Source organism: Balaenoptera musculus, chromosome 1, assembly GCF_009873245.2.
Source record: "Balaenoptera musculus isolate JJ_BM4_2016_0621 chromosome 1, mBalMus1.pri.v3, whole genome shotgun sequence".
In the NCBI taxonomy this organism is placed as follows: domain Eukaryota; kingdom Metazoa; phylum Chordata; class Mammalia; order Artiodactyla; family Balaenopteridae; genus Balaenoptera; species Balaenoptera musculus.
Window position 1 is genome coordinate 9,949,711 of NC_045785.1, and position 72,089 is coordinate 10,021,799.

At 40.6% G+C, this 72,089-nt stretch overlaps 2 protein-coding genes across 2 annotated transcripts in view; both read left to right on the forward strand.

The window, feature by feature from the left end:
- LOC118881212 (PRAME family member 8-like) overlaps positions 1-1,436 on the forward strand; it is a 2,910-nt gene extending 1,474 nt beyond the window's left edge. Inside the window, exon 3 of the mRNA XM_036825870.1 lies at positions 878-1,436. Within this exon, the coding sequence (XP_036681765.1) occupies positions 878-1,436 (559 nt within the window). The remainder of the gene's footprint in view (positions 1-877) is intronic.
- A 30,919-nt stretch (positions 1,437-32,355) lies between these two features.
- LOC118881219 (PRAME family member 8-like) lies at positions 32,356-35,229 on the forward strand. The gene is made up of 3 exons (XM_036825880.1): positions 32,356-32,642; positions 33,087-33,659; positions 34,671-35,229. Exons 1-3 carry the CDS (start codon positions 32,356-32,358, stop codon positions 35,227-35,229), a joined length of 1,419 nt encoding a protein of 472 aa, XP_036681775.1.
- The last annotated feature ends 36,860 nt before the right edge of the window (positions 35,230-72,089 follow it).

A 72,089-nucleotide genomic window follows, 5' to 3' on the forward strand; every position in this document is an offset into this window, starting at 1 on the left:
AAAGGGATACCCTGCCAGGAAGATATGGACTAGAGGTTAGGATCTAGTGGGTGTGGGTATGTGATTTCTTCTTTAGGAAGCGATATCTTTGTTTAGATGACTTAGGAAAATAGGTAAGGTATAGGGGGCCTTACAGAATGAAAACTCCATCAGGCCTGAACATTTCTAAATGGAAGCTCTGTGCTCATCAGTTTTGTGACCACATTGAGCCTTTCTCAGATACCCTGTCTGTAAAAGGTTGTTTTTTGCTCCAGATAAGGTACTTAATATATGGAAAATGCATGATTCTGGAGATGACAGTAATGGAGCAGGAGCCAAAGGGATAATAAAAATTGGAAGATGGTTTGCAGATGATGCAGGGATGTAGCTAAGACCCTGTAGACTGGCAACCCCAGCTGATGTTGTGAGATCTTGCCCACATTGGTCCACTATGCATGTCACCCAGAAGCCTCACCTGGCCTGAGTTATGGGTGCCTGTGGCCCAAGCATGGGCTGAAGGAAAACTGAGTAGGAAGAATTTTAGATGTCACTTACTATTAAAATTCAGTGATGCCCACTCTTGATTGACACAAGGTGTCAGGCTCTCCTCTGAGCATGTTCTAGTGCATTCCATTATCTTCATTCATCCTCAAAAGAATGTGGAGTATGTTGTACCCTTTTGACAGATGAGGAAAGAGAGCTTTCAAGGTTCTGTGGACTTGATTCAGTCACACAAAGAAAGTGAAAGAACTCAGGATAAAATGAGACTGGGCATTCTGGGTATTGATCATTATCAGATGGTGAGACCAAACTTAGCCTTGGGCAGATCACTTGTCTCCCACCTTAAGTTCACTTTCCACCCCAGTTTCTAAGACATAATTCCTCTTTTTCTCCCCAGGTGTCTGACAACCCCCTTGGACAACCTTGCAATAACTCACTGCCTCCTTTCGGATTCAGACTTGAGCCATCTGTCCCAGTGTCCGAACATCAGTCAGCTAAAGGGCCTGGATCTGCGTGGCATCTCCCTGACCTACTCTAGTCCTGAGCTCCTCCCAGTTCTGTTGGAGAAAGTTGCAGCCACCCTCCAGGAACTGTACTTAGATCAGTGTGGGATCATGGACTCCCATCTTGAGGCCATCCTGCCTGCCTTGAGCCATTGCCCCCAGCTCATGTTCTTCAGCCTGCGTGGAAACCTCATCTCCATGGCCATCATGGAGAAGCTGCTGCGACACACCTCCGGGCTGCCCAGTTTAAGTCAAGAGCTGTATCCTGTCCCTCAGGAGAGTTACAGCTCTCAGGGGATCCTCCAACTGGGAAGATTTGCCCAGTGTCGGGCTGAACTGTTTGAGATTCTGAGAGTCTTAGGACGTCCCAGGATCATCTGGATTAGTTCCAGCCCCTGTCTGCACTGTGGAGATAACACATTCTATCATCCCCAGCCCATCATATACCTCTGAAATACCCCTAACTACCTGGGTGCATCTATCAAAAGCTTTCTTCTGAGCACTTGGAAGCTGAAATCTAGGACATAGTTGAATCGTAAAGGGAGAACAGACCCGTGGTTTCAGATATCTGCTCAATGTAAATGTGAAAAGAAAAAGTGATTAAGCGAGGGTGCAGGATTGCAGAGGGAAAAGTTAACTCTGAGAGGTAATAGGCCTTTTGGGGACATGTGTCCTATAGAGTCAGAAATATGAATCTAAATTTCTTTAGGTGGATTCGAGCTTGAGACATATGTTGGAGTTCTCCCTGGGTGGATTTTGTAAAGAAATGGTCAGAAATAAAGAGACCCTCAGTGTAAACTGACTGCTGCCCTCCATGATGTATTATTCAGTTTTCTCAGTTTATAACTCAGGAAACTCCAGTTACTGATGGAAAAAAAAAAAAGGCACTGAGTTGTCTGTGATCTGAAACGTTACCATTCAAGCAAGTTCTTTATTCTGTCTGGGGCATCTCTTTCTTCCATACTTATCTCTGTGGCTGTTCAGTAGGTTAATACACACAAAGGCGAACATACTCAGCGGTCAATGAGCCACTGGAATGGGAGTTCTTGGCAGGGCCCTCACTGCTCACTCAGACCATGACCCTGGACATGAGCAGCCCTCATGGTTCTCCTTGTGGGTGCATATGTCTCAGCCAGGGCAGGAAGGGCGTGGGGAGGGCATAGGAGAGATCGGAGTCATCTCTTGTGGTAGACATTCTGAGCCTCAGGTCTCCAGGCCACCTGCTGGTAGATCAGACCAGAGGATAAAAATTAGTTTGACAAGCAGGACTCTATAGTTCAGTATTAAAAAATAAATATAATAAATAAATAAATAAATAAATAAATAAATAAATAAAAATAAATAAAAAATTTAAAAAACCCTGCTGTTATGTAAATGTCAGTTGACTAAATCATTGTGCTGTGATCTATTAAAGGTATGTGTCATTTTTAAATTATAAAAAATATTTAGTACTTTTAAAGAATAGATGTGGATTTAAAAAAATGTTTTATTTGGTTTGGAGCCTCAAAACAAATAGGATTTTAAGCTGATTTTAAAAATCAATAAACACGGATTATTTTCTCCCTTAAAAATATTTAGAATAATCATATTTTAGAGCTGGAAGGATTACAGTTATAGTTTTTAAAGTAGACTTTATTTTTTAGAGCAGTTTTAGATTCATAGTAAAGCTGAGCAGGAAGTACAGAGAGTTCCCATCTAGCTGCTGCCCCTATACATGCACAGCCACTCTATCGGCATCTCCACCACAGGAATACATTTGTTATAATTCTTGACTGTACATTGAGACATCATTATCACCAAAATTTCATAGTTTACACTGAGGTTCACTCTTGGAGTTGTATATTCTATGAGTTTTGGCAAATATTTAGTTGTAGTATCCTACAGAGTAGTTTTACTGCCCTAAAAATCCTCTTTACTCTGCTATTAATCTTTCCATTCGTGCAACCCTGGCAACCACTGATCTTTTTGCTTTCCCCAGAGCTTTGTTTTTTCTAAAATATTATATAAATGGAATCATCCAGTATGTAGCCTTTTCGGATTGGCTTCTCAGTTAGTAATAAGCATGTAAGTTTTCTCCATGTCTTTTCATGTTTTGATAATATTCCATTGTCTGAATATACCAGAGTTTATTTATTCATTCATCTACTGAAGGACATCTTGGTTGCTTCCTTGGTTTGCTGCTATAAGCATCTGTGTGCACATTTGATATGGACATAAGTTTTCAACACATTTGGGTAGATACCAAGGAGTGAGATTGCTGGATCATATAAAAAAGGTGTGCATTGCAATTATTTTTCTCCTTTGACAATTTTACCTGTTAGAGATTGTCTCATAAAGGGCAGGGACTGTCTCTATCACCCTGTGATCCCACAACTGAAAAAAAAAGCCTGGTGTGGCAGTAAATTTTTCTTACTGGGGGTGCATGGAAATCATTAACATCAGTTTATACCTACCCAAATGTTATTTTGCACTGCAATGCAAATTTGGGGGAAATCAACATTAGCTGTCTACCAATTACATAAATTAATTGGATATGGAAGAAACAGACCTTGTGGTCAATACATTTGTACATGTGAATTGTACATGAAAGTGTAACTAAGCAGGACACTATGAGGCCTTCCCAGGGCAGATCCCCCCATGTTCTCCTCCTGCCTCTCGTTTGTAGAAAACATTTAGCTTCCTAGGCCTTCCCTGAGTTCCAAAGAATAAATTTAATCAGAAAATTTAAAAAATGGGGAAACAGTGAAGCAAGACAATAATAATAGTTTAGGCATTAATCAAATTCAAGGACCTTTAAAACCTCTTGATGTGGAGTCAAGATGGCAGAATAGGAGGATGTGGAGTTCACCTCTCCCCACAAGTACATCAAGACTACATCTACGAATGGAACAATTCTCACAGAGCACCTGCTAAATACTAGCAGAGGACCTTGGACACCTAAAAGGACAAGAAAAATACCCAGGCAACCAGGTAAGATGAAAAAAGGAAAAAAAAAAAAAAGAAAAGAGAAAACGGGATAGGACCTGCACCTTTTGGGGGGAACCTGAAGGAGAGGAGAGGTTCCTACACTCAGGGAAGCCCCCTCACTGGCGGGAAGATCAGCTGGGACAGAATGGAAGCTTTGGGGACTCAGAGGACACTGCAGCAACTGGTCTGTGGCAGGCAGGACAGAATAAGACCTCCATTGAGGGTCCATGCCACAGCCCTGCACACCCCAGCCTGAGATGTGTGTCTGATATTGTGGATGGAGGCTGGGTTCTGGAACGTGGGGTTTGGAGAGCAAACACAGTGAGGGGACTGCTGTTGGTTGCAAAGAGACAGCCTGAAGGGACAGGAGTAAGGAGCTCCACAACCAGGAATGTTCGTGGAAGAAGCCTGGACCACCATAAAAGCAGGGTGCCACTATTGAGTTGCACACAAGGGGCGGGCCCCCCATGGGAGCCCTCTTCCCCACATGCTGACCCCTGCCTCCATGGGCACAAGGAGCAGCTCCCACCTGAGCCGCTCACACTCCCCACCTGCTGCCGCCTCCACTGTCCACCTGGGTGGGCACATGTGCTCTGGGCAGCATCTGGAGCAGATGCTGGTGGGAGGCTGACAAGCAGAGGTGAGGCTGAAACCACAGCTGAGCTCCAGGGGCCGTGCAACTAAGGAAGAAGAGCTGAAATCTCTTGTTGCAACTGAGGTGGGGCTGAAACCACAGCGGAGCTCCAGCGGCCATGCAACTAAGGAAGAAGAGCTGAAATCTTTCTGTGCAACTGTAGGAACCACGGATTTACACACCCATGGCCAGCTTTGTAAACTCAGCGCCTGCAGAACATCTGAACAAACGAGTGCTCCTGCAGCTGAGACTGGTCTAGCTTTAGCAGCTGTGGTCTTTGTGGACATGTACACATGGGGATTGGTTCAGGCCAGAATCTGAGCTGCCACCATAGCTCCCATAGCAGGTCCAGGTGCATGATTACTGCAGTCCTGGGACCTGACTTCCGTGGATCTGCACTGGTAGCCTGGTGTAAACAACACCTGACAGACATCAGGACCAATTGCCGGCAAACCCACAGTTAGGTGGGGCTGAGAGCTGTTCCAAAAACTGTAATTTGTTGGCCAGCACAAGGGGTGAAAAGTGACAACAGAGTACCTTCACAGGTGAACACCTCCAGAGGAGGAAAACTCAGTGCCTTCTCTCCCAGTGGGAGTGCTCCAATCCCACCTACCTCACATCACAGATCAGAAACACAGCTCAGAAACAGATTTGGGGGCCTCTACTCCAACAACTATGGAGCAAGCCCTGCCCCTGACAGGGTCGTGACAACCACAGAGTAAAGAGGAGGCCCCTTTCAATATCCAGTGCAGGCTCAGGTCACCACAACATCAGTCACACCTCCTATCAATGGGATAATAGCCAGCATACACTGAGGAAAGAGGAGGCAGATATACATATTAAAAACAGCCCTCACACCAAAACATATTAAACCCATGCTGGCTACACAGGGACATTCCCACCTAATAAAATGCCCTCCAAGACAGTCTGGGGGTCAGGAAGTGAAAGGAAGAACCCCCAGAGCATTTGGCATTGAAGGCCAGTGGGGCCTGAGTGCAATAGCTCCACAGGGCTGGAAGAAACTGAGTCTCCACTCTTGGAGGGCGCACTTAAGAACTCACAGGCACCGTGACCCAGCACAAAGCAATACTTCCATAGGAACCAGGGTAGACCTAACTAGGGGTCCTGGAGGGTCTCCTGGGTTGGTGGGGGATGGCTGTAACTCACTGTGGGGGCAAGGACACAGGCCCCAGAGGCCCCAGGGAATATTGATCAGTGTGAGCTCTTCCAGAGGTCCCCGTTTTGGCACCAAGACTTAGCCCCATCCGACAGCCTACAGGCTCCAGAGCTGGAACTCCTCAGGCCAAACAAACTAGCAAGACAGGAACACAGCCCTACCCATCAGCAAACAGGCTGCATAAAGTCATACTGGTCTCACAACTACCTCAAAACACACTCCTTGACACAGCCTGCCCACCAGAGGGACAAGACCCAGTTCCACCCACCAGAGGGCAAGCACCAGTCGTCCCCCACCGAGAAGTCTGCATATGCCCATGGACCAACCTCACCCACCAGGAGGCAGAGACCAGAAGCAAGAGGAACTACAATCCTGCAGCCTGCGGAAAGGAGACCATGAACACGGAAAGTTAGACAAAACATGAGAAACAGAGAAACATGTTGCAAATGAAGGAACAAAATAAAAACCCAATAGAAGAACTAAATGAAGAGGAGATAAGCAATCTACCTGAAAAAGAATTCAGAATAATAATAGTAAAGATGAACCAAAATCTTGATGAAAGAAGGGAGGCACAGATTGAAAAGATATAAGAAATGTTTAACAAGGACCTAGAAGAACTAAAGAACAAACAGTGATAAACAACACAATAACTGAAAATAAAAATACACTAGAAGGGATCAATAGCAGAATAACTGAGGCAGAAGAACGGATAAGTGAGCTGGAAGATAGAATGGTGGAAATAACTGCCATGGAGCAGAATAAAAAAAATAGAATGAAAAGACACGAGGAGTCTCAGAGACCTCTGCAACAACATTAAACACACGAACATTCGAATAATAGGGGTCACAGAAGAAGAGGAGAAAGAGAAAGGGTCTGAGAAAATATTTAAAGAGATTAGAGGGAGGAGAGAAGATGGCAGAAGAGTAAGACGCGGAGATCACCTTCCTTCCCACAGATACAGTAGAAATACATCTACACGTGGAACTGCTCCTACAGAACACCCACTGAACGCTGGCAGAAAACGTCAGACCTCCAAAAAGGCAAGAAACTCCCCCCGTACTTGGGTAGAGCAAAAGAAAAAAGAAATAACAGAGACAAAAGAATAGGGATGGCACCTGCACCAGTGGGAGGGAGCTGTGAAGGAGGAAAGATTTCCACGCACTAGGAAGCCCCTTCGCGGGCAGAGACTGCAGGTGGTGAGGGCGGGGGGAAGCTTCGGAGCCACGGAGGAGAGCGCAGCCACAGGGGTGCAGAGGGCAAAACGGAGAGACTCCCGCACAGAGGCTCGGCGCCGAGCAGCACTCACCAGCCCGAGAGGCTTGTCTGCTCACCCGCCGGGGCGGGCAGAGCTGGGAGCTGAGGCTCGGGCTTCGGTCGGATCACAGGGAGAGGACTGGGGTTGGCAGCGTGAACACAGCCTGAAGGGGTTAGTGCACCACGGCTAGCCGGGAGGGAGTCCGGGAAAAAGTCTGCAGCTGCCGAAGAGGCAAGAGACTTTTTCTTCCCTCTTTGTCTCCTGGTGCGCGAGGAGAGGGGATTCAGAGCGCCGCCTAAACGAACTCCAGAGACGGGCGCAAGCCGCGGCGATCAGCGCGGACCCCACAGCAACAGGGGCGCAGAGGAAAAAACGGAGAGATTCCCGCACAGAGGCTCGGCGCCGAGCAGCACTCAGCAGCCCGAGAGGCTTGTCGGCTCACCCGCCGGGGCGGGCGGGGCTGGGAGCTGAGGCTCAGCTTCGGTCGGATCGCAGGGAGAGGACTGGGGTTGGCGGTGTGAACACAGCCTGAAGGGGCTAGCGCACCACAGCTGGCTGGGAGGGAGACCGGGAAAAACTCTGCAGCTGCCGAAGAGGCAAGAGACTTTTTCTTGCCTCTTTGTTTCGTGGCACGCAAGGAGAGGGGTTTCAGAGCACCGCCTAAACGAACTCCAGAGATGGGCGTGAGCCGTGGCGATCAGCGCGGACCCCAGAGACGGGCACGAGCTGCGGTGATCAGCACGGGCCCCAGAGACGGGCGTGAGACGCTGGGGCTGCTGCTGCCGCCTCCAAAAAGCCTGTGTGCGAGCACAGGTCACTCTCCACACTGCCCCTCCCGGGAGCCTGTGCAGCCCGCCACTGCCAGGGTCCCGTGATCCGGGGACAACTTCCCCGGGAGAACGCACTGCGCGCCTCGGGCTGGCGCATCACGACGCCTCTGCCGCCGCATGCTCGCCCCGCCTCCTCTGTACCCCTCCCTCCCTGCGGCCTGGGTGAGCCAGAGTCCCCAAAGCAGCTGCTCCTTTAACCCCGTCCTGTCTGGGCGGGGAATAGACGCCCTCAGGCGACCTACATGCAGAGGCAGGTCCAAATCCAAAGCTGAACCCCAGGAGCTGTGTGAACAGAGAAGAGCAGGGGAAATCTCTCCAGCAGCCTCAGAAGCAGCAGATTAAAACTCCACAAACAACTTGATGTGCCTGCATCTGTTGAATACCTGAATAGACAACGAATCATCTCAAATTCAGGAGGTGGACTTTGGGAGCAGGATATATTAATTTTTCCCCTTTTTCTTATTTTGTGAGTGTATATTATATGCTTCTGGGTGAGATTTTGTCTGTATAGCTTTGCTTTATAATAGCTTTATTTTACTTCACTATATTATAGCCTCTTTCTTTCTTTCTTTCTATTTTTTCTCCCTTTTACTCTGAGCCGTGTGGACAAAAGGCTCTTGGTGCTCCAGCCAGGCATCAGGGCCGTGCCTCTGAGGTGGGAGAGCCAACTTCAGGACACTGGTCCACAAGAGACCTCCCAGCTCCACGTAATACCAAACGGCAAAAATCTCTCAGAGATCTCCATCTCAACACCAAGACCCAGGTTCACTCAATGACCAGCAAGCTACAGTGCTGGACACCCTATGCCAAACAACTAGCAAGACAGGAACACAACCCCATCCATTAGCAGAGAGGCTGCCTAAAATCATAATAAGGCCACAGACACCCCAAAATACACCACCAGACGTGGACGTGCCCACCAGAAAGACAAGATCCAGCCCCATCCACCAGAACTCAGGCACTAGTTCCCTCCACCAGGAAGCCTACACAACCCACTGAACCAACCTTACCCACTGAGGACAGATACCAAAAACAACGGGAACTACGAACCTGCAGCCTGTGAAAAGGAGACCCCAAACACAGTAAGATAAGCAAAATGAGACGACAGAAAAACACACAGCAGATGAAGGAGCAGGGTCAAAACACACCAGACTTAACAAATGAAGAGAAAATAGGTAGTCTACCTGAAAAAGAATTCAGAATAATGATAGTAAGGATGATCCAAAATCTTGGAAATAGAATAGACAAAATGCAAGAAACATTTAACAAGGACGTAGAAGACCTAAAGAGGAACCAAGCAATGATGAAAAACACAATAAATGAAATTAAAAATACTCTAGAAGGGATCAATAGCAGAATAACTGAGGCAGAAGAAAGGATAAGTGACCTGGAATATAAAACGGTGGAAATAACTACTGCAGAGCAGGATAAAGAAAAAAGAATGAAAAGAACTGAGGACAGTCTCAGAGACCTCTGGGACAACATTAAACGCACCAACATTCGAATTATAGGGGTCCCAGAAGAAGAAGAGAAAAAGAAAGGGACTGAGAAAATATTTGAAGAGATTATAGTTGAAAACTTCCCTAATATGGGAAAGGAAATAGTTAATCAAGTCCTGGAAGCACAGAGAGTCCCATACAGGATAAATCCAAGGAGAAACACGCCAAGACACATATTATTCAAACTGTCAAAAATTAAATATAAGGAAAACATATTAAAAGCAGCAAGGGAAAAACAACAAATAACACACAAGGGAATCCCCATAAGGTTAACAGCTGATCTTTCAGCAGAAACTCTGCAAGCCAGAAGGGAGTAGCAGGATATACTTAAAGTGATGAAGGAGAAAAACCTACAACCAAGATTACTCTCCCCAGCAAGGATCTCATTCAGATGTGATGGAGAAATTAAAACCTTTACAGACAAGCAAAAGCTGAGAGAGTTCAGCACCACCAAACCAGCTTTACAACAAATGCTAAAGGAACTTCTCTAGGCAAGAAACACAAGAGAAGGAAAACACCTACAATAACAAACCCAAAACATTTAAGAAAATGGGAATAGGAACATACATATCGATAATTACTTTGAATGTAAATGGATTAAATGCTCCCACCAAAAGACACAGGCTGGCTCAATGGATACAAAAACAAGACCCATGTATATGCTGTCTACAAGAGACCCACTTCAGACCTAGGGACACATACAGACTGAAAGTGAGAGGATTGAAAAAGATATTCCATGCAAATGGAAATCAAAAGAAAGCTGGAGTAGCAATTCTCATATCAGACAAAATAGACTTTAAAATAAAGAATATTACAAGAGACAAAGAAGAACACTATATAATGATCAAGGGATCGATCCAAGAGGAAGGTATAACAATTGTAAATATTTGTGCACCCAACATAGGAGCACCTCAATACATAAGGCAAATACTAAGAGCCATAAAAGGGGAAATCGACAGCAACACAATCATAGTAGGGGACTTTAACACCCCACTTTCACCAATGGACAGATCATCCAAAATGAAAATAAATAAGGAAACACAAGCTTTAAATGATACATTAAACAAGATGGACTTAATTGATATTTATAGGACATTCCACCCAAAAACAACAGAATACACTTTCTTCTCAAGTGCTCATGGAACATTCTCCAGGATAGATCATATCTTGGGTCACAAATCAAGCCTTGGTAAATTTAAGAAAATTGAAATCGTATCAAGTATCTTTTCTGACCACAATGCTATGAGACTAGATATCAATTACAGGAAAAGATCTGTAAAAAATACAAATACATGGAGGCTACACAATACACTACTTAATAACAAAGTGATCACTGAAGAAATCAAAGGCGAAATCAAAAAATACCTAGAAACAAATGACAATGGAGATACAACGACCCAAAACCTATGGGACGCAGCAAAAGCAGTGCTAAGAGGGAAGTTTATAACAATACAAGCCTACCTCAAGAAACAGGAAACACCTCGAATAAACAACCTAACCTTGCACCTAAAGCAATTAGAGAAAGAAGAACAAAAAAAACCCCAAAGCCAGCAGAAGGAAAGAAATTATAAAGATCAGGTCAGAAATAAATGAAAAAGAAATGAAGGAAATAGCAAAAATCAATGAAACTAAAAGCTGGTTCTTTGAGAAGATAAACAAAATTGATAAACCATTAGCCAGACTCATCAAGAGAAAAAGGGAGAAGACTCAAATCAATAGAATTAGAAATGTAAAAGGAGAAGTAACCACTGACACTGCAGAAATACAAAAGATCATGAGAGATTACCACAAGCAACTCTATGCCAATAAAATGGACAACCTGGAAGAAATGGACAGATTCTTAGAAATGCACAACCTGCCGAGACTGAACCAGGAAGAAATAGAAAATATGAACAGACCAATCACAAGCACTGAAATTGAAACTGTGATTAAAAACGTTCCAACAAACAAAAGCCCAGGACCAGGTGGCTTCACAGGTGAATTCTATCAAACATTTAGAGAAGAGCTAACACCTATCCTTCTCAAACTCTTCCAAAATATTGCAGAGGGAGGAACACTCCCAAACTTATTCTACGAGGCCAACATCACCCTGATACCAAAACCAGACAAAGACGTCACAAGGAAAGAAAACTACAGACCAATATCACTGATGAACATAGATGCAAAAATTCTCAACAAAATACTAGCAAACAGAATCCAACAGCACATTAAAAGGATCATACACCATGATCAAGTGGGGTTTATACCAGGAATGCAAGGATTCTTCAATATACGCAAATCAATCAATGTGATACACCATATTAACAAATTGAAAGAGAAAAACCATATGATCATCTCAATAGATGCAGAGAAAGCTTTTGACAAAATTCAACACCCATTTATGATAAAAGCCTTGCAGAAAGTAGGCATAGAGGGAACTTTCCTCAACATAATAAAGGCCATATATGACAAACCCACAGGCAACATTGTCCTCAATGGTGAAAAACTGAAACCATTTCCACTAAGATCAGGAACAAGACAAGGTTGCCCACTCTCACCACTATTATTCAACATAGTTTTGGAAGTGTTAGCCACAGCAATCAGAGAAGACAAAGAAATAAAAGGAATCCAAATCGGAAAAGAAGAAGTAAAGCTGCCACTGTTTGCAGATGACATGATACTATACATAGAGAATCCTAAAGATGCTACCAGAAAACTACTAGAGCTAATCAGTGAATTTGGTAAAGTAGCAGGATACAAAATTAATGCACAGAAATCTCTTGCATTTCTATACACTAATGACGAAAAATCTGAAAGTGAAATTAAGAAAACACTCCCGTTTACCATTGCAACAAAAAGAATAAAATATCTAGGAATAAACCTACCTAAGGAGACAAAAGACCTGTATGCAGAAAATTATAAGACACTGATGAAAGAAATTAAAGATAATACAAATAGATGGAGAGATATACCATGTTCTTGGATTGGAAGAATAAACATTGTGAAAATGACTCTACTACACAAAGCAATCTACAGATTCAATGCAATCCCTATCAAACTACCACTGGCATTTTTCACAGAACTAGAACAAAAAATTTCACAATTTGTATGGAAACACAAAAGACCCCGAATAGCCAAACAATCTTGAGGATGAAAAATGGAGCTGGGGGAATCAGGCTCCCTGACTTCAGACTATATTACAAAGCTACAGTAATCAAGACAGTTTGGTACTGGCACAAAAACAGAAATATAGATCAATGGAACAGGATAGAAAGCCCAGAGATAAACCCACACACATATGGTCACCTTATCTTTGATAAAGGAGGCAAGCATATACAGTGGAGAAAAGACAGCCTCTTCAATAAGTGGTGCTGGGAAAATTGGACAGATACATGTAAAAGTATGAAATTAGAACACTCCCTGACACCATGCACAAAAATAAACTCAAAATGTATTAAAGACCTAAGTGTAAGGCCAGACACTATCAAACTCTTAGAGGAAAACATAGGCAGAACACTCTATGACATACATCACAGCAAGATTCTTTTTGACCCAGCTCCCAGAGAAATGGAAATAAGAACACAAATAAACAAATAGGACCTAATGAAACTTAAAAGCTTTTGCACAGCAAAGGAAACCATAAACAAGACGAAAAGACAACCATCAGAATGGGAGAAAATATTTGCAAATGAAGCAACTGACAAAGGATTAATCTCCAAGATTTACAAGCAGCTCATGCAGCTCAATAACAAAAAAACGAACAACCCAATCCAAAAATGGGCAGAAGACCTAAATAGACATTTCTCCAAAGAAGATATACAGATTGCCAACAGACACATGAAAGAATGCTCAACATCATTAATCATTAGAGAAATGCAAATCAAAACTACAATGAGATATCATCTCACACCGGTCAGAATGGCTATCATCAAAAAATCTAGAAACAATAAATGCTGGAGAGGGTGTGGAGGAAAGGGAACACTCTTGCACTGTTGGTGGGAATGTAAATTGATACAGCCACTATGGAGAACAGTATGGAGATTCCTTAAAAATCTAAAAATAGAACTACCATACGACCCAGCAATCCCACTACTGGGCATATACCCTGAGAAAACCATAGGTCAAAAAGAGTCATGTACCAAAACGTTCATTGCAGCTCTATTTACAATAGCCAGGACATGGAAGCAACCTAAATGTCCATCGACAGATGAATGGATAAAGAAGATGTGGCACATATATACAATGGAATATTACTCAGCCATAAAAAGAAATGAAATGGAGGTATTTGTAATGAGGTGGATGGAGTTAGAGTCTGTCATACAGAGTGAAGTAAGTCAGAAAGAGAAAAACAAATACAGTATGCTAACACATATATACGGAATCTAAGGGGAAAAAAAAAAAGGCCATGAAAAACCTAGTGGCAAGATGGGAATAAAGACACAGACCTACTAGAGAATGGACTTGAGGATATGGGGAGGGGGTGGGGTGAGATGTGACAGGGTAAGAGAGTGTCATGGACATATATACACTACCAAATGTAAAATAGATAGCTAGTGGGAAGCAGCCGCATAGCACAGGGAGATCAGCTCGGTGCTTTGTGACCACCTAGAGGGGTGGGATGGGGAGGGTGGAAGGGAGGGAGATGCAAGAGGGAAGAGATATGGGAACATATTGTATATGTATAACTGATTCACTTTGTTATAAAGCAGAAGCTAACACACCATTGTAAGGCAATTATACTTCAATAAAGATGTTTAAAAAAAAAAAAAAGAGATTAGAGTCAAAAACTTCCCTAACATGGGAAAGGAAATAGTCAATCAACTCCAGAAAGTACAGAGAGTCCCATACAGAATAAACCCAAGGAGAAACAGGTTGAGACACATATTATTCAAACTAACAAAAATTAAATACAGAGAAAAATATTAAAAGAAGCAAGGGAAAAGCAACAAATAACAAAGGGAATCCCCATAAGGTTATCAGCTGATTTTTCAACAGAAACTCTGAAGGCAAGAAGGGAGTGGCAAGATATATTTAAAGAAATGAAAAGGAAAAACCTACAACCAAGATTACTCTACCCAGCAAGGATCTCATTCAGATTCCATGGAGAAATCAAAAGCTTTACAGACAAGCAAAAGCTAAGAGAATTCAGCACCACAAAACCACCTTTACAACAAATGCTAAAGGAACATTTCTAGGCAGGAAGCACAAGAGAAGAAAAAAAAGGCCGACAAAAGCAAACCCAAAACAGTTAAGAAAATGGTAATAGGAACATACATATTGATAATTACCTTAAATGTAAATTGATTAAATGCTCCAACCAGAAGACCCAACTGGCTGAATGGATACAAAAACAGGACCTGTATATATGCTGTCTACAAGAGACCCACTTCAGACCTAGGGATACATACAGACTGAAAGTGAGGGGATGGTAAAGATACTTGATGCAAATGGAAATCGAAAGAAAGCTGGAGTAGCAATACTCATATCAGACAAAACAGACTTTAAAATAAAGAATGTTACAAGAGACAAAGAAGGGAACAACATAATGAGTCAAGAGTATATCAACACAATGGAGAAAAGACAGTCTCTTCAGTAAGTGGTGCTGGGAAAACTGGACAGCTACATGTAAAAGAATGAAATTAGAACATTCCCTAACACCATACACAAAAATAAACTCAAAATAGATTAAAGAACTAAATGTAAGGCTGGATACTATAAAACTCTTAGAGGAAAACATAGGTAGAACACCCTCTGACATAAATAGCAGCAAGATCTTTTTTGATGCACCTCATGAAGTAATAAAAATAAGAGCAAAAATAAAGAAATGAGACCTAATTAAACTTAAAAGCTTTTGCACAGCAAAGGAAACCATAAACAAAATGAAAAGATGACCCACAGAATAGGAGAAAATATTTGCAAATGAAGAAACCAATAAGGGATTCATCTCCAAAATATACAAAGAGCTCATGCAGCTCAATATCAAAAAAACAAATCACTGAATCAAAAAATGGGCAGAAGACCTAAATAGACATTTCTCCAAAGAAGACATACAGATAACCGAAAAGCACATGAAAAGATGCTCAGCATCACTAACTATTGGAGAAATGCAAATCAAAACTACAATGAGGTATCACCTCACACCAGTCAGAATGGCCATCATCAAAAAAATCTACAAACGATAAATTCTGGAGAGGATGTGGAAAAAAGGGGACTCTCTTACACTGTTGGTGGGAATGTAAATTGGTATAGCCACTATGGAGAACAGCATAAAAGTTTCTTAAAAACTCAAAATAGAGCTACCATATGATCCTGCAAGCCCACTCCTGGACATATATCTGCAGAAAACCATAATTTGAAAAGACACACGTACCCCAGTGTTCATTGCAACACTATTTACAATAGCCAGGACTTGGAAGCAACCTAAATGTCCATTGATAAAGGAATGGATAAAGAAGATGTGGTACATATATACAATGGAATATTACTCAGCCATAAAAAAGAATGAAATAATGCCATTTGCAGCAACATGAATAGACCTAGAGATTGTCATACTGAGTGAAGTAAGTCATACAGAGAAAGACCAATATCATATGATATCACTTATATGTGGAATCTAAAAAAAATGGTACAAATGAACTTATTTTACAAACAGAAATAGAGTTATAGATGTAAAACACAAACTTATGGTTGCCAAGGAGGAAAGGGGTAGGGAGGGATAAATTAGAAGTTTGGGATTGATATATACACACTACTATATATAAAAAAGATAACTAATAAGAACCTACTGTATAGCACAGGGAACTCTACTCAATACTCTGTAATGACATATATGGGAAAAGAATCTGAAAAAGAATGGACATATGTATATGTATATGTATAACTGACTCACTTTGCTGTACACCTGAAACTAACACAACATTGTAAATCAACTATACTCCAATAAAAATTTTAAAAAAGAGAAAAAAAATCCACAAGGAGATATCACCTCAGAACATTTAGAATGGCTGTTATAAAGATAAGAGATGACAAGTGTTGATGAGGACATGGAGAAAAGGGAGCCCTTGAACACTGTTGCTGGGAATGTAAGCTGATGCAGCCACTGTGGAAAACAGTACATAGGTTCCTCAAAAAATTAAATATACAACTACCATATAATCCAGCTATTCCACTTCTGGGTATATATATGAGTGAAATGAAATCAGTATCTCAAAAAATATCTGCAGCATCAGTTTCACTGAAGCATTATTTACAGTAGCAAGGCATGTAAACAATCTAAGGGTCCATCAATGGATGATGGAGAAAATATGAATGTATATATTTATATATATATATGAATATTATTCAGCCATACATCCATAAAAAAGAAAGAAATCCTGCCACTTTCAGTAACATGGATGGACGGTGACAGCATTATGCTAAGTGAAATAAGTAAAGAAAGACCTATGGGGAAAGACATAAAGGTAGTTAAAAGGTACAAACTTCCAGTTAACAAAATAAGTAAGTCAAGGGGATGTAATGTGTCTGTCATAGCACAGTGACAAAAGTTAAAAACATTGTATGTTGTGTATGAAAATTGCTAAGAGAGTAGATCTTTAAAATTCTCATCATGAGAAAAAAAACTTATATTTATGTGATGTGATGTATGATAACTAAATTTCTTGTGATCATTTCACAATGTATACATGTTACATCATTATGTTGTACATTGGAAAAGGAATACAATGTTATAGGTCAATTATACCTCAATAAAACTGCAAAAATTCTTCTAGGAAAATATGCCAAAAGAAAAATGAAAAAAAAAAAATAAGGAGACAGGGCTTTTACAGTGAAAAAGAAAAAACCACAAATATTTGCATGTCTGACTGGCTTAGCTGTGTAAACTACGACAGCCAGCGGAGAAGCAGTAGAGAGAGTGTGGCCGTACCAGCCTGAGCTCACCCTCACCACACAGACCATAACACGCGCGCTTGGATGGTATGTGCAGGATTAAATAGCAGTATAAGGGGGAAAGAAACTTCACTTTTCTCACCAGTAGGGAAAAACCACTGCTTTCATTATTGGTAAATTTTCTTCCTAGAGCCACTGTTCTCAAATTTTCAGTCTCAAGATGCCTTTATATTTTTAAAATATATCGATGATCCTAAAGAGCTTTTGAGTATCTGGGTTATATTCATCAATATTTGTCATGCTAGTTACAATGGGAAAATGTTTAAAACTCATTTATCAATTCAATTATGCATCACAATACCAACCCATGACATAAATAACACATTTTTACCAAAAGCTGTTACGTTTTCCAAAACTATAAATAAATAAATAAATAGATAAAAAATTTTTTAAAGTAATGTGAAGTGTCTCATTTAAACAATATAAACTCTTTATTGGGATATAATTTACTACTATGCAGTTCATCTTTTTCTGTAACTTAATTTTTTTTTTTTTTTTTTTTATTCACACACACACACACTGTATTTTATTTTTACAAGACATAAATAGACTGACACCAAGCATTGTACATGGATGACCACAACAAAAGCAACAATGATTGCAATTACCAAACATGAAACACACTCATACTATGTCATAATATTGACATTCAGTCCAGTAATCCTCCACTGTAACAGCTCCTTTACTTTGCAGTGAAAATTGATTTGTATATTCTTTGCCTCTGAGTCCTTGTGGGATTTTTTTTTTTTTTTAAATTCAGACAGAAAGTCACAAAAATTATACTCATCCTCATCAGTTCACTCAGTCCCATGTAATTAATTTTTTTTTCATCTTGATCTTTTGTTAGCACTTTTATGAGTTCATCAGTTTTTCATTAGAGTTCTGAAAATGCTTATTCATTCAGTTCAGCAGTACAGTCAGTTACCAGAAACCTGTACTTGTCAGAGTCTTTTCCATGAATTTCTTGAAGATGAAACCCTTTTATAGGAACATATTTGCAAAATCATCAGAGTACACCCAGAACTGTCTGTAAATGACAAAAGACTTAAAAATGACCACGGTTAAAGATTTGATGAAAGTTCATAATAATGCAGTTGACAAGAAAATTAGTTATTTCTGAGATATACATTTTAAAGTAATAACTAGGATTATTACTTATAACATTATACCAGAACATATAAGATTTTTAGAAATTTCATGTAATGTCTGAAACATTTATATTAACATATTTCCATACATATTTCCATACAAATACAAATATAAGATTTTTAGAAATTTCATGTAATGTCTGAAACATTTATATTAACATATTTCCATACATATTTCCATACAAATACAAATATAAGATTTTTAGAAATTTCATGTAATGTCTGAAACATTTATATTAACATATTTCCATACAAATAACCCAATGAAAGTTTAGTATTAGTTGTTTTGTTTGTTTTTTTATACTGCAGGTTCTTATTAGGCATCAGTTTCATACACATCAGTGTATACATGTCAATCCCAATTGCCCAATCCAGCACACCACCATCCCCACCTCACCGCAGTTTTCCCCCCTTGGTGTCCATATGACCATTCTCTACATTTGTGTCTCAACTTCTGCCCTGCAAACTGGCTCATCTGTACCATTTTTCTAGGTTCCGCATACATGCATTAATATACGATATTTGTTTTTCTCTTTCTGACTTACTTCACTCTGTATGACAGTCTCTAGATCCATCCATGTCTCAACAAATGACTCAATTTCATTCCTTTTTATGGCTGAGTAATATTCCATTGTATATATGTACCACAACTTCTTTATCCATTCGTCTGTTGATGGGCATTTAGGTTGCTTCCATGACCTGGCTATTGTAAATAGTGCTGCAATGAACATTCGGGTGCATGTGTCTTTTTGAATTACGGTTTTCTCTGGGTATATGCCCAGTAGTGGGATTGCTGGGTCATATGGTAATTCTATTTTTAGTTTTTGAAGGAACCTCCATACTGTTCTCCATAGTGGCTGTATCAATTTACATTCCCACCAACAGTGCAAGAGGGTTCCCTTTTCTCCACACCCTCTCCAGCATTTGTTGTTTGTAGATTTTCTGATGATGCCCATTCTAACAGGAGTGAGGTGATACCTCATTGTAGTTTTGATTTGCATTTCTCTAATAATTAGTGATGTTGAGCATCTTTTCATGTGCTTCGTGGCCATCTGTATGTCTTCTTTGGAGAAATGTCTATTTAGGTCTTCTGCCCATTTTTGGATTGGGGTGTTTGTTTCTTTGATATTGAGCTGAATGAGCTGTTTATATATTTTGGAGATTAATCCTTTGTCCGTTGATTCATTTGCAAATATTTTCTCCCATTCTGAGGGTTGTCTTTTCGTCTTGTTTATGGTTTCCTTTGCTGTGCAAAAGCTTTGAAGTTTCATTAGGTCCCATTTGTTTATTTTTGTTTTTATTTCCATTACTCTAGGAGGTGGATCAAAAAAGATCTTGCTGTGATTTATGTCAAAGAGTGTTCTTCCTATGTTTTCCTCTAAGAGTTTTATAGTGTCCAGTCTTATATTTAGGTCTCTAATCCATTTTGAGTTTATTTTTGTGTATGGTGTTAGGGAGTATTCTAATTTCATTCTTTTACATGTAGCTGTCCAGTTTTCCCAGCACCACTTATTGAAGAGACTGTCTTTTCTCCATTGTATATCTTTGCCTCCTTTGTCATAGATTAGTTGACCATAGGTGCGTGGGTTAATCTCTGGGCTTTCTATCTTGTTCCATTGATCTATGTTTCTGTTTTTGTGCCAGTACCATACTGTCTTGATTACTGTAGCTTTGTAGTATAGTCTGAAGTCTGGGAGTCTGATTCCTCCAGCTCCATTTTTTTCCCTCAAGACTGCTTTGGCTATTCGGGGTCTTTTGTGTCTCCATACAAATTTTAAGATGATTTGTTCTAGCTCCGTAAAAAATGCCATTGGTAATTTGATAGGGATTGCATTGAATCTGTAGATTGCTTTGGGTAGTATACTCATTTTCACAATGTTGATTCTTCCAATCCAAGAACATGGTATATCTCTCCATCTGTTGGTATCATCTTTAATTTCTTTCATCAGTGTCTTATAGTTTTCTGCATACAGGTCTTTCGTCTCCCTAGGTAGGTTTATTCCTAGGTATTTTATTCTTTTTGTTGCAATGGTAAATGGGAGTGTTTCCATAATTTCTCTTTCAGATTTTTCATCATTAGTGTATAGGAATGCAAGAGATTTCTGTGCATTAATTTTGTATCCTGCAACTTTACCATATTCATTAATCAGCTCTAGCAGTTTTCTGGTGGCAGTTTTAGGATTCTCTATGTATAGTATCATGTCATCCGCAAACAGTGACAGTTTTACTTCTTCTTTTCCAATTTGTATTCCTTTTATTTCTTTTTCTTCTCTGATTGCCGTGGCTAGGACTTCCAGAACTATGTTGAATAATAGTGGTGAGAGTGGACATCCTTGTCTCGTTCCTGATCTTAGAGGAAATGCTTTCAGTTTTTCACCATTGAGAATGATGTTTGCTGTGGGTTTGTCATATATGGCCTTTATTATGTTGAGGTAGGTTCCCTCTATGCCCACTTTCTGGAGAGTTTTTATCAGAAATGGGTGTTGAATTTTGTCAAAAGCTTTTTCTGCATCTATTGAGATGATCATATGGTTTTTATTCTTCAATTTGTTAATATGGTGTATCACATTGATTGATTTGCGTATATTGAAGAATCCTTGCATCCCTGGGATAAATCCCACTTGATCGTGGTGTATGATCCTTTTAATGTGTTGCTGGATTCTGTTTGCTAGTATTTTGTTGAGGATTTTTGCATCTATATTCATCAGTGATATTGGTCTGTAATTTTCTTTTTTTGTAGTGTCTTTGTCTGGTTTTGGTATCAGGGTGATGGTGGCCTCATAGAATGAGTTTGGGAGTGTTCCTTCCTCTGCAATTTTTTGGAAGAGTTTGAGAAGGATGGGTGTTAGCTCTTCTCTAAATGTTTGATAGAATTCACCTGTGAAGCCATCTGGTCCTGGACTTTTGTTTGTTGGAAGATTTTTAATCACAGTTTCAATTTCATTACTTGTGATTGGTCTGTTCATATTTTCTGTTTCTTCCTGATTCAGTCTGGGAAGGTTATACCTTTCTAAGAATTTGTCCATTTCTTCCAGGTTGTCCATTTTATTGGCATAAAGTTGCTTGTAGTAGTCTCTTAGGATGCTTTGTATTTCTGTGGTGTCTGTTGTAACTTCTCCTTTTTCATTTCTGATTTTATTGATTTGAGTCCTCTCCCTCTTTTTCTTGATGAGTCTGGCTAATGGCTTATCAATTTTGTTTATCTTCTCAAAGAACCAACTTTTAGTTTTATTGATCTTTGCTATTGTTTTCTTTGTTTCTATTTCATTTATTTCTGCTCTGATCTTTATGATTTCTTTCCTTCTGCTAACTTTGGGTTTTGTTTGTTCTTCTTTCTCTAGTTTCTTTAGGTGTAAGGTTAGATTGTTTACTTGAGATTTTTCTTGTTTCTTTAGGTAGGCTTGTATAGCTATAAACTTCCCTCTTAGAACCGCTTTTGCTGCATCCCATAGGTTTTGGGTCGTCGTGTTTTCATTGTCATTTGTCTCTAGGTATTTTTTGATTTCCTCTTTGATTTCTTCAGTGATCTCTTGGTTATTTAGTAACGTATTGTTTAGCCTCCATGTGTTTGTCCTTTTTACGTTTTTTTCCCTGTAATTCATTTCTAATCTCATAGCGTTGTGGTCAGAAAAGATGCTTGATATGATTTCAATTTTCTTAAATTTACTGAGGCTTGATTTGTGACCCAAGATGTGATCTATCCTGGAGAATGTTCCGTGCGCACTTGAGAAGAACGTGTAATCTGCTGTTTTTGGATGGAATGTCCTATATATATCAATTAAATCTGTCTGGTCTATTGTGTCATTTAAAGCTTCTGTTTCCTTATTTATTTTCATTTTGGATGATCTGTCCATTGGTGTAAGTGAGGTGTTAAAGTCCCCCACTATTATTGTGTTACTGTCGATTTCCTCTTTTATAGCTGTTAGCAGTTGCCTTATGTATTGAGGTGCTCCTATGTTGGGTGCATATATATTTATAATTGTTATATCTTCTTCTTGGATTGATCCCTTGATCATTATGTAGTGTCCTTCCTTGTCTCTTGTAACATTCTTTATTTTAAAGTCTATTTTATCTGATATGAGTATAGCTACTCCAGCTTTCTTTTGATTTCCATTTGCATGGAATATCTTTTTCCATCCCCTCACTTTCAGTCTGTATGTGTCCCTAGGTCTAAAGTGGGTCTCTTGTAGACAGCATATATATGGGTCTTGTTTTTGTATCCATTCAGCCAGTCTATGTCTTTTGGTTGGGGCATTTAATCCATTCACGTTTAAGGTAATTATCGATATGTATGTTCCTATGACCATTTTCTTAATTGTTTTGGGTTTGTCTTTGTAGGTCCTTTTCTTCTCTTGTGTTTCCCACTTAGAGAAGTTCCTTTAGCATTTGTTGTAGAGCTGGTTTGGTGGTGCTGAATTCTCTTAGCTTTTGCTTGTCTGCAAAGCTTTTGATTTCTCCATCAAATCTAAATGAGATCCTTGCCGGGTAGAGTAATCTTGGTTGTAGGTTCTTCCCTTTCATCACTTTAAGTATATCATGCCACTCCCTTCTGGCTTGCAGAGTTTCTGCTGAGAAATCAGCTGTTAACCTTATGGGAGTTCCCTTGTATGTTATTTGTCGTTTTTCCCTTGCTGCTTTCAATAATTTTTCTTTGTCTTTAATTTTTTCCACTTTGATTACTATGTGTCTCGGCGTGTTTCTCCTTGGGTTTATTCTGTATGGGACTCTCTGCGCTTCCTGGACTTGGGTGGCTATTTCCTTTCCCATGTTAGGGAAGTTTTCGACTATAATCTCTTCAAATATTTTCTCTGGTCCTTTCTCTCTCTCTTCTCCTTCTGGGACCCCTATAATGCGAATGTTGTTGCGTTTAATGTTGTCCCAGAGGTCTCTTAGGCTGTCTTCATTTCTTTTCATTCTTTTTTCTTTAGTCTGTTCTGCAGCAGTGAATTCCACCATTCTGTCTTCCAGGTCACTTATCCGTTCTTCTGCCTCAGTTATTCTGCTATTGATTCCTTCTAGTGTAGTTTTCATTTCAGTTATTGTATTGGTGATCTCTGTTTGTTTGTTCTTTAATTCTTCTAGGTCTTTGTTAATCATTTCTTGCATCTTCTCAATCTTTGCCTCCATTCTTATTCCGAGGTCCTGGATCATCTTCACTATCATTATTCTGAATTCTTTTTCTGGAAGGTTGCCTATCTCCACTTCATTTAGTTGTTTTTCTGGGGTTTTTTCTTGTTCCTTCATCTGGTGCATAGCCCTCTGCCTTTTCATCTTCTCTATCTTTCTGTAACTGTGGTTTTTGGTCCACAGGCTGCAGGATCGTAGTTTTTCTTGCTTCTGTTGTCTGCCCTCTGGTGGTTGAGGCTATCTAAGAGGCTTGATGGGAGGCTCTGGTGGTGGGTAGAGCTGACTGTTGCTGTGGCGGTCAGAGCTCAGTAAAACCTTAATCCACTTGACTGTTGATGGGTGGGGCTGGGTTCCCTCCCTGTTGCTGTGGTGGTCAGAGCTCAGTAAAACCTTAATCCACTTGACTGTTGATGAGTGGGGCTGGGTTCCCTCCCTGTTGGTTGTTTTGCCTGAGGCAACCCAACACTGGAGCCTACCGGTGCTCTTTGGTGGGGTCAATGGCAGACTCTGGGAGGGCTCACGCCAAGGAGAACTTCCCAGAGCCTCTGCTGCCAGTGTCCTTATCCCCACGGTGAAACAGAGCCACCACTCGCCTCTGCAGGAGACCCCCCAACACCAGCAGGTAGGTCCGGTTCAGTCTCCCCCAGGGTCACTGCTCCTTCCCCTGGGTCCCGATGCACACATTACTTTGTGTGTGCCCTCCAAGAGTGGGGTCTCTGTTTCCCCCAGTCCTGTCAAAGTCCTGCAATCAATTCCCTCTAGGCTTCAAAGTCTGATTCTCTAGGAATTCCTCCTCCCGTTGCTGGACCCCCAGGTTGGGAAGCCTGACGTGGGGCTCAGAACCTTCACTCCAGTGGGTGGAATTCTGTGGTATAAGTGTTCGCCAGTCTGTGAGTCACCCACCCAGCAGTTATGGGATTTGATTTTACTCTGATTGCGCCCCTCCTACCGTCTCACTGTGGCTTCACCTCTGTCCTTGGACGCGGGGTATCCTCCTTGGTGAAGTCCAGGGTCTTCCTGTCAATGATTGTCCAGCAGCCAGTGGTGATTCTGGTGCTCTTGCAAGAGGGAGTGAGAGCACGTCCTTCTACTCCGCCATCTTGGTTAATCTCCATTAATTTTTATTTTATATTGGAGTATGGTTGATTTACAATGTTGTGTTAGTTTCAGGTGTACAGCAAAGTGATTCAGTTATACATATACATATATCCATTCTTCTTCAGATTCTTTTCCCATATAGGTTATGAAAGAATATTAAGTAGAGCTCTCCTCCACACTGGACCTTGGCTGACCCTGGCCTGACTCCCAGGTGCAAGTATCCCAGGAGGACTTGGAGGGAAGGAAACCTGCCGTGAACTCAAGGGAGGGGAAAGCGCCGGGGAGACAACCTCTCCCGCACTCCCCCACCCACTGCAAAATGCCTCTGGTCCCCTTATGGACTTTGCACCCAGGTGGGTGCTGGGGCCCTCTCCTGCACAGGGACAGGTGCAGCTGTCCTGCAGCTGAGACTTCTCTAGAGGAGGGACACAGGAATATGTGAGAACCCCAGAGCCAGCTGGCTCTGACTCTGCACCTGATGGAGGGAAAGGGCTCACCTGCCCTGCAGGTCCTGGTGTGGGTCCTGGTCTCAGCGTCTCATCCTCTCCCTTCCAGAGTTCCGGAGTCCAGGGGGTGTGGCCTCAAGCATTGCCCCGACCCCCTGGGTTCCCAGCCCAAGGAAACAAACTCCTCCTAACTCCCTGGTCAATCTGGTCCTTGATCCCCACGGTCCTGTGAGTTTCCGCCGGGAAACAGAAACCAGCTTTGATCAGGTACACCATACTAATACTGTTAGGAATGTTTCCCATCTGCTGTTCCAGGGACTTGCTGATCCAGGACCTTTCTCCTTCAGATGGAGCCAACCTGCACTGGTGAGGCCCCTCATGTGGATAAAATGCAGGTAAATCCAGACCCTTCTCCCTCCATTTTCCCACGTGTGACCTTGAACCAGTCAAGGGATCCCCTCTCCCCATGGCCTCTGTTCCTCTCAGGCTCACACCCCATATCTCCCAGAGATGCAGGAAAGAGGAAAATGTGTGAAGAAAAGAATGAAGAAGCCCCAAACGAGGTGACACTCATCAGAAAGTTCACACTCACAGAACTCTTGGGGAATTTCATGACATTGGAAGTCCAAAGGATCAAATGTGGGAGGCTGATACAAACTTAGTAAGGAGGATGACAATTTACAAAACATAGAAAAGATGCTGACACCCTGTCATCAGTTATGAGAAGAAGGCAGTCACTGTTCACACGACTCTTGATAAGTTTCTCACAAGGAAATAAAACACTTTAATTCTCAACATCTTAAATTACAGTGTGCTAAGTCAATGGTAGTTTACTAGTTTTTATTTATCTGTATATTTATAATCACAGCAAGAGAGTTCTTAAATTTTTTAAAGGTCAGAGGATAATCATAATTTTTTCTACTGATTATTAAGATTGTGTTGTAGTTTCAGTTTGCACATTCATTTTTATTATTGTTGGGGAAGAATAATTCCTCTAACCTTCTACTTTCTTCAACTGATCTAATAATCAAGTTGACGTAAGACAGATTCACACAAGAAAAAAAGAAGTTTAAATGGGAATGTTTGGGAGTCCCACATGCACAGTGAGACCCCAGGAGAAGCCAAGCAATGGAGGCTTATGTGTGATCTCAGGACACAGAATGCGAGAGGGTCCCCAGGCTTCAAAGGGGAAGAGGGTGATTCACAGAAGAGCAGGTGTTTGGTAATTAGATGTTTGTCCAGCCATACAGGTACGTCATTCAGATAAAGTTATCTCTTGGTAATGACTCTCTCTCTGGCCAGGCCCCCTTTCTAAATTCTTTTAGGTAGTGCAGAGAGAGGGAAAAGGTTTTCTTTGTTTCAGTTGGCTGTGTCTTGATTGCCTATAGCTCCAAAAATGTGCATACCAATGTGGCACATTTGGGGGGTGGTGTTTTTAATCCCTTCACCCTCCTGCACTACTGTGGTCTAGGTACAGCTCTGCTTGTATTAAATTTATTTTTCAGCTTATGTGTTTTTTGTCTACCTCAGTAGAATGTAAGGTCTGTACATGTGACCTAACGTAAGAGTGGGTCACATTCATTGGATGGTTCCCCGACACCCAGAGTAGTAGTTGGCACACTCTAGATACTAAGTAAATACATTTTTCTAATTGAGTAATGATTGAAAAATATAATCGTAGATATTTAAATTGCACAATGATGATGATGTGATATATTGCACATATACATTGTGAAAAGGTTACCAAGATCAGGATAATTAAGACATCCATCATCTAATAGTTAATTCTTTTTGTGTGTGTAGTGAGAATGCTTAAGATCTACTCTCAGCAATTTCAAGTATACAATATTATATTATTAACTATAGTCACTGTGTGTGTCTTAGATTTTTGAAGAGATAACTGAACACCCATGTTTATTGCAGCATTATTCACAATAGCCACAATATGGAAACACCTAAATGTCCTTTGACGGATGAATGAATAAAGAAAAGGTGGTACATGTACATAATGGTATATTATTCAGCCATAAAAAGAAGGAAATCCTGCCATTTGTGAAAACATGGATGAAGCGGCAGGGCATTATGCTAAGTGAAGTAAGCCAGAGAGAAAAAGACAACTATTATATGCAATCTTTATATGTAGAATCCAAAAAGAAAAGAACAATTTCACAGAAACAGAGAATAGGATGGTGGTTGCCAGGCACTTGGCCAGGGGGAATGGGGAGAAGGGTAAAAATTTTCAGTTATATGAAGAATAAGTAAGTACATTTAAATGGATCAAGTAGAAAGGAGTGAGGGGGCAATATTGGATATTGGGTATTAGGGGGTGTCATGTGTGCTAGATACTTCCTAGTGAAGGTGCCCACAGAGTCCCCACCTCGATGGGTTCCTGCTGTCCTCAACCCTGGTCATTAGAGGAGTTTTCCCACAAACGGGAGGCCAGTGCCCGTGAGGCCACTGCAGGTCGTCCCTGCGCTCCTCCTTCCTTTGTGCTGGGCAAGCAATGGATCCTGGTTTGACTTTTATTTCCCATGACCTTTCTACGGGTCAAAGTAGACAATCTGGTGTCACTTGGATGACAAAGACACAGTGTCAGACCTCCTTCTTTCTCATTTCCTCCTGAAAAGCACAATTCTCAAAGTACGGAGGCTGTGTTGAGTGAGGACACTAAATGGCAAAATTTCCAAAGAGCAACCCTTTCCTTGGCCTAAATACCAAGACGGGGACCCTCCACTTCCCACCTAACTTGCTCGTCACCTTTGCATCAAGAATGGATGCTATTTACCCTCTCTCTCCAGACTGTCCATTGGCCAGACCCTGTGACTTTGGGCTGGGGCTGGGGGCAGCCACTGGAGCCTAATGCAGGTCAGGCCAAGCAAATCCAGTCTCTTGGGAACTCCCAGCCCCAAACACTGGCCCTCAGTGCTCCCAATGGCCTCAGACACAAGTCACCAGTCTTGAAGGGACACAGCCCTGTGAGTGCCAGAGGACATGTCTCCTGCTCAGCTGCCATTTCTCTTTTCCCCCCTCATTCTGGGCCCTGCAGCAGCTCCTCTGGAAATTCTCTGCCCTCTCCCTCTTCCTTCCTTCAGTCCCTATGGTCCAATCCCACCTGGAGGGGGTCCCAGACATCCTCCCCATCCAACATGTCTCTACAAACCTGTCCCTCGGGATTAATTGCCTGGACCCAGGGTAATGTTGTCATCAAACCTTTATTGATGAGGAAGAAAGAGCAACAGCTCCTTGTTTATAGCAAGATGTTAGTGGATCTAGAGTGGAACCAGAGCCTGTTGAGAACTAGAGGGGGCAAGGAGGGTCAACACAGAGACCTGAACTTTTAAAAAGGCACAGAGGACAAGACATCTCAGGGTAAGAAGGGATCTGAGTTGGGAGAGAAGAAATACTTACTGGGCTTGAGGAGAACTTTGTCAGCTCAAGGGCTGGAACAAGAGAGCCACGGAGGGGAGAGCCTCTGCAGGGGACTGGTCCCCAGGCCCTCCCATCAGCTGTCACCTCTACGAAGACCAGAAGAGTCAAGATCCTCCTCTGTAACCTGGGAGGGGTCTCCCCCCAGCATTCCTGGGTGCCTCAATGGATCCAGAGGAGCAGTGGGGAACTCTATGCCTTGGGGTTAGTCATAAACTCCAAAATAACTCAGAGGAATTAAAGTAGAATTCCTTGATTTCTGTTGATCCCAGTGGAAGGGTGTCCCAGCATTGTAGCCAGGCTCCAGTTTCTAGAAGAGGTGATGTTGGTGGGCTGCAGAAAGAGAGGACTGCTGAGTTGGTTCATGCTGGAAAGGGAATTGGATGCACAGAAACATTCTAAACCCCTGAACAAAGACCCTGGAGCAATGTTTTGGAATCTCACTTGCGATCCTGTGACTGGAAAAGCAGGACAGGACGTGCCCCTGATGGGTTCAGAGGGCTGCTCTGACCTGGGCTGCAAATGAGGTCATGAAGACAGGGAATCAGGACAGGGTAGAAATGCGAAATCCAGGCTCCTCACCTGACCCTGGGAGTCCCGCTGGGCCCAGAACTGGGTGGGAAGTTCGGCACCTCTATGCACCTGTGTTCCCTCCTCCTCGATGCTCAGTGTGTCCCCTGAGCAAACAGGCTCTGAGTGGACGTGGACAGAGGAGCTTACACTCTACTCAGGGGGAAGAGAGAGGTCTGAGCTTTTTTCTAGAACATTCCAACACTTTGACCCCTCATAGCTCCTTGGATCTCACAGAAGCTGTGATCCTATAGAGACATCCCCAGCTTGGACTCTGCTATTTGTCCATTTACACTGACATAACCTGAAGTCTGTCAGTCAGTCCTTCCTACCACTTAGGTTGTCTGACAACTCAGGGGGCCTTCTGAACCCCTCACCTGAGGGAACCTACCAACTATTCACAGTGTGGAAGTGGGCAGGTTTCTCTCCCAAGCCCACACCTGAATCCACCAGCCTAAAAATGGGAAAAGAGCAGTGAACATTTCATTTCCTGTGAAGGTTAATTGAGGTAGTGGATAAAAAGTGCTGACACCATCGCTTACCACGTTGTGTTCAATAAACAGAGAGGTTTATGATTATCATTGTTACTGATCTCACTCTATTGCAGCTTATTAATAAAGGGGTTTGGTGGCCTGAGAGTTAAAATGTCTATTGAGTGCAATCCAGTTTACCCCAATTTTATGCAAAGGCTATTTATACCCATAGCAGAAATGTGGTGAAAGGAATCTTCCGGAAAGATACCAAGGTGGAGAACACTCTTCAAAACTCCTAGCCTTCTTTGGCAGTTTTATAATTGAATTACTTGGACATCACAGTGAATGGAGGAAAGGAAGGCAAGAAGAACTCTTAGGGGTGGAGGGAGGGTCACACTTTCTTTGCATCCTGAAACTGCAAAAAATCTCCATGTGATGAAACCCAAGGTGGGAGTCATCCTTGACTATGGCAGATCATTAAACACCAAATATAGCTTCTGAACTTTGTAGGGAAAGGTGTTGGTATTTTTGAACAGTGCTTAATATGAGAAGAACAAAATTTTATTTCTGTGCCTAATGGTGTCACTTTGATCAGAACTTGTGTTGAACTTTCTTAATTTTGAGGAAATAGTAATTATCAGAATATACTTGGACAGGAGCCAATGGGGTAGTGGTTCAGCTGCCAAAGGTCCTGGACAAAGGCTGTGGCTAATTGCCATTGGGGATCGTCCTCTGTGGGAAGAACCTAAAAGAAAATGTTTATTGGTAGCAGCTGCCACGATGAGGACAGAGTTTAGTGCAACTTATCCATGTTCATGTCTCCCCCTGGGTCCAAGTTCCCAAACAGCCCACAGTGCCCACCCTCAGTGGCTCTCAGTCTCGGAAATGCCTGAATTCCCAGGGTTCACAGCCTCTCCCTCTGCTCACATTCTCAGATTTAGTCTTTTCATGCCAGTTTGCTGTGCTGATCTCATCTTTCTGGAAGGAAACACCCCAAACATGACACTGTTTCCCTTTTTAATTTCTAAACTCCACCAAGAGAAAAGTCTTTTAGTCTCCCTCTTCCCCAAGAGAAAAAAAAATATTTCACACTGTTTGGGTCATTCAAAGGGTGCCTTTAGGAATGACCTACTCCACACTGCTCAGTCCCCACCCTTACTCCTTATTGTGATTTTGACCTGACTTCTTTCAGAGCAGCCCTGACTTTAGCTTAGGGGACCATGGACATCTCCAATTGCATTTCCCTTGCTCCCTGAATAGGCTCGTGATCTGCTATGTTTCTGATGTAAAATCTAAGTGACAACTTGATACAGATAGGAGTTTATGTTGTTTCCTTTGCGAATGACCCCAACGTGTTTTTGAAGTCGCTTTAATTGTGGGACATTTTGATTAAGTTGATCTGGCCAAAGATTCCCCAATAATGATGCTTTCAAGTTTTGTTTTATCTTTCCAATGTCAGGAACCAATAATCTCTTCCCTGTCTCACACCCATGGCTATAACTGACCCTATTAGTAAAACTCAATCAATGTTTGTGCAGTGAATCAATGATTGAATCCTTGAATCCCCTCCCCCCATTTATTCCCTCCTGAATGAATACCAGATTCAATCAATTCATCTGGTTATAGGCAAAGATTCAATCAGGATTAACATGATGGCCGGTCTGGAATCTAATCAGGCATCGCTTTCTGATTGGATGGTAGTAGTTGCAAAGGGGGAAGATGTGATTTAAAAGGTCTATAAAAGCCTCAGGCACCAAAGAAGAGATGCAGAAACTTCTTTCTCTGGAGTCACTGCCTGGGTTCTCCACCCCGTCTGAGGTCTGAGCACCCTGCCACATCAGAGCTGGTAAGTGACAGACCTCAGCTAAAGACACTCTCATCTTTTGTATGGTCAGCAGGTTTTGAATGGTGGCATGCAGCTATGGATGGCAGGGAGATTTTCTTTCTTTTCAGATGTACAAATGTAAGGCTTTGATTCTGCCTCTAAGTGTAATTTTGCCTTAATCCCAAACATCTTGATTTGTACTTTGGTTTACATCATTTAAAAATATCTTAACCAACCAGATTTTATTTTTTAATGAAAACATCTGTTTGGAATTTTATTGTTTTACATTAAAAAGCTTTAGTTTGGACAGGGACTTCCCTGGTGGTCCAGTGGTTAAGACTCCACGCCCCCAATGCAGGGGGCACGGGTTCAATCCCTGGTTGGGGAACTAAGATCCCTATGCCTTGTGGTGCGGCCAAAAGATTAAAAAAAAAAAAAAAAAAAAGAAAGAAAAAGATTTAGTTTGCACAAACGGCATTCATTTTAGGCATATCTGCTTCATCTTTCCCAGTGCAGTTAACTGTGGAAACTGAGATTGGAGTCTGTGTTGGGCCACAAGATGCTCCTTTTCCCATAGTTTTAGGGCCCTAAGTGGTGGTCTGAAAAGTTTTCCCCAAAAAAGACTGGGGTCAGCCTTCAGGCTCATTGTACCCACTTTCCAGTGCAACCTAATTGAGCAAAGCAGTGAATGGAAATGGATGGACGAGTGGTTGGGTTTCTTCCTCCTTGGTACTTGTGAGAAGCTTGTTCTGGTGCCCATAGGGGCAGAGCTATGGCTTTGGACCCACTGAGCCCAGAGTGGAATTCTGCTAAACTGAGGCTCTTCCACCACTGCTAGAGCAGTGACTTTGGCTCTGAGCTGGTTCTTCTGAAGGGTGGGGAGACCGAGTAAGGGGTGATCATGCTTAACCTGAGAAAGATTCCTTGTTCCCTGCAAGTTTCCACAGGATTCCTTTAGGAGCAGAGTCACGATGAGTGTCCAGAACCCCCTGAGACTCCTGGACCTAGCGGGAATGAGCTTGCTGAGGGATGAGGCCTCGGCCATCATGGCTCTGAAGGATCTGCCCACAGAGCTCCTCCCTCCACTGTTCATGGAGGCCTTCTGTGGGAGATACAGCGAGACCCTGAAGGCCATGGTGCAAGCCTGGCCCTTTGTCCGCCTGCCTCTGGGGGGCCTGATGAAGATGCCTCACCTGGGAACCTTACAAGCAGTACTGGATGGGCTTGATATCCTGCTTGCCCAGAAAGATCATCCCAGGTGAGTCTGATCAAGGTAGTCTAGTAAGGTTTAGGGCAGCCCTGAAGAGAAAGCTGAAGTCAGGAGAGTGGATGGACAAGGGATGGAACAGAGGCTTCTGATGATGCCAATGAAGAAACACAGAGACTTGGCCATTGCTGAGCTCATTTTGGGAAATGCCTTCCAGCAGTGTATGAGTGCCTAAGATGCAGGGGAGCCTGAAAGTACATGTATCAGCCAGGGATGCGTAAGGGTAATAGGTGTAGAAAGCCAGGAAGGATGGAAGGGGAAAGGAGATGGAGGAATGTGAGGCAGAGAGGGAAGAAGAGGGCAAGACAGCAGGTGATGTCAGGGATGTGAAGTAAAAGCTCAGGTGGGAAGTCTGAGTGTTGCCTAAATTCTGAGACTGTGGTTTCATTTTGTGTGGATCTTAACCATAGCTGCCAATCTGTTGTTTTCCCACAGGAGGTGCAAACTGCGGGTGCTGGATTTAAGGAATACCAGCCAGGACTTCTGGAGAATGTGGTCTGGAGACAGGGCCCATGGATGTTCAAGCTCACTGATGGCACAAGTGGCTGAGGACAGGTCAAGGACAAAACAGCCCATGGCTCCCTTGGAGGTATTCATAGAACTTCATCTCAAGGAAAGGACCCTGGATGGATTCCTCACCTACCTCATCAGGTGGGTAGAGCAGAGAAAAGCTTCCGTACACCTGTGCTGTAAGAAGCTGAGGATTCTTTCATTTCCCATGGAAAATACTATGAAGGTCCTGAGTATGGTACAGTTGGACTGTATCCAGGAGGTGCAAGTGAATTGCGCCTGGCATCTGTCCACCCTGGCCATGTTTGCTCCTCTCCTGGGCCAGATGAATAAAGTGCAGAGACTCCTTCTCTCCCACATCCACCTGTCTGCACCTGGGGAGCAGGAACAGCAGCACTTTGCCCAGATTACCTCTCAGTTCCTCAGGCTGCACCGCCTCCGGGATCTCCATCTGGAATCTCCCTCCTACCTTGAAGGATGCCTGGACCAGATACTCAGGTGAGTGTGCACCATTGGCCAGGTAACAGCGAACACAACACTAGAATATCAAAAGCACCGTCCCTTTTGCTTCTCTCTATCCTGAACTGTGGTATCACATAACCACCCAAATCAAGGTAGGGGCCCAAACTGGGATAGAGCCTCTAGAAAGGGACACCCTGCTAGGAAGCTATAGACTAGGGGTTAGGATCTAGTGGTGTGGATATATGACTTCTTCTTTAGGAAGAGATATCTTGGTTTAGATGAATTAGGAAAATAACTAAGGGAAGGGGGCATTGAAGAAGGAAACCTCCATCAGGGCTGAGAATTTCTAAATGGAAGCTCTGTGCTCACCAGTGTTGTGACCACAATGAGTCTATCTCAAATTCCCTGTTTGTAAAATGTTGTTTTTTGCTCCTGATAAGGTAATTAATATATGGATAATGCGTGATTCTTGAGATGATCATAGTAGAGCAGGAGCCTAAAGCAGAATAAAAATTGGTAGATGGTTTGTAGATGATGCAGGAATGTAACTGAGCCCCTTCAGACTGGCAACCTCAGTTGATGTTGTGAGATCTTGCCCAGGTTGTCCACTATGCATGTCACCCAGAAGCCTCACCTGGCCTGAGACATGGGTGCCTGTGACCCAAGCATGGGCTGAAGGAAGCCTGAGTAGTAAGCATTTTATGTATGTATCTTACTATTAAAATTCAGTGATGCCCACTCTTTACTGAGACAAGGTGTCAGGCTCTCCCCTGAGCGTGTTCTAGTGTACTCCATTATCTTCGTTCGTCCTCATAAGAAGTGTAGTAAGTTTTTCTCTGCTTGACTGATGAGGAAAGAGAGCTTTCAACTTGACTCAGTCACCCAGGAAGGTGAAAGGACTCAGGTAAAAATGAGACTGGGCATTCTGGGTATTGATGGTTATCAGATGATCAGACTAACCTTGGGCTTGGGCAGATCACTTGTCTCCCTACTTGAGGTCAACTTCCACCTCGGTTTCCAAGACCTAATTGCTCTGTTTCTCCCCAGGTGCCTGATGACCCCCTTGGACAACCTTGCAATAACTCACTGCCTCCTTTCGGATTCAGACTTGAGCCATCTGTCCCAGTGTCCGAACATCAGTCAGCTAAAGGGCCTGGATCTGAGTGGTGTCACCCTGACCTATTCTAGTCCTGAGCTCCTCCCAGTTCTGTTGCAGAAAGTTGCAGCCACCCTCCAGGAACTGTATTTAGAGCAATGTGGGATCAGGGACTCTCACCTCGAAGCCATCTTGCAATCCCTGGGCCGCTGCTCTCAGCTCATGTTCTTCAGCCTGCGTGGAAACCTCATCTCCATGGCCATGATGGAGAAGCTGCTGCGACACACCTCCGGGCTGCCCAGTTTAAGTCAAGAGCTGTATCCTGTCCCTCAAGAGAGTTACAGCTCTCAGGGGATCCTTCAACTGGGAAAATTTGCCCAGTGTCGGACTGAACTGTTTGAGATTCTGAGAGTCTTAGGACGTCCCAGGATCATCTGGATTAGTTCCAGCCCCTGTCTGCACTGTGGAGATAACATATTCTATCATCCCCAGCCCATCATATACCTCTGAAATACCCCTAACTACTTGGGTGCACCTAAAAGCTTTCTTCTGAGCACTTGGAAACTGATATCTAGGACATAGTTCCATCATGAAGGGAAAACAGACCCATGGTTTCAGACATCTGCTCAATGTGAATGGGAGAAGAAAAAGTGATTAAGGGAGGGTGCAGGAATGCAGAGGGAAAAGTTGACTCTGACAGGTAATAGGACTTTTGGGGAAATGTGTCTTATAGAGTTAGAAATATGAACCTAAATTTCTGGAGGTGGATCGAGTCTTGAGACCCATGTGTTGGAGTTATCCCTGGGTAGATGGTTGTAAACGAATGGTCAGAAATAAAGAGACCCTCAGTGTAAACTGACTGCTGCCCTCCATGCTGTATTATCCTGATTTCTCAGTTTATACTGCAGGAATCTCCAGATACTGATGGAAGAAAAAAATGGCTCTGAATTGTCTATGATCTCTAATCTTACCATTCCTGCCAGTTCTTTAGTCTGGGGCATCTCTTACTTCCTTGCTTATTTCTGTGGTTGTTCAGTGGGTTAATACACACAAAGAGGAACATACTCAGTGATCAGTGAGCCACTGGAGTGAAGAGCTCTTGGCAGGGCCCTCACTTCTGGCTCAGGCCATGACCCTGGACGTGAGCAGTCCTCATGCTTCTCTTGGTGGGTCCATAAGTCTCAGTTCTTGACTTTTCAGTGTAGGGGGAATGGGCTTTACTGCACAAGGCATGGGTCCCAGGTCTGGAAGGGGTCATCCACACTGCAGATAAGCTGAACCTCTGGACCCATGGTGAGTAATGGTCCTTCCTGAATTAATCTAGTTGGATCAGGGAAGTTATACAAATTTCTTTTAGCAAACTACTAAAATCATACAGGCATGTAACATGGTTTTAGTGTTTTTATACCTCATTAAAAATTATAGAGCACTTCTGGTCCGCCATTGTCGCGTCGCGGCGTTCTTCATCAAGATACAGTAGAAATACGTCTACACGTGGAACTGCTCCTACAGAACACCCACTGAACGCTGGCAGAAAACGTCAGACATCCCAAAAGCCGTGTGGATGAAAGGCTCTTGGTGCTCCAGCCAGGCATCAGGGCCGTGCCTCTGAAGTGGGAAAGCCAACTTCAGGACACTGGTCCACAAGAGACCTCCCAGCTCCACGTAATACCAAATGGCAAAAATCTCTCAGAGATCTCCATCTCAACATCAAGACCCAGCTTCACTCAAAGACCAGCAAGCTACAGTGCTGGACACCCTATGCCAAACAACTAGCAAGACAGGAACACAGCCCCATCCATTAGCAGAGAGGCTGCCTAAAATCATAATAAGGCCACAGATACCCAAAAATACACAACCAGACGTGGATGTGCCCACCAGAAAGAAAAGATCCAGCCTCATCCACCAGAACTCAGGCACTAGTTCCCTCCACCAGGAAGCCTACACAACCCACTGAACCAACCTTAGCCACTGGGGACAGATACCAAAAACAACGGGAACTACGAACCTGCAGCCTGTGAAAAGGAGACCCCAAACACAGTAAGATAAGCAAAATGAGACGACAGAAAAACACACAGCAGGTGAAGGAGCAGGGTCAAAACACACCAGACCTAACAAATGAAGAGGAAATAAGTAGTCTACCTGAAAAAGAATTCAGAATAATGATAGTAAGGATGATCCAAAATCTTGGAAATAGAATAGACAAAATGCAAGAAACATTTAACAAGGACGTAGAAGAACGAAAGAGGAACCAAGCAACGATGAAAAACACAATAAATGAAATTAAAAATACTCTAGATGGGATCAGTAGCAGAATAACTGAGGCAGAAGAAAGGATAAGTGACCTGGAAGATAAAATGGTGGAAATAACTACTGCAGAGCAGGATAAAGAAAAAAGAATGAAAAGAACTGAGGACAGTCTCAGAGATCTCTTGGACAACATTAAAGGCACCAACATTTGAATTATAGGGGTCCCAGAAGAAGAAGAAGAGAAAAAGAAAGGGACTGAGAAAATATTTGAAGAGATTATAGTTGAAAATTTCCCTAATATGGGAAAAGAAATAGTTAATCAAGTTCTGGAAGCACAGAGAGTCCCATACAGGATAAATCCAAGGAGAAACATGCCAAGACACATATTAATCAAACTGTCAAAAATTAAATATAAAGAAAACATATTAAAAGCAGCAAGGGAAAAACAACAAATAACACACAAGGGAATCCCCATAAGGTTAACATCTGATCTTTCAGCAGAAACTCTGCAAGCCAGAAGGCAGTGGCAGGATATACTTAAAGTGATGAAGGAGAAAAACCTACAACCAAGATTACTCTCCCCAGCAAGGATCTCATTCAGATTTGATGGAGAAATTAAAACCTTTACAGACAAGCAAAAGCTGAGAGAGTTCAGCACCACCAAACCAGCTTTACAACAAATGCTAAAGGAAATTCTCTAGGCAAGAAGCACAAGAGAAGGAAAACACCTGCAATAACAAACCCAAAACATTTAAGAAAATGGGAATAGGAACATACGTATCGATAATTACCTTGAATGTAAATGGATTAAATGCTCCCACCAAAGGACACAGACTGGCTGAATGGATACAAAAACAAGACCCATGTATATGCTGTCTACAAGAGACCCACTTCAGACCTAGAGACACATACAGACTGAAAGTGAGGGGATGGAAAAAGATATTCCATGCAAATGGAAATCAAAAGAAAGCTGGCGTAGCAATTCTCATATCAGACAAAATAGACTTTAAAATAAAGACTATTACAAGAGACAAAGAAGGACACTATATAATGATCAAGGGATCGATCCAAGAGGAATGTATAACAATTGTAAATATTTATGCACCCAACACAGGAGCACCTCAATACATAAGGCAAATACTAACAGCCATAAAAGGGGAAAACGACAGCAACACAATCATAGTAGGGGACTTTAACACCCCACTTTCTCCAATGGACATATCATCCAAAATGAAAATAAATAAGGAAACACAAGCTTTAAATGATACATTAAACAAGATGGACTTAATTGACATCTATAGGACATTCCACCCAAAAACAACAGAATACACATTTTTCTCAAGTGCTCATGGAACATTCTCCAGGATAGATCATATCTTGGGTCACAAATCAAGCCTTGGTAAATTTAAGAAAATTGAAATCGTATCAAGTAACTTTTCTGACCACAACGCTATGAGACTAGATATCAATTACAGGAAAAGATCTGTAAAAAATACAAACACATGGAGTCTACACAATACACTACTTAATAACGAAGTGATCACTGAAGAAATCAAAGGGGAAATCAAAAAATACCTAGAAACAAATGACAATGGAGACACGACGACCCAAAACCTGTGGGACGCAGCAAAAGCAGTGCTAAGAGGGAAGTTTATAGCAATACAAGCCTACCTCAAGAAACAGGAAACATCTCGAATAAACAACCTAACCTTGCACCTGAAGCAATTAGAGAAAGAAGAACAAAGAAACCCCAAAGCTAGCAGAAAGAAAGAAATCATAAAGATCAGGTCAGAAATAAATGAAAAAGAAATGAAGGAAACAATAACAAAAATCAATGAACCTAAAAGCTGGTTCTTTGAGAAGATAAACAAAATTGATAAACCATTAGCCAGACTCATCAAGAGAAAAAGGGAGAAGACTCAAATCAATAGAATTAGAAAAGAAAAAGGAGAAGTAACCACTGACACTGCAGAAATACAAAAGATCATGAGAGATTACTACAAGCAACTCTATGCCAATAAAATGGACAACCTGGAAGAAATGGACAGATTCTTAGAAATGCACAACTTGCCGAGACTGAACCAGGAAGAAATAGAAAATATGAACAGACCAATCACAAACACTGAAATTGAAACTGTGATTAAAAACCTTCCAACAAACAAAAGCCCAGGACCAGATGGCTTCACAGGTGAATTCTATCAAATATTTAGAGAAGAGCTAACACCTATCCTTCTCAAACTCTTCCAAAATATTGCAGAGGGAGGAACACTTCCAAACTCATTCTACGAGGCCACCATCACCCTGATACCAAAACCAGACAAAGATGTCACAAGGAAAGAAAACTACAGGCCAATATCACTGATGAACATAGATGCAAAAATCCTCAACAAAATACTAGCAAACAGAATCCAACAGCACATTAAAAGGATCATACACCATGATCAAGTGGGGTTTATCCCAGGAATGCAAGGATTCTTCAATATACGCAAATCAATCAACGTGATACACCATATTAACAAATTGAAGGAGAAAAACCATATGATCATCTCAATAGATGCAGAGAAAGCTTTCGACAAAATTCAACACCCATTTATGATAAAAGCCCTGCAGAAAGTATGCATAGAGGGAACTTTCCTCAACATAATAAAGGCCATATATGACAAACCCACAGGCAACATTGTCCTCAATGGTGAAAAACTGAAACCATTTCCACTAAGATCAGGAACAAGACAAGGTTGCCCACTCTCACCACTGTTATTCAACATAGTTTTGGAAGTGTTAGCCACAGCAATCAGAGAAGAAAAGGAAGTAAAAGGAATCCAAATCGGAAAAGAATAAGTAAAGCTGTTACTGTTTGCAGATGACATGATACTATACATAGAGAATCCTAAAGACGTTACAAGAAAACTACTAGAGCTAATCAATGAATCTGGTAAAGTAGCAGGATACAAAATTAATGCACAGAAATCTCTTGCATTTCTATACACTAATGACGAAAAATCTGAAAGTGAAATTAAGAAAACACTCCCGTTTACCATTGCAATAAAAAGAATAAAATATCTAGGAATAAACTTACCTAAGGATACAAAAGACCTGGATGCCGAAAATTATAAGACACTGATGAAAGAAATTAAAGATGACACAAATAGATGGAGAGATATACCATGTTCTTGGATTGGAAGAATCAACATTGTGAAAATGACTCTACTACCCAAAGCAATCTACAGATTCAATGCAATCCCTATCAAACTACCACTGGCATTTTTCACAGAACTAGAACAAAAAATTTCACAATTTGTATGGAAACACAAAAGACCCCAAATAGCCAAATCAATCTTGAGAACGAAAAATGGACCTGGAGGAATCAGGCTCCCTGACTTCAGACTATATTACAAAGCTACAGCAATCAAGACAGTTTGGTACTGGCACAAAAACAGAAATATAGATCAATGGAACAGGATAGAAAGCGCAGAGATAAACCCACGCAGATATGGTCACCTTATCTTTGATAAAGGAGGCAAGCATATACAGTGGAGAAAAGACAGCCTCTTCAATAAGTGGTGCTGGGAAAATTGGACAGATACATGTAAAAGTATGAAATTAGAACACTCCCTGACACCATGCACAAAAATAAACTCAAAATGTATTAAAGACCTAAGTGTAAGGCCAGACACTATCAAACTCTTAGAGGAAAACATAGGCAGAACACTCTATGACATACATCACAGCAAGATTCTTTTTGACCCAGCTCCCAGAGAAATGGAAACAAGAACACAAATAAACAAATGGGACCTAATGAAACTTAAAAGCTTTTACACAGCAAAGGAAACCATAAACAAGACCAAAAGACAACCATCAGAATGGGAGAAAATATTTGCAAATGAAGCAACTGACAAAGGATTAATCTCCAAGATTTACAAGCAGCTCATGCAGCTCAATAACAAAAAAACGAACAACCCAATCCAAAAATGGGCAGAAGACCTAAATAGACATTTCTCCAAAGAAGATATACAGATGGCCTACAGACACATGAAAGAATGCTCAACATCATTAATCATTAGAAAAATGCAAATCAAAACTCCAATGAGATATCATCTCACACCGGTCAGAATGGCCATCATCAAAAAATCTAGAAACAATAAATGCTGGAGAGGGTGTGGAGGAAAGGGAACACTCTTGCACTGTTGGTGGGAATGTAAATTGATACAGCCACTATGGAGAACAGTATGGAGGTTCCTTAAAAAACTACAAATAGAACTACCATACGACCCAGCAATCCCACTACTGGGCATATACCCTGAGAAAACCATAGATCAAAAAGAGTCATGTACCAAAATGTTCATTGCAGCTCTATTTACAATAGCCAGGACATGGAAGCAACCTAAATGTCCATCGACAGATGAATGGATAAAGAAGATGTGGCACATATATACAATGGAATATTACTCAGCCATAAAAAGAAATGAAATGGAGGTATTTGTAATGAGGTGGATGGAGTTAGAGTCTGTCATACAGAGTGAAGTAAGTCAGAAAGAGAAAAACAAATACAGTATGCTAACACATATAAACAGAATCTAAGGGAAAAAAAAAAAGGCCATGAAAAACCTAGTGGCAAGATGGGAATAAAGACACAGACCTACTAGAGAATGGACTTGAGTATATGGGGAGGGGGTGGGGTGAGATGTGACAGGGTAAGAGAGTGTCATGGACATATATACACTACCAAATGTAAAACCGATAGCTAGTGGGAAGCAGCCGCATAGCACAGGGAGATCAGCTCGGTGCTTTGTGACCACCTAGAGGGGTGGGATGGGGAGGGTGGGAGGGAGGGAGATGCAAGAGGGAAGAGAAATGGGAACATACTGTATATGTATAACTGATTCACTTTGTTATAAAGCAGAAGCTAACAAAAATAAAAAATAAAAACACTTGAAAAAAAAAAAAAAAAGGAAGAAACCATTCCTGTTCATTAATGTTTAAAATCAGTTTTAAAGTATCGTTTGTTTAGAGGCTCCAAATCAAGTTAAACTTTTCCTAAAAGTAAACATTCATTCTTTAAAAGTATTAAATTTACTTTATAATTTTTTTCTTAACATTTTTATTGGAGTATAATTGCTTTACAATGATGTGTTAGTTTCTGCTGTATAACAAAGTGAATCATCTATATGTATACATATATTCCCCATATCCTCTCCCTCTTGCGTGACCCTCCCACTCTCCTTATCCCACCCCTCTAGGTGGTCACAAAGCACCGAGCTGATCACCCTGTGCTATGCGGCTTCTTCTCACTAGCTATCTATTTTACATTTGGCAATGTATATTACCATATGTCCATATGTCCATATATACACTACCACTGTCTAACTTTGTCACAGCTTACCCTTCCCCCTCCCCCTGTCCTGAAGTCCATTCTCTAGTATGTCTGTGTCTTTATTCCCGTCTTGCCCCTAGGCTCTTCATGACCCTTTTTTTTTTAGATTCCATATATATGTGTTAGCATACTGTATTTGTTTTTCTCTTTCTGACTTACTTCACTCTGTATGACAGACTCTAGGTCCAACCACCTCACTACAAATAACTCAATTTTGTTTCTTTTTACGGCTGAGTAATATTCCATTGTATATATGTGCCACATATTCTTCATCCATTCATCTGTCAATGGACACTTAGGTTGCTTCCATGTCTAGGCTATTGTAAATAGGACTGCAGTGAACATTGTGGTACAAGACTCTTTTTGAATTATGGTTTGCTCAGGGTATATGCCCAGCAGTGGGATTGATGGGTCGTATGGTAGTTCTATTTTTACTTTTTTAAGGAACCTCCATACTGTTCTCCATAGTGGCTGTATCAGTTTAATTTCCTACCAACAGTGTATGAGGGTACCCGTTTCTCCACACCCTCTCCAGCATTTATTGTTTGTAGATTTTTTGATGATGGCCATTCTGACCAGTGTGATATGATAGCACATTGTCGTTTTGATTTGCATTTCTCTAATGATTAATGATGTTGAGCATTCTTTCATGTGTTTGTTGCCAATCTGTATATCTTCTTTGGAGAAACGCCTGTTTAGGTCTCCTGCCCGTTTTTGGATTGGGTTGTTTTTTTGATATTGAGCTGCATGAGCTGCTTGTAAATTTTGGAGATTAATCCTTTGTCAGTTGCTTCATTTGCAAATACTTTCTCCCATTCTGAGGGTTGTCTTTTCGTCTTGTTTACGGTTTCCTTTGCTGTGTAAAAGCATTTAAGTTTCATTAGGTCCCATTTGTTTATTTCTGTTTTTATTTCCATTTCTCTAGGAGCTGGGCCAAAAAGGATCTTGCTGTGATTTATGTCATAGAGTGTTCTGCCTATGTTTTCTCTAAGAGTTTGATAGTGTCTGGCCTTCCATTTAGGTCTTTAATCCATTTTGAGTATATTTTTGTGTATTGTGTTAGGGAGTGTTCTAATTTCATTCTTTAACGTGTAGCTGTCCAGTTTTCCCAGCACCACTTATTGAAGAGGCTGTCTTTTCTCCATTGTATATGCTTGCCTCCTTTATCAAGACACATATTAATCAAACTATCAAAAATTAAATACAAAGAAAAAATATTAAAAGCAGCAAGGGAAAAACAACAAATAACACACAAGGGAATCCCCATAAGGTTAACAGCTGATCTTTCAGCAGAAACTCTGCAAGCCAGAAGGGAGTGGCAGGACATATTTAAAGTGATGAGAGGAAAAATCCTACAACCAAAATTACTCTACCCAGCAAGGATCTCATTCAGATTTGATGGAGAAATTAAAATCTTTACAGAGAAGCAAAAGCTAAGAGGATTCGCACCACCAGACGAGCTTTACAACAAATGCTAAAGGAACTTCTCTAGGCAGGAAACACCAGAGAAGGAAAAGACCTACAATAACAAACCCAAAACAATTAAGAAAATGGGAATAGGAACATACATATCGATAATTACCTTAAATGTAAATGGATTAAATACTCCCACCAAAAGACACAGACTGGCTGAATGGATACAAAAACAAGACCCGTATATATGCTGTCTACAAGAGACCCACTTCAGACCTAGGGACACATACAGACTGAAAGTGAGGGGATGGAAAAAGATATTCCATGCAAATGGAAATCAAAAGAAAGCTGGCATAGCAATTCTCAATCAGACAAAATAGACTTTAAAATAAAGACTATTACAAGAGACAAAGAAGGAGACTACATAATGATCAAGGGATCAATCCAAGAAGAAGATATAACAATTGTAAATATTTCTGCACCCAACATAGGAGCACCTCAATACATAAGGCTAATACTAACAGCCATAAAAGGGGAAATTGACAGTAACACAGTCATAGAAGGGAACTTTAACACCCCACTTTCTCCAATGGACAGATCATCCAAAATGAAAATAAATAAAGAAACAAGCTTTAAATGATACATTAAACAAGACGGACTTAATTGATTTTTATAGGACATTCCATCCAAAAACAACAGAATACACTTTCTTCTCAAGTGCTCATGGAACATTCTCCAGGATAGATCATATCTTGGGTCACAAATCGAGCCTTGGTGAATTTAAGAAAATTGAAATCATATCAAGTACCTTTTCTGACCACAACGCTATGAGACCAGATATCAATTACAGGAAAAAAACTGTATAAAATACAAACACATGGAGGCTAAACAGTACACTACTAAATAACCAAAAGATGACTGAAGAAATGAAAGAGGAAATAAAAAAATACCTAGAGACAAATGACAATGAAAACGATGATGAGTCAAAACCTGTGGGATGCAGCAAAAGCAGTTCTAAGGGGGAATTTTATAGCAACACAATCCTACCTCAAGAAACAACTCAAAAAACAACCTAACCTTACACCTAAAGCAATTAGAGAAAGAAGAACAAAAAAAAAACCCCTAAAGTTAGCAGAAGGAAAGAAACCATAAAGATCAGATCAGAAATAAATGAAAAAGAAATGAAGGAAACAATAGCAAAGATCAATAATACTAAAAGCTGGTTCTTTGAGAAGATAAACAAAATTGATAAACCATTAGCCAGACTCATCAAGAAATAAAGGGAGAAGACTCACATCAACAGATTTAGAAATGAAAACGGAGAAGTAACAACTGACACTGCAGAAATACAAAGGATCATGAGAGACTACTACAAGCAACTCTATGCCAATAAAATGGACAACCTGGAAGAAATGGACAACTTCTTAGAAATGCACAACCTTCCGAGAATGAACCAGGAAGAAATAGAAAATATGAACAGACCAATCACAAACACTGAAATTGAAACTGTGATTAAAAATCTTCCAACAAACAAAAGCCCAGGATCAGATGGCTTCACAGGCGAATTCTATCAAACATTTAGAGAAGAGCTAACGCCTATCCTTCTCAAACTCTTCCAAAATATAGCAGAGGGAGGAACACTTCCAAACTCATTCTACGAGGCCAACATCACCCTGATACCAAAACCAGACAAAGACGTCACAAAAAAAGAAAACTACAGACCAATATCACTGATGAACATAGATGCAAAAATCCTCAACAAAATACTAGCAAACAGAATCCAACAGCACATTAAAAGGATCATACACCATGATCAAGTGGGGTTTATCCCAGGAATGCAAAGATTCTTCACTATACGCAAATCAACCAATGTGATACACCATATTAACAAATTGAAGGAGAAAACCCATATGATCATCTCAACAGACGCAGAGAAAGCTTTCGACAAAATTCAACACCCATTTATCATAAAAACCCTCCAGAAAGTAGGCATAGAGGGAACTTACCTCAACATAATAAAGGCCATATATGACAAACCCACAGCCAACATTGTCCTCAATGGTGAAAAACTGAAATTATTTCCACTAAGATCAGGAAGAAGACAAGGTTGCCCACTCTCACCACTATTATTCAACATAGTTTTGGAAGTTTTAGCCACAGCAATCAGAGAAGAAAAAGAAATAAAAGGAATCCAAATCAGAAAAGAAGAAGTAAAGCTGTCACTGTTTGCAGATGACATGATACTATACATAGAGAATCCTAAAGATGCTACCAGAAAACTACTAGAGCTAATCAATGAATCTGATAAAGTAGCAGGATACAAAATTAATGCACAGAAATCTCTTGCATTCCTATACACTAATGATGAAAAATCTGAAAGTGAAATTAAGAAAACACTACCATTTACCATTGCAACAAAAAGAATAAAATACCTAGGAATAATCCTACCTAAGGAGACAAAGACCTGTATGCAGAAAATTATAAGACACTGTTGAAAGAAATTAAAGATGATACACATAGATGGAGAGATATACCATGTTCTTGGATTGGAAGAATCAACATTGTGAAAATGACTCTACTACCCAAAGCAATCTACAGATTCAATGCAATCCCTATCAAACTACCACTGGCATTTTTCACAGAACTAGAGCAAAAAATTTCACAATTCGTATGGAAGCACAAAAGACCCCGAATAGCCAAAGCAATCTTGAGAAAGAAAAAGGAAGCTGGAGGTATCAGGTTCCCTGACTTCAGACTATACTACAAAGCTACAGTAATCAAGACAGTATGGTACTATCACAAAAACAGAAATATAGATCAGTGGAACAGGATAGAAAGCCCAGAGATAAACCCATGCAGATATGGTCACCTTATCTTTGATAAAGGATACTTTATAATTTTTAAAGAACATTTATACCTTTATTATTTATAGAAATCTCAGTGCAATTATTTACTCAACTAGCATTTACATAATATAAGATTGATAGGGACAGAGTAAAGGGACAACGTAGGTAATTAAATAGTTAATCCCACTAGGGGACTAAGTAAAAAAAATATATGGGGGACCCCTGTAAGTTAATGATCACTTACGAAAACAGGTTTGCTTGACCACAAAACCAAGCAGGCGTGCTTAGCAACAAAACCATGCAACAGAAACATGAGACATGCCCCCAAACAATAAAAAAATGGTGGCATGAGACCCACATCCTGCCCAGTGAGCTCAGTAAGTTAATGACCCCTAGGACATGCTCTCTGCCCACATGAAAAACAATAATATATGGAAAGGTGGCATTTCAAAGTGAAAGACCCTCATTGTACTGAGACCTAAAATAATTTTTCCATAGTGCCATAACAGTCCAGGCTTGACCATGTAGGGACAGGAAAACTCCCCTGTCCAACCTGGAGGAGGAGCTGATGATGGAGGCATGACGTCTACTCAAGAATGCAGAAGAAGGTTGTCTTTTCTTCCTCCCCACTTTTCCTTTGATTATAAAACTGTAACCCACTAAGTTCTCCAGGGCAGCACCCTGTTGCCCACCCGCTTGTAAGCCTCACAAGCATCCTATCCTAATAAATCACTTCTTATCTATCACTTTGCCTCTCACTGAATTCTTTCTGCATGGAGGACATAAAGAACCCGAGCTCTTCAGAGCCCCCCCAAAAAGCCACATAGCGGTTTTAAGATTTTTTAAAAATACTGAATTATATAGTTCTGCTTGCAAAACTAATTTATATCCTCTGGTCTGGTCTACCAGTAGGTGTCTAAAAGTTCTGAGGCTCAGAATGTCTACCTAATAATCACTAGAGATGAATCCAATCTCTTCTCTGTCCCCCTCCTTGCACTGGCTGCTAAAGCACCCTGGGTGAATCAGGATTCTTTGGTGCCACACGTATAAGCTGAGTCCCACTTCACACCCTGGATTCTGCTCTCATTCACGTTGTCTTTCTCCAAAGAAGATATACAGATTGCCAACAGACACCTCAAAGAATGCTCAACATCATTAATCATTAGAGAAATGCAAATCAAAACTACAATGAGATATCATCTCACACCAGTCAGAATGGCCATCATCAAAAAATCTAGAAACAATAAATGCTGGAGAGGGTGTGGAGGAAAGGGAACACTCTTGCACTGTTGGTGGGAATGTAAATTGATACAGCCACTATGGAGAACAGTATGGAGGTTCCTTAAAAAACTACAAATAGAACTACCATACGACCCAGCAATCCCACTACTGGGCATATACCCTGAGAAAACCATAGTTCAAAAAGAGTCATGTAAAAAAAAAAAAAAAAAAAAAAAGAGTCATGTACCAAAATGTTCATTGCAGCTCTATTTACAATAGCCAGGACATTGAAGCAACCTAAGTGTCCATCATCGGATGAATGGATAAAGAAGATGTGGCACATATATACAATGGAATATTACTCATCCATTAAAAGAAATGAAATGGAGGTATTTGTAATGAGGTGGATGGAGTTAGAGTCTGTCATACAGAGTGAAGTAAGTCAGAAAGAGAAAAAGAAATACAGTATGCTAACACATATATATGGAATCTAAGGAAAAAAAAAAAAAAAAAAGGCCATGAACAACCTAGTGGCAAGACGGGAATAAAGACACAGACCTACTAGAGAATGGACTTGAGGATATGGGGAGGGGGAGGGGTGAGATGTGACAGGGTGAGAGAGTGTCATGGACATATATACACTACCAAATGTAAAATAGATAACTAGTGGGAAGCAGCCACATAGCACAGGGAGATCAGCTCGGTGCTTTGTGACCACCTAGAGGGATGGGATAGGGAGGGTGGGAGGGAGGGAGATGCAAGAGGGAAGAGATATGGGAACATATGTATATGTATAACTGATTCACTTTGTTATAAAGCAGAAACTAACACACCATTGTAAAGCAATTATACTTCAATAAAGATGTTTTAAAAAAAATTATATCCTTTCAGGACTTCCCTGGTGGCGCATTGGTTAAGAATCTGCCTGCCAATGCAGGGGACACGGGTTTGAGCCTGGTCTGGGAAGATCCCACATGCCGCGGAGCAACTAAGCCTGTGTGTCACAACTACTGAGCCTGCACTCAAGAGCCTGCGAGCCATAACTACTGAGCCCGTATGCCACAACTATTGAAGCCTGTGCGCCTAGAGCCCGTGCTCCACAACAAGAGAAGCCACCACAATGAGAAGCCCCACTCACTGCAACTAGAGAAAGCCCGAGAGCAGCAACAAAGGTCCAACACAGCCAAAAATAAATAAATAAATTTATTTATTTTTAAAAAATTATATCCTTTCAGGGGCTAGATTATATTGAGAGATTGAATTTATTCCCATAAAACCTCCTATTTCTCACCATTAGGGAAGACTAGAATAGCATGTTTTGCCATCAGATAATCAGGATGTATAATGTATAACAAAACACTTGTGGGTGTATGTGACCTCCTTGCCTGTGATAAGACTGTATTTGTCAGGATTCTCCTGAGTAACCAGTAGGGTACATCTGATTGTTGAGCAATGTGTCAGTGAGGGTTACCACCCCCTTCTCAGTTGAAAAATCCCCATATAGCTTATCATTTGCCCTCCGTATCCTCATTTCCACATCCTTGGTTCCACTAACTAGATCCTGTAGAACTATATTTACTCTTGAAAAACTCTGTGTGTAAGTGAATCTGACCATTTCAAACCAGTGTTTTCCAGGGTCACCTGTATATATATTAAAGGATATTTATTATGGGAATGGGCTTGCATGATTACAGAGGCTGAGAAGTCCCACAGCTTGCTGTCTGTAAACTAGAGAGTCAACAAAGCCAGTGGTAAAACTCAGACTGAGGATTAAGGCTGAGAATCAGGTAAACTGATGGTGTTACTCCAAGTCTGAGGCCAAAGACCTGAGAACCAGGGGACCACTGGTTTAAGTTTCACAGTACAGAAGCTTGAGAGCCAGAAGCTTTGATGTTCATGGGTAAGAAGAGAGAGAAGGAGAGAATTTGCCCTCCTTGTTTCATTCAGAATCCAAGGATTGCATGATGCCCACCCACACTGATGAGGGCAGATCTCTTCACTCAGTCTACTGTTTCCAATGTTAATTTCTTCCAGAAACACCCTCATCCAGAATTCATTTTTTACCATCATTTTTTTGCACAGCAATATTCATACACAAAAAATTTAACCATCATAGTGACCCTAGCAAAGGGCATTCACAGCAAAGCTCCCTGCTGAGGATTCATAGGCTGGTGTTGTTGACTCAGTAAGGGAGGGGATATAGGGTTGGGGGGACCTTAGGTAAAAGCTCAGTTTTCTTGTGAAAGAAAGACAATGTTACAAACTTAGTTTCTGGGATTTTTGTAGGATCCAATGAGATGATGCACTTGTGGGCTTGGCACCCAACCTAGCAAACAGTAAGACATTATTAAATGAGTCTTTTCCTTCATAGCAGAAGCCCCCAGGATTCTTTATCCCTCTAGCTTACCCTCTATTCCTTACAACAGGGAGGAGAACAAACCCAGGACATGAAATGTGTCTCAGCATTTACATGTGGCCACCAATGAGTCATTATTTACCAAGCTGCTCTAGTAGCCAGTGCAGGGAGGGTTGGGCATGGACATAGGAGTGATTGGATTCATCTCTAGTTATAGACATTCTGAGCCTCAAGTCTCGTAGGCCACCTGCTGGTTGATCAGGCCAGAGGATATAAATTTGGCCTGTTTGGCAGACAGGACAGCACAGTTCAGTATTTTTTGAAAAAATCTGCTGTTATGTAAATGCTAGTTGACTAAATAATTGTGCTGTGATTCATTTAAATATTAAAGATATAAATGTTCTTATAAAACTATAAAGGAAATTTAGTATTTTAAAGAATGCATGTGGGTTTTAAAACAATGTTTAACTTGGTTTGGAGTCTCAAAACAAATAGGACTTAAAAACTGATTTTAAAAATCAATGAGCATTGGGACTTCCCTGGTGGTCCAGTGGTAAAGAATCCTCCTTCCAATTCAGGGGACACGGGTTGGATCCCTGGTCGGGGAACTAAGATCCCACATGCCGCAGGGCAACTAAGCCCATGGGCCACAACTAGAGAGAGAAAACCTGCACACCACAACTACAGAGAAGCCCATGCGCCACAACAAAGAGCCTGTGCTGCAATGAAAGATCCCGCGTGCCTCAAGGAAGATCCCAAGTGCCGCAACTAAGCCCTGACGCAGCCAAAAACAAACAATGAGCATTAATTTTTTTCTCCTTTAGAACACATTTAAAATAATAAAATTTTAGAGCTAGAAGGATTACAATTATATTTATAATAGTAGATTTTATTTATTTATTTTTTATTTTAAATTTTTATTATTTATTTATTTATTTTTGACTGCGTTAGGTCTTCATTGCTTCACGCAGGCTCCCTCTAGCTGCGGCGAGCGGGGGCCACTCCTCGCTGTGGTGCATGGGCCCCTCACTGCGGTGGCCTCTCCCGTCGCAGAGCACGGGCTCTAGGCGCACAGGCTTCAGCGGTTGTGGTACGCGGGCTCAGCAGCTGTGGCTCGCAGGCTCCAGAGCGCAGGCTCAGTAGTTGTGGCGCACGAGCCTAGTTGCTCCGCGGCATGTGGGATCCTCCCGGACCAGGGCTCGAACCTCTGTCCCCTGCACTGGCAGGTGGACTCCCAACCACTGCGACACCAGGGAAGCCCCAGATTTTAATTTTTAGAGCAATTTTTGATTCATAGTGAAACAGCAGAAAGTACAGAGAGTTCCCATTTAACTCATGCCCCCACCATATGCACAGCCACTCTATCAACATCTCCACCAGAGTAGATTTATTATAAATCATGAATCTACATTGAGACATCATTATCACCCAAATTTCACAGTTCACACTAAGGTTCACCCTTGGTGTTGTGTATTCTCTGAGTTTTGGCAAATATATAATTGTATACCCTACAGAGTAGTTATACTGCCGTAAAAATCCTCTTTACTCTGCTATTTATCTTTCCATTCCTGCAACCCTGGCAACCACTTATATTTTTTATTTCCCCAGAGCTTTGCTTTTTCCAAAATGTTATATAATTGGAATCATCCAGTATGTAGCCTTTTCAGATTGGCTTCTCAGTTAATGATATACATGTAAGTTTCCTTCATGTCTTTTCATGTTTTGATAACATTCCATTGTCTGAACATACCAGAGTTTATTTAGTCATCTACTGAACAACATCTTGGTTGCTTTCTTGGTTTGCCACCATGAGTAGCGGTGTGCACAATGGTGTGGACATAAGTTTTCAACTCATTTGGGTAGATACCAAGGAGCAAGATTGCTGGATCATATGAAAAGTTATGTATTACAATTATTTTTCTATCTTGACAATCTTACCTGTTGGAGATTATCTCATAAAGGGAAGAGACTGTGTCTCTATCACCTTGTGGTCCCACAACTGAACAAGAAGCCCGGTGAGGAAGTAAATGTCTATAACTGCAGGTGCATGGAACATTTTAACATCAGTTTATAGCCAAATGTTATTTTGCACTGCAATGCAAATTTGGGGAAAGTCAACATTAGCAGGCTACTGATAACATAAGTAAGTTGGATATGGAAGAAATAGCACTTGTGTTCTATTTGTACCTATAAATTGTACATGAAAGTGTAAGCAAGCAGGACTCTCTGAGGCCCTCTCGGGGCAGATCCCCACCATATTCCCCTCCTGCCTCTTGTTTGTAGAAAATCTTTAGCCTCCTAGGACTTCCCCAAGTTACAAAGAATAAATTGAATAACAAAATATGAGAAAATGCAGAAACAAAGGAAAACAGTCAAGCAAGACAAAATAATAATATTTTAGCCATTAAACAAAGTAAAGAACATTTAGTTCCTCCTCACAAGCTATAGATAATATTCTGAGCCATAGCCTTTGAGCTGTTTTGCAGATACAGAACCTCCCATCAGGTGGAAGAAGTTAATTGTATCCAGACCACAAGCACATACACCACAGACCGGTTGGAACCAGAAGGTTGATGATGCTGACTCCCAATTACATCACCATCAGCCAATCAGAAGAATGTCCAGGAGCTAATCATACACCCCACAACACTCTCCTGTCTTTAAAAGACTTTCCCTGAAAGTCATTAGGGAATTTAGCCTTTTAAGGAATAGCTGTCCTTCACACTCACAGAACTCATGATATCAGATGGACGAAAGACCAAATGTGGGAGGCTGATGCAGACTTAGAAAGGAGGATGACAATTTCCAAAGCATAGAAGAGATGTTGGCTCCCTGTCATCAGTTATGCCATAAGAAGAAGGCAGTCACCCTTTCACACTACTCTTGGTAATTTTCTCACAAAGGAACAAAATACTTTAGCTCTAAATATTTTAAATTACAGTGTACTAAGCACTAGTTTTCATTTACCTATATATTTATTACCACAGCAAGAAAGTTCTTAAATTTTTTAAAGGCCACAGGATAACCATAGTTCTTCTTTTTGATTATTAAGATTGGGTTGTAGTTTCAGTTTGCACATTCATTTTTATCATTGTTGGGGAGGAAACATGTTTCCTCTACCCTTATAGATTCTTCAACTGGTCTAATAATCAAGTTGACATAGGACAGATTAACAGGAGAAAAAAAGAAGTTTAAATGGGAATGTTCAGGCATCCCACAAGCACAGTAAGACCAAGGAGAAGCCAAGCAGTTGAGGCTTATGTATGATCTCAGGACACGGAATGGGAGAGGGGACCTGGGCTTCAAAGGGCAAGAGGGTGACTCACAGAAGAGCAGATGTTTGGTAATTAGATAGTTGTCCTGCCATATAGATACTTCATTCAGATAAAGTTATCTCTTGGTAATAGCTCTCTCTCTGGCCCAGGCCCCCCTTCTAAATTTATTTAGGTAGTTCAGAGAGAGGTAAAAGGTTTTCTTTGTTTGTTTCAGTCTGCTGGGTCTTGATTGCTTACAGCTCAAAATAATATGCATACCAAAGTAGCACATTTGGGGGCGGAGGGGCTCATTCTGAACTACTATAGTCTAGGTACAGGTCTGCCTCTATTAAATTTATTTTTCTGATTATGTATTTTTTTTTGTCTACCTCAATAGAATGTAAGGTTTGTACATATGGGATAACATGAGAGTAGGACCATGTTATATTCATTGGATGTTTCCCCATCACCCAGCATAGCAGTTGGCACACCCTAGATGCTCAGTAAATGCATTTTTCTAATTGAGTAATAATTGACAAATATAATTGTAGATGTATCAAATGTGCAATGTGATGATGTGATATACATATACATTGTGAAATGATTACCAAGATCAGGATAATTAAGATATCCATCACCACATAGTTGACTCTTTTTGTGTGTGTGTGTGGGGTGAGAATACTTAAGATCCACTGTCAGCAAATTTCAACTATACAATATTATATTAATAGCTATAGTCACTGTGGGTGTATTAGATACTTGAAGAGATATCTGAACACCCATGTTCACTGCAGCATTATTCACAATAGCCAAGATATGGAAACAACCTAAATGTCCTTTGATGGATGAATGGATAAAGAAAAAGTGGTATATATACATAATGGTATATTATTCAGCCATAAAAAGAAGGAAATCCTGCCATTTGTAAAATTATGTTTGGACATGGAGGATTTTATGCTAAGAGAAGTAAGCCAGAGAGAGAAAGGCAAATACTGTATGGTATCACTTATAAGTACAATCTAAAAAAAAAGAAAGAAAGAAAAGAAAAGAAATTTCTCAGAAACAGAATATAATGGTGGTTACTAGGGGCTGGAGAAGGGAGAAATGGGATGATATAGGTCCAAACGGTACACATTTTCAGTTATGGAAAGAATAAATAAAAGCTTTAAATGAATCAAGGAGAGAGATGTGAGGGGGCATTATTGGATATTGAGTACTAGGGGGTGTCACATGTGTTGGGGACATCCCAGGGAACTTGTCCACAGAGCCCCTGCCCCCAGGGGTTCTGCAAGTCCTCAACCCTGACATTAGAAGATTTTTCCCACAAAAGGAGGCCAGTGCCCCTGAGGCCACTGTGCTCCTCCTTCATTTGTGCCAGGCAGCCAATAGGTCTTGGTTTGACTTTCATCTCCCATGACCTTTCTACGGGTCAAAGTAGGCAATCTGGTGTCACTTGGATGAGAAAGACATCCTCCTAAAAAGCACAATTCTCAAAGTCTGGAGGCTGTGATGAGTAAGGAGACTAGACTTAAAAATTTCCAAAGAGCATCCCTTTCCTGGCCTAAATGCCAAGATGGGGACCTTCCACTTCCCACCTAACCTGCCCCTCATCTTTGCATCCACAATGGATGCTATTCACTCTCTCTCTTTCCAGACTGTCCATTGGCCAGACTCCATGCCCTTGGGCAGGGGGTGGGGGCAGCCACTGGAGCCTAATGCAGGTCAGGGCAAGCAAATCCAGTTCATTGGGAACTCACAGCCCCAAATCCAGGCCCGCAGTGACCCCCAGTGATCTAGACACAAGTCCCAAGACTTGAAAGGACACAGCTCTGTGACAGCCAGAGGACATGGTCTCCAGATTGTCTGTGATTTCCCTCCTTCCCCCTTATTCTGGGCAACACACCAGCTCCTATGGACATTCCCTCCTCTTGTCCCTCTGTAACAGGGTGGAAGCTTTGTATTCTATTACAAGTGAATCACTAAAGCGATGTTGCCTATAAACTTAAATTATACATAATGGCACATATCTGGGAACCCTGTCTCCCAGGTAGTGAGCATTAAGCTAAAATACATTTGTTTAGCTCACAGAAAACATCCTGACCAGGCCCACCTGTGAATGACTACAGGAAGGAAGAAATTAGTACATCCCCTCCAGAGTCTGAACAGAACCAGGAAATGTTCGACTTTACTGCCTCCCCTTAATATAAAAGAAGCCTGAATTCTAACTCAGGCAAGATGGTTCTTTGGGACATGAGTCCACCATCTTCTCTGTCAGCCAGCTTTCCCAATAAAGTCACTATTCCTTGCCCCAGCAACTTGTCTCTCAATTTTCTAGCCTGTCATGCGGTGAGCAGTATGAGCTTTGACTCAGTAACACCTCTCCCTTCCTTCATTCTCTGTGGCCCAATCCTGCCAGGTGAGAGTCACAGACATCCTCCCCACCCACCAGGTATCTACAAGCCTGTCCTTTGGGATTGTCTGGACTCAGGGTGATGTCATCATCAAATCTTCATTGATGAGGAAGAAAGATCAACAGCTCCTTGTTTATAGCAAGATAGTGGATCTGAAGTGTAGCCAGACCTTGTTAAGTACTGGAGGGGACAAGGAGGGTCAACACAGGGACCTGGACATTTTAAAAGACACAGAGGGCAAGACATTTCAGGGCCAGCAGAGATCTAACTTGGGAAAGAAAAAAGGCTTACGGGGCCTGAGGAGAACTTTGTCAGCTCAAGGACTGTCTCAAGAGAGCCACAGAGGGGAGAGCCTCTGTAGGGGACTGGTCCCCAGGGTCTCCCATCAGCTGTCACCTCCAGGAAGACCAGAGGAGTCAGGGTCCACCTCTGTAACCCAGGAGGGGTCAACCTCCAGCATTCCTGGGTGCTTCAGTTGACCCAGAAATGCAGCAGGGAAACCCTATGCCTTGGGGTTAGTCATATTTCCATAATAGCTCAGTAGAACTTGAGAAGAATTCCTTGATTTCTGCTGATCACAGTGGAAGGGTGTCCCAACACTGAAGCCAGGCTTCAGGTTCCAGGAGAGGTGATGTTGGTGGGCTGCAGAAAGAGAGGGCTACTGAGTCAGTTCATGCTGGGAGAGGGAACTGGATGCACAGAAATATTCTAAAACCCAAAGCAGGGACCCAGGAGCAGATGTTTTGGAATCTCACTTGAGACCCTTTGACTGGAGAAGGGGATCAGGACGTTCCCCCTAGTGGGCTCAGAGAGCTGCTCTGACCTGGGCAGCAAATGAGGTCATGAAGACAGGGAATCAGGACAGGGTAGAAATGCCAAACCCAGGCTTCTCACCAGACACTGGGAGTCCTGCTGACCCAGAATTGGGCAGGAAGGATGGCACCTCTGTGCACACGTGCTCCCTCCTCCTAGAAACCCAGTGTGTCCCCAGAGCAAACAGGCTCTCAGTGAAGGAGGACAGAGGTGGTCCCCACCCTCAGGGGGAAGGGAGGTTGCTGGGCTTTTATAACTTCTAGAACATTCCAACACTTTGACCCTTCCTACCTAGTTGGATCTCATGAAAGCTGGGATCCCATAGAAACATCCCCGGCTTGGAGTCTGCAGTTTTCCCATTTCCACTGACACCACATGAAGTCTGTCTGTCCTTCCTGACACTTAGGTTGTCTGACAATTCCGGTGACCTTCTGAACCCCTCACCTGAGGGAATCTACCAGTTATTCACTGGGTGGAAGTGGGCAGGTTCCTCTCCCAAGGCCAGCACCGAATCCACCAACCTAACAATTGAGAAAAAAGCAGAGAACTTTACATTTTCTGTGAAGGTTATTTGAGGTAGTGTTAAAAAAATGTACTGGCACCATTGCTCACCCAGTTTGTGTTCAATAAACAGAGATGTTGATGATTATCATTGTTACTAATCTCACTCTATTGCAGCTTATTAATAAAGGTGTTTGGTGGCCTGGGAGTTAAAATGTCTATTGAGTGCAATTCAGATTAACCCAATTTTACACAAAGGCCCTACCAGGGTTAGAAATGTGGTGAAAGGAATCTTCCAGAAAGTTATCAAGATGGAGAACACTCTTCAAAGAATCCTAGTCTTGGTGACCAGTGGTATATAAAAATCATTTGGGCATCACGTTGAATAGAGTGGGGAGAGAGAAGCATAATAAATCCTGGGGATAGAGGGAGGGTCTCACTTTCTTAGGGTCCTGAACTTCAAAAAATCTCCATGTGATCCAGTCCAGGGTGGGAGACATCCCTGAACATGGCAGACCATTAAACATCAAATATAACTTCTGAATTTTGTGTGGGAAAAGTGTTGGTATTTGTGAACAGTGCTTAATATGAAGGGGAAACAGAATTCTATTGCTGTGCCTAACGGCGTCACCTTGATCAGAATCTGTACTGAACTTACCTAAGTTTGAGGAAACAGTAATTATCAAAATACACTTGGAAAGGGGCCGATTGGATTATGGTTCCACATCCAAGGCCCCTGGAAAACGGCTAGTGTTATTTGCCCTCTGAGAAGCATCCTCTGTGGGAAGAACCTGGAAGATAACTTCTGGTAGCAGCTGCCATGATGAGGACAGGGTTATGTGTGACTGACCCATGTTTATTTCTCCCCCTGGTCCAAGTTCCCAAAATGCCCACAGCACCTCAATCAGTGGTTCTCAGACTTGGAAATGTCTCACTTCTCAGGGCTGGTCACCTCTCCCTCTGCTCACATTCTCAGGTTTAGTCTTTCAAATGATTTTGCTAGTCTGATACTATCTTTCTGGGAGGAAACACCCTCAAAGGTGACACTGTCTCCTCTTAGCCCAACCCTTTAGTTTCTAAACTGCACCCAGAGAAAAATCTTTTAATCTCCCTCCTGGGAAACAATGGGAAACAATATAATCATATTTGAGAAACAATATAACCATATTTTACACTGTCTTGAGTCATTCACAGGGTCCCTTTAGGAATGCCCAGCTCCACGCTGCCCGACCCCACTCTCATTTCTCACTGTGATTTTTTTTTTTTTTTTTTTTGGCTGTGTTGGGTCTTAGTTGCGGCAGGTGGAATCTTTCATTGTGGTGCACGGGCTCCAGAGTGCACGGGCTCAGTAGTTGTGACATGCAGGCTCTCTAGTTTTGGCTTGCAGGCTTCAGAGCACGTGGGCTCTGTAGTTGTGGTGCATGGGCTCAGTAGTTGTGGCACGTGGGCGTAGTTGCCCTGCAGCATGTGGGATCTTAGTTCCCCAACCAGGGATCGAACCCGCATCCCCTGCATTGGAAAGCAGATTTTTAACCACTGTACCACCAGGGAAGTCACTCTCACTGTGATTTTGAACTGCTCCTCATCAGAGAAGCCATGACTTAAGCCTGGAGGACCAACCACATCCCCAAAAGCACTGCCCTTGCTCCCTGAATAAGCTCGCCATCTGCTATTATTCCAACATAACACTTGAGTGACAACTTGATACACGGAGAAGTTTATTTTGTTTTCTTTGGGGTAACACCACTGTCCCTGTGAAGATGTTTTATTTCTAGAACGTTTTGATAATATTGACATGGCCAAAGGTCCCCCAACAATGATGCTTTCCGGTTTTGTTTTTTCTGTCCAATGTCAGGAACAGACTAATCCCTTCCCTGATCACACCCAGGGCTACAACTGTCTGTATTAGTAAAACTCAATCAATGTTTGTGGAGTGAATCCAGGAATGTATTTTGACTTCCCCTCCAACCTAAGTATTTCTCTTTCCTGAAATGAAAATCTGATTTAATCAATCTGGAGAAAGATAAATAAGTATCAGGATTAACCTGCTGGGTATTCTGGTATCTAATCAAGTATCACTTTCCAATTGGAAGTTAGTTGCTGGAAAAGGGAAGAAATGATTAGAAAGGTCTATAAAAGCGTCAGGCACCAAAGAAGAGATGTACAGTCACTGCCTGGGTTCTACAAAGTGTCTGAGGTCAGAGCACCCTGCCAACCACCTCAGAGCTAGTGAGTTACCAACCTCAGCTAAGGATACCCTCATCTTACCCATGGTCAGTGGGTCTTGAGTGGTGGCTTACAGCTCAGGATGGCAGAAAGAGTCATCCTTTTTCTTTCTTTTCAGATGAACAGATTTAAGGCTTTGGTTTTGCCTCTAAGTGTAGTTTTACCTTATTCCCAAACTTTTTGTGTGTGCTTTGGTTTATATCATTTTTAAATGTCTTAAGAAGCAGATTTTCTTTTTAATGAAAAACTGTTTGGAATTTTATTCCTTGACATTTTAAGTAGTTAGTTTCTGCACTTAGATTATAGCTCAAACACTTTGTAGTTTTGTGATTTTACTAGTTAGGATTTTTAAATAAAAACTTAAAAACATTCCATACGCTATTTGTACACAGTGGCCTCTTTGTACTTAATGTGAAGTATTTCTTCCACTGAACTCCTTCCAAAGTAGTAATTTTAATATATATAAAGTAAGAATGCATAGAAATATACATCTCATAGAGGACCTGCAACATGGCGGAGGAATAAGACGTGGAGATCACCTTCCTCTCCACAAATACATCAAAAATACATCTACATGTTGAACAACTCCTACAGAACACCTACTGAACGCTGGCAGAAGACCTCAGACTTTCCAAAAGATGCCAGAGGGCGACCTACATGCAGAGGCGGGGCCAGATCCAAAGCTGAACCCCAGGAGCTGTGCGAACAAAGAAGAGAAAGGGAAATTTCTCCATGCAGCCTCAGGAGCAGCGAATTAAATCCCCACAATCAACTTGAGGTAACCTGCATCTGTGGAATACCTGAATAGACAATGAATATTACCAAAATTGAGGCAGTGGACTTTGGGAATAACTGTAGACTTGGGGTTTGCTGTATGTGACAGACTAGTTTCTGGTTTTTATGCTTGTTATCATTGGTGGATTTGTTTATTGGTTTGGTTGCTCTCTTCTTTTTTTATTATATTTTTTATTTTAATAAAATTTTTATTTTAATAACTTTATTTTATTTATTTATTCTTTTTTTCCTCCCTTTTCTTCTGAGCTGTGTGGCTCAAAGGGTCTTGGTCCTCTGGCCGGGTGTCAGGCCTGAGCCTCTGAGGTGGGAGAGCTGAGTTCAGGACATTGGACCAACAGAGACCTCCTGGTCCCAAGTAATATCAATTGGTGAGAGCTCTCCCAGAGATCTCCATCTCAAAGCTAAGACCAACTCCACTCAACGACCAGCAAATTCCAGTGCTGTACACCCCATACCAAACAACTAGCAAGACAGGAACATGACTCCACCCATTAGAAGAGAGGCTGCCTAAAATCATAATAAGGGCACAGACACCCCAAAACACACCAGCAGACACGGTCCTGCCCACCAGAAAGACAAGATCCAGCCTCATCTACCAGAACACAAGCAGCAGTCCCCTCCACCAGGAAGCCTTCACAACCCACTGAACCAACCTTACCCACTGGGGGCAGACACCAAAAAAATGGGAACTACGAACCTGCAGGCTGCAAAAAGGAGACCCCAAACACAGTAAGTTAAACAAAATGAGAAGACAGAGAAATACGCAGCAGATGAAGGAGCAAAGTAAAAACCCACCAGACCAAACAAATGAAGAGGAAATAGGCAGCCTACCTGAAAAATAATTCAGAGTAATGACAGAAAGGATGATCCAAAATCTTGGAAATAGAATGGAGAAAATACAAGAAACGTTTAACAAGGACCTAGAAGAAATAAAGAGCAAACAAACAATGATTAACAACACAATAAATGAAATTTAAAATTCTCTAGAAGGAATCAATAGCAGAATAACTGAGGCAGAAGAACGGATAAGTTACCTGGAAGATAAAATAGTGGAAATAACTATTGCAGAGCAGGATAAGGAAAAAAGAATGAAAAGAATTGAGGACACTCTCAGAGACCTCTGGGACAACACTAAATGCACCAACATTCGAATTATAGGGGTCCCAGGAGAAGAAGAGAAAAAGAAAGGGACTGAGAAAATATTTGAAGAGATTATAGTTGAAAACTTCCCTAATATGGGAAAGGAAACAGATAATCAAGTCTAGGAAGCATGGAGAGTCCTGTACAGGATAAATCCGAGGAGAAACACGCCAAGACACATATTAATCAAACTATCAAAGATTAAATACAAAGAAAAAAATTTAGAAGCAGCAAGGGAAAAGCAACAAATAACATACAAGGGAATCCCCATAAGGTTAACAGCTGATCTTTCAGCAAAAACTCTGCAAGCCAGAAGGGTGTGGCAGGACATATTTAAAGTGATGAAAGAGAAAAACCTACAACAAAGATTACTCTACCCAGCAAGGATCTCATTCAGATTCGATGGAGAAATTAAAACCTTTACAAACAAGCAAAAGCTAAGAGAATTCAGCACCACCAAACAAGCTTTACAACAAATCATAAAGGAACTCCTCTAGGCAAGGAACACAAGAGAAGGAAAACACCTACAATAACAAACCCAAAACAATTAAGAAAATGGTCATAGGAACATACATATCGATAATTACCTTAAATGTGAACGGATTGAATGCTCCAACCAAAAGACATAGACTGGCTGAATGGATACAAACACAAGACTCATATATATGCTGTCTACAAGAGACCCACTTCAGACCTAGGGACACATACAGACTGAAAGTGAGGGGATGGAAAAAGATATGCCATGCAAATGGAAATCAAAAGAAAGCTGGAGTAGCAATTCTCATATCAGACAAATTAAACTTTAAAATAAAGACTATTACAAGAGACAAAGAAAGACACTACATAATGATCAAGGGATCGATCCAAGAAGAAGATAAAACAATTGTAAATATTTATGCACCCAACATAGGAGCACCTCAATACATAAGGCAAATGCTAACAGCTATAAAAGGGGAAATCAACAGTAACATAAAAATACTAGGGGACTTCAACACCCCACTTTCACCAATGGAGAGATCACCCAAAATGAAAATAAATAAGGAAACACAAGCTTTAAATGACACATTAAACAAGATGGACTTAATTGATATTTATAGGATATTACATCCAAAACCAACAGAATACACTTTCTTCTCAAGTGCTCATGGAACATTCTCCAGGATAGATCATATCTTGGGTCACAAATCAAGCCTTGGTAAATTTAAGAAAATTGAAATAGTATCAGGTACCTTTTCTGACCACAACACTATGAGACTAGATATCAATTACAGGAAAAAGCTGTAAAAAATACAAGCACATGGAGGCTAAAGAATACACTACTAAATAACCCAGAGATCACTGAAGAAATCAAAGAGGATATCAAAAACTACATAAAAACAAATGACAATGAAAACATGATGACCCAAAACCTATGGGATGCAGCAAAAGCAGTTCTAAGAGGGAAGTTTATAGCAATACAATCCTACCTCAAGAAACAAGAAGAAATCTCAAATACACAATCTAACCTTACACCTAAAGCAATTAGAGAAAGAAGAACAAAAATAACCGAAAGTTAGCAGAAGGAAAGAAATCATAAAAATCAGATCAGAAATAAAAGAAAAAGAAATGAAGGACACAATAGCAAAGATCAATAAAACTAAAAGCTGGTTCTTTGAGAAGATAAATGAACTTGATAAACCATTAGCCAAACTCCTCAAAAAAAAAAAAAAGGGAAAAGACTCAAATAAAAAGAATTAGAAATGAAAAAGAAGTAACAACTGATACTGCAGAAATACAAAGGATCATGAGAGATTACTACAAGTAAGTATATGCCAATAAAATGGACAACCTGGAAGAAACAGAAAAATTCTTAGAAAAGCACAACTTTCCGAGACTGAACCAAGAAGAAATAGAAAATATAAACAGACCAATCACAAGCACTGAAATTGAGACTGTGATTAAAATCTTCCAACAAACAAAAGCGCAGGACTAGATGGCTTCACAGGCAAATTCTATCAAACATTTAGAGAAGAGCTAACACCTATCCTTCTCAAACTCTTCCAAAATATAGCAGAGGGAGGAACACACCCAAACTCATTCTACGAGGACGCCATCACCCTGATACCAAAATCAGACAAATATATCATAAAAAAAGAAAACTACAGGCCAATATCACTGATGAACATAGATGCAAAAATCCTCAACAAAATACTAGCAAACAGAATCCAACAGCACATTAAAAGGATCATACACCATGATCAAGTGGGGTTTATCCCAGGAATGCAAGGATTCCTCAATATATGCAAACCAATCAATGTGGTACACCATATTAACAAATTGAAGGATAAAAACCATATGATAATCTCAGTAGATGCAGAAAAAGCTTCTGACAAAATTCAACACCCATTTATGATAAAAATCCTCCAGAAAGTAGGCATAGAGGGAAACTTACTTCAACATATTAAAGGCCATATATGACAAACACACAGCCAACATCATTCTCAATGGTGAAAAACTGAAACCATTTCCACTAAGATCAGGAACAAGACAAGGTTGCCCACTCTCACCACTATTATTCAACATAGTTTTGGAACATTTAGCCACAGCAATCAGAGAAGAAAAATAAATAAAAGGAATCAAAATCGGAAAAGAAGAAGTAAAACTGTCACTGTTTGCAAATGACATGATACTATACGTAGAGAATTCGAAAGATGTTACCAGACAACTGCTAGAGCTAATCAATGAATTTGGTAAAGTAGCAGGATACCAAATTAATGCACAGAAATCTCTTGCATTCCTATACACTAATGATGAAAAATCTGAAAGAGAAATTAAGGAAACACTCCCATTTACCATTGCAACAAAAAGAATAAAATACCTAGGAATAAACCTACCTAAGGAGACAAAAGACCTGTATGCAGAAAACTATAAGATGCTGATGAAAGAAATTAAAGATGATACAAACAGATGGAAAGATATACCATGTTCTTGGATTGGAAGAATCAACATTGTGAAAATGACTATACTACCCAAAGCAATCTACAGATTCAATGCAATCCCTATCAAACTACCACTGGCATTTTTCACAGAACTAGAGGAAAAAATTGCACAACTTGTATGGAAACACAAAAGACCCCTAATAGCCAAAGGAATCTTGAGAAAGAAAAACGGAGCTGGAGGAATCAGGCTCCCTGACTTCAGACTATCCTACAAAGCTACAGTAATCAAGACAGTATGGTACTGGCACAAAAACAGAAATATAGATCAATGGAACAGGATAGAAAGCCCAGAGATAAACCCACGCACCTATGGTCAACTAATCTATGACAAAGGAGGCAAAGATATACAATGGAGAAAAGACAGTCTCTTCAATAAGTGGTGCTAGGAAAACTGGACAGCTACATGTAAAAGAATGAAATTAGAACACTCCTTACCACCATACACAAAAATAAATTCAAAATGGATTAGAGACCTAAATGTAAGAATGGACACTATAATACTCTTAGAGGAAAACATAGGAAGAACCCTCTTTGACATAAATCTCAGCAAGATCTTTTTTGATCCACCTCCTAGAGTAATGGAAATTAAAACAAAAATAAACAAATGGGACCTAATGAAACTTCAAAGCTTTTGCACAGCAAAGGAAACCATAAACAAGACGAAAAGACAACCCTCAGAATGGGAGAAAATATTTGCAAATGAAGCAACTAACAAAGGATTAATCTCCAAAATTTACAAGCAGCTCATGCAGCTCAATATCAAAAAAACAAACAACCCAATCCAAAAATGGGCAGAAGACCTAAATAGACATTTCACGAAAGATATACAGATTGCCAACAAACACATGAAAGAATTCCTAACATCACTAATCATTAGAGAAATGCAAATCAAAGCTACAATGAGGTATCACCTCACACCCGTCAGAATGGCCATCATGAAAAAATCTATAAGCAATAAATGCTGGAGAGCGTGTGGAGAAAAGGGAACCCTCTTGCACTGTTGGTGGGAATGTAAATTGATACAGCCTTTATGGAGAACTGTACGGAGGTTCCTTAAAAAACTAAAAATAGAACTACCATACCACCCAGCAATCCCACTACTGGGCATACACCCTGAGAAAACCATAATTCAAAAAGAGTCATGTACCACAATGTTCACTGCAGCTCTATTTACAATAGCCAGGACATGGAAGCAACCTAAGTGTCCATCGACAGATGAATGGATAAAGAAGATGTAGCACATATATACAATGGAATATTACTCAGCCATAAAAAGAAACAAAATTGAGTTATTTGTAGTGAGGTGGATGGACCTAGAGTCTGCCATACAGAGTGAAGTAAGTCAGAAAGAGAAAAACAAATACCATATGCTAACACATATATATGGAATCTAAAAAAAAAAAAAAAAAAAAAAAAAAGGTTCTGAAGAACCTAGGGTCAGGACAGGAATAAAGATGCAGACGTAGAGAATGGGTTTGAGGACACAGGGAGGGGGAAAGGTAAGGTGTGACGAAATGAGAGAGTAGCACTGACATATATACACTACCAAATGTAGAATAGATAGCTAGTGGGAAGCAGCCACATAGCACAGGGAGATCAGCTCGGTGCTTTGTGACCACCTAGAGGGGTGGGATAGGGAGGGTAGGAGGGAGACGCAAGAGGGAGGAGATATGGGGATATATGTATACATATAGCTGATTCACTTTGTTATAAAGCAGAAATTAACACACCATTGTAAAGCAATTATACTCCAATAAAGGTGTTTTTAAAAAAAGAACATATATATTTAAATAACAATGAAAGCATTCTTTAAAATATGTCATTGAGTTGTTATAGTTGCACAGTGTAAAGGGGATGTGCGTACATATCATATTGTATATGAACATGTGGGCTGTGGCCACTTAATAGTCTGTCCAATAAAACGTGTGTTTGTATGTATGTAGAAAATAAAAATAAAAAAAAAATAAAGTCTACGGTTTGATGAGTTTTGACAAATGTATACACCTGTGAAACCAGCACCACAATCAAGACACAGTACATTTCCATTACCCTCAGAAGTTCCTTTGTACCCTTTGCTGTCAGTCACCCCTACCTTGGCCCCCAGTAACAATTAATGTGGGTTTTTTTTGTCACCATAGATGCACATTCTAGAATGCCATATAAATGGAATCATACAGTATGTTGTCTTTTGTGTCTGGCTTCTTTGACTAAACGTAATACTTTTGAGAACAACCTACACTGTGTGTGTATAAGTGGTTTCTTTCTTTTTATTACAGTGTAGTATTCCATTGTATGGACATAACACACTTTATCTATTCATCTCCTGGTGGACAATTGGGTTGTTTCTAGTTGTGAATGTTATAAAACAAGCTGCTGTGAGCATTATGTACAGTTCTTTGTGTGGACATATCACTTCATTTCTTTTGGGTAACTGCCTAGGAATGGGATTCCTGGGTCAAACGATAAGCTTATGTTTACCTTTATAAGAAACTACATTTCCCTGATAACTAATGATGTTGAGCACTTTTCATGTGCTTAATTGCCATTTGTATATCTTCTTTTGTGTTCAATTTTTTCGGCCAATTTTTTTCTTATTATTAAGTTGCAAGAATTTTTAAACATACTCCAGATAAAAATCCTTGTTCGATATATGTATTGTGAATGTTGTCTCCCAGTCTATGCCTTGTCTTTTTATTTTATTAGTGGTGTCTTTAGAAGACTAAAAATGTTTAATTTTAATAAAGTCTAATTTATCAATTTTCTCTTTCATCATTTGTGAGTTTGTGTCCTATTTGAAAAAATCTTTGTCCACTCCAAGCTTGCAATGACTTTAAGTTTTTTCCTAGGCGTTTTACCGTTGTAACTTTTACATGTAGATCTGTGGTTCGTTACAAGTTAATTTTTATGTATGGCATGAGGTAAGTTTTAATATTTATTTTGTTCCCATGTGGATATCCAGTTATTCCAGCACCATTTATTGAAAAGACTTTTCTTTCCCCATCAAATTACCTTGTGACCTTATCAAAATTGACTATATGTGTGGGTCTACTTATGGATTCTCTATTCTAGTCCATTAATCCTCCTGCCAACACCATGCTGTCTCAATTACTGCAGCTTTGTATTAAGTCTTGAAATCAGGTAGTATGAATCTTCCAGAATATTCTTCCTTTACAAAATCGATTTGGCTAAACATGGTCATTTGCATTTCCATACAAATTTTAGAATAAGTCTGCCAATTTCTACCAAAAAATCTGGTGGAATTTTGATTAGGATTACATTGAATCTATAGATTTAGAGGGAATTGACATCTTAACAATATTGAGTCTTTTAGTGCCTGAGTATGATGTATCTCTCCATTTATTCAGCTATTCTTTAATTTCCTTCAACAATGTTTTATAGTTTTCAGTGTACAGGTCTTGAAAATATTTTATTAAATTTACCCTTAAGTATTTCATATTTTGGATGCTATTGTAAATGGAATTTTTATTTCAATTTCCAGTTGTTTGTGGCTAGTTGCTAGCACAGAAACACAATTGATTTTTATCGATTGACCTTGTATCCTGTGACTTTGCTAAGTTCACTTAGTTCTAGTAGTTTTGGCATGGATTCTGGAAGCTCTTCTTTGTAGATATTCATATTGTTTTCAAATAAAGACTGTTACCTCTTCCTTCCCAATTTGTGTGGATTTTCTTTCTTTTTGTTGCCTTGTTGCAATGGGTAGAGCCACCAGAGAACTACGTTGAATAAAAGATGTGAGTACACATCTGTACCTTGTGCCTAAGGAGAAAGGATTCAGTCCTTCATAATTAAGTAAGAATTTGGCTATAGATTTTTTTCATAGTGGCCTTTATTATATTGAAGAATTATATTTTATTCCTATTTTACTGAGAGTTTAGAAAAATCATGAATGGATAATTGAATTTCTTCAAATGCTTTTCCTGCGTCTATTGAGATGATCATATGGTTTTTTTTTTCTTTTATTCTATTGAAGTGGTTAATTCTACTGATTGATTTTCAAATGTTAAACCAATCTTGCATTCCTGAAATAAATCTCTCTTAAATCACTGGAAGAGATATAGGGGCATGGAATTGGCAGGAGGGGAGGGATGGGGACACACAGCAGCCCTAAGACGGGTGATGCATACATATGGGCCTTCATTTTACTATTATTTTTTTCAACTGTATACATATATGTGTGTGTGTGTGCGTGTGCATATAAATTACATATAGTCTTGTTTGTATGTATAGTTCATAATAAAATGTGTTATAATAAAAATATTAACAACAATATGTTAATAAGTTTTGAAAACCAAGACCAAAAAGGACATATTTCTGGAAAAATATGAAATGACAATTTTGGTGCCAGAAGAAACAGAAACTGGAATAGACAAATTAAAGAAATAGAAATGGTAATCAATGAGACTTCCCTCCCCCAAACCTCCAGGCTCAGATGTTTGATGTGATTTTTCCACACCTTTGGGAAATTCCTGCCTTACACAAGTTGTTCCAGAAAATACAGAGAAAACAGTGCAATTAATTTTATGAAGCTGTCTGTAACTTATATTTCAAAGCTGAATAAGTACATTAGAAGAAAAGTAAATTATAGGCCCATTTGGCAAAAATTCTTAATTCAGCTAACTGAATCCAACAGTGTATTAAAAAGTAATATATCATGATTAAAGTTCATTCTAGGAATATAAGACAACCTCTGAAAAATCTATCAGTGTAATTCACAATGACAGACTAAAGAAGGAAAAGTATAGTTTCCTCAAAAATTCAGAAAAGAATTTTATAGAGATCAAACCTTATTTTTGAATAAAAATTCTTGGAAAATGGAATGTCATATACCAAAAACTCGTATTAAACATCAGATGCAATGTAGAAACTTTAGCTACCTTCCCCCTGAGTTATGAACTAAGACCCTCAGAACAGTTGGAAGGCAGCTATGCTCACCACTACGCAACCAGTCCTGCCAAAGGCCCTCAGAATATTCTCTTTGTATTCAGAGGCAGCTATGGTATTATGGTTAATAGCAGATACTCCAGAGCCAGACTGACTAATTTAGGTTCAAAACTGGCTCAGTCCTCTTTGGGTGTGTGACTTTGTACAATTTGCTTAATCTCTCTGTGCTTCAGTTCATGGACCCATTAAATGGGGATAATAACAATGCCTACCTTACGGAATTGCAAAGGTGTTTTCCATATAGCAAGTAATATTATTGTCATTGTCATTATTATATCTTAAAAACATGCTACCAAGTGAAAAAAAACTAAGTAAAAGAACAAGGTCTACAGTTAAGATGATTATAGGTCCAACAGGGTTTCCCTGTTGTTCTGGAAGTATTAATAATAACAGCACTTCTGTTCACTCTCCAAAGTGTTTCTGGATTGGGCAGCTAATCGTAGGATCAAGCTGTCTGTAGCACTATGTACTATACCATGTATGTGAATTAAAATAAATACACACACAAAATGACACTATATATTTTATAAGGACACATGCAAATTTAAGGCTAGATCAAATGGTACAGTAGTTATCTATGGTGGGGAAGGGAGTGGAAGGGAATAAGGGGAATAAAAAGGAATATATACAAATGTATACACATATACCTGCAAGAGAGGGGCCTCTCGTGGACCAATTATGATAATGAGCCATGAATGAAGAATCTAGAATAGTTCAATTCTGAAAGATGGAGGAAGGGGAAAGGGAGGGAAAAGAAGAAATAAAAAAGAAAGAAGAGAGAAGAAAAGAAAAGAAGTAAAATATAAAATTAGTGCCAATATCCTCCTTCCAAACAACAGAAAAAATTTAATGCCAATTACCCCTCTCCCTTCTTACATTACATTACATTGTTGGCTAGGGTTTTAGGATTTTAATTGGCCCTTATTTTTGTATCCCAACCTTGTCATTATTTCTGTTTTATACAGTTGAAATTTGTTTAGATTAACAGCCTGTTTTTAAATTTCTTTACTTACTATTCCTTTTTGAATCTCAGACATTTTTATAGATGAGATTTTCTTTTTTAATAGAGCTAAAAGTGGGAAACTCTCTCAATCCTCATCTTAAAAGGCTTTTATTCCACCTCATTCTTGAATGAGCTTTGCTGAATTTAGAATTCTAAGATGACAATTACATTCTTAGTGATATGGAGATACTATTCCTATTTGAAGGACTTTTGATTTCCATTGGTGGAGTTGAGAAGCCAGCTGTAAGGCAAACTGCCATTCCTTTGTAGGTAATTGTTTTTTCTCTCTGGCACTATTAAGATAAGCTTTTTGCCTTTGGTGTTCTGGATTTCATATAGTTTATCTAGGTATGGGTTTATTTTCCTTTATTCTGCCCGGGATTTATTGGGCTTCCTGAATCTGAGGGTTGGTGTGTTTTACCAATTCTGAGAAATTTTTAGTTTTTATCTCTCAGATGAAGAGTTTCAAAGAGTTCTACTTGCTTCTATTTTTAAAAATTTGTCTTTTTTTTTTAAACTAGTATTTTTTAAGCATTCAATTCCTTTATGTTTTTATTTATTTCTAATATCTTATTCTAGAGCCTTTTCCAGATTGTTCTATCTGTAGTTTCCAGGGTTCTAATCCTCCTGATTATTATGGTTTGCTGACCTTGACTCTTGGAGGAATATTTTAGAATGAGTATTTTAATTTTGGTTTGTGGGCTCATCTTCACCAGGCTTTATTTGTGGGAATTTCTCGTAGCTCCTGCTCTTGGATCATCCTCCAAGGTCATTTTGCTCTTGTGTTTTTCAAGTGTCCCAGTGATGTCAGTGGCATGGGACAAATTTTAACTATGTTTCTCATCTTGGAGTTTTCTAGACCACATAGTGAATATAAAATAGGCTGCAAACCTTCCTAAGGAACAGGCTGGATGATTGAATTTATGAGGGGAGACAATTTTTCCCCACCCAGAACCATCCCCACAGTGGCAGGTGGACTTCCAGAATCCATTCTTTCACTTAAGGTAAGATCTTGATGGCGCAGCTTTATGTAGTGATATTAATTCCAGTTGCCTGTCTTTTGCAGACTAGTTTCCTACTGATCACCCATGTGGGTCTTAAAACCCAGGCACCTAGGTTCCTGGGCCCATAATGATTCCTTGCACTACCTCTCCTTTGCCCCATCAGACATTCTGTTAGTTCACTTTCTCACCACTCTAGTTTCAAGCTCCATTTTCTTCCAGAATATAAATACTTCCTTTTTTCTTTTATGGGTTCAGCTATGCATTAAAAGCAGTTTGTATTATAGTTTATCCAATATTCCTAAACTTGTAGTTAGGTATTTGTTCAAGAACTGGAAGTCTGAGAGGTCCTGATTTGTGTACATTAATTTTGTACCTACCCATCTTGCTGAACTGACATATTAGTTCAAATAAGTTTACTGGTGGATTCTCTTGGATTTTCTATGTAGGCAATCATATCATCTACATTATTCATTTCAAATATTTATACCTATCATTTATTTGCCTTATACCTATTATTTATTTGTTCTTTTCTTGTAAAATTGGCTAGGACCCTTAGTGCAATATTGAATAATAGCAAAGACATATTAATGCACATAGCTCATAATGCTTCTGTCGATTCACCATTAATTATGATATTTGCTGTAGGTTTCTGGAAGATGCTCTTTATTAAAAAAAAAAACTTGGGCTTCCCTGGTGGCTCAGTGGTTGGGAGTCTGCCTGCTGATGCAGGGGACACGGGTTCGAGCCCTGGTCTGGGGGGATCCTGCATGCCGCGGAGCGACTGGGCCTGTGAGCCACAACTGCTGAGCCTGCACGTCTGGAGCTT

Coding starts and splice junctions, on each gene's coding strand:
- LOC118881219 (XM_036825880.1), top strand. CDS start 32,356: ATGAGTGTCCAGAACCCCCTGAGACTCCTGGACCTAGCGGGAATGAGC. Junction 32,643..33,086: donor GCCCAGAAAGATCATCCCAG/GTGAGTCTGATC, acceptor GTTTTCCCACAG/GAGGTGCAAACTGCGGGTGC. Junction 33,660..34,670: donor TGCCTGGACCAGATACTCAG/GTGAGTGTGCAC, acceptor GTTTCTCCCCAG/GTGCCTGATGACCCCCTTGG.